Raw genomic sequence first — 72089 nt, forward strand, 5'->3', positions numbered from 1 at the left:
CCAGTTCTTGTATGTATAAATAAAGAAAAATTGACCTTTAAAAAATAAATTTTAAAGGAAATTTAAAATCATTTATATATATTGATATTGATATATGCTTGGTTATTAAATTGATTTATATAAATTTGCTATCATTGCATAAGTTTAAAATTATAGTTTAACTTATCAATATATAAAACTCTCAAATAGTTTTCCTAAAAGTTGATCATCCTTGAACACAGACTTTTAAGCATGCTGATTATGAGAAGATATACATTGTATATTAGCTTGTCTTCTTGTGCTCCTTCCATCTATATGAGAAGATTATGACCCTGAAATGCAGTTCTCATTCACCTAGGACCTTAGAATTAGAGGCATGAAGAGCATATGAGAAGCTGAGCTGTACACTTAAGGAGACAAGAACCAAGTAAATAAAGAAGAAATCCCAGTGATCCAATAGCATCTCTGGTGACTTGGTCTTTTGTTGTCCTCTAGAAAATAAGTCATCTCTTACTCCTTAACCCCCGCCCCGCCATGATCAGGACTTTGCCTCTCTGTCTCAGAATCTATTGCTTCATTGCTGTATTTATTTTTCCCAAGTTTTGATTGACTCAATCAATTATTTTACTATGGAATATGGAGTGACTATTGGACTGAGTTTTAGATCACTTATATTTTATGTTGAGAATATAGTTGGCTGTATAGTTCATTACCGCCTATAAGAATAGTGCCATATCAGAAAAAAATGGCATGTTATATTTTTAAATTACTATGACTTAAAAGCAGATTGTTAGAGGTAGTAAATGCTTGGCATTGCCAGATCTGTCCATGGTCAGTATTGCTTACATTAAAAATGTTTAATATTTTGTATTTCATACTTTGGCATAAAGGATAGTTAAGAAGGGACATTAATTGATATGTGATCTATTTAAGACATGTTAAAGACATTTATTTAAGACTTTTTTTTCATGTTTTATTAGTGATGCATTTTGTCTTATACAAGAGAGGTGCAAATCCTGATATTATATAGCTGATTCTCATATGATACAAATAGAAGAAGCAACAAAGAATGCCTAATCTGAGTCTTTCTATGTGTTAAAATATATCAAGATTTCATGATATGAGGGTGAAGTTCAAATATCAAGATCACTGTATTCTTTATATTCCTTTATGCTACAACTCCTTGCAGATATCACAATTTTATATTGAAAAAAAATTGAAATTAGGAAAATTTTACATAACATTTGTAGAAAATTTGGCTCAAGAGTTTTTAAAACATAGAAAGTTTTTAAGACATATTAAAATGGCTAAGTGTTATTTTTGCCTGCTTAATAGCCCTCTTCCCTTTATTTGGTTAAAAAACAATCAACATTTTCCCAAGAGACACATGTGTCTAACTTGTATGTTGATCATGGAGCTTACCATGTCCCTTAGCAATAGACCAAGCAACATTCATAGCTACTGTTTTCAGGAATGTGCTAATAACTGCAAATTGACCAGTAAGTACATACTCTGAGAATTCTATTACAGTTATTTTGGAAAAATGGTTCTCTCTTTGTATTGTGAGTAATACTGCAGTAGAATACAAATCTAGAAATGGTGATATACAGCTATGGCAACAGGTGATAACTATGTTTTGGAATGCAGTCACCTGCAATATAAGAAAATTATTAAAAAAAATTCTTACACTGAGAACTTCAGAAAGAAAAGCATAACCAAACAAGAATAATGAAATATAGTAGGCCTCAGAGTTGCTTTACATGGGTCCAAGGTGATGAGAGGAAGTGGAAACAAATGAAAACTACAGGGACATTGTAATATAGGAACACCATTTGCTGATGTTACCAGGCAGGCATTGAGACAAGGAAATACTAATCCCCATTAGTATATAATATATACTAATATATAATATATAATATATTTTTCCTCAAATCTCCTATACATGATATTGTGTAAGAACAGAGTTAAGGAGAGTAGAAAGAATATCTCAAGGGGTAACAGGAAGATATTCAGCAATTAATTGCCATTAAACGTGTAGATTTTGTCTCTTTTTTTTTTTAAGATTTATGTATTTATTTATTTATACAAGCACAGGGTACAGTCAGAAGTGCGGGAGGGTGAGAGAATTCACCAGAGTCAGAGCAGAGAGCAGAACAGGCAAACTGACAAAATACACTGCTGAGGGGAGCAGGGGGCGGCAGGAGAGGTCTGCGGGCCATGCGGGACCCTCACCTGGTGGCAGGGGATCGAACCGGCACTGCAGATAGAACCGGCACCGCAGAGGCTGCGGGCAGCATCGCAACGCAGCGCTGAACCACTGTGCCACTGGGGAGGCTTAAGATTGTGTCTTTTTTTTAAAGATTTATTTTTATTTATACATGAATTGGGGTACAGGAGGGTGAGAAGATTCACCAGAGACAGAGTAGAGAGCAGAACAGGCAGATGGACCGAAGACAATGCTGAGAGTAGCAGTGAGTGAGGCAGGAGAGGTCTGCTGCACCATGTGGGTATCTCCTTCGCTGGCCAGGAATCAAACCACAGTGCAGAGGCTTCGGGCAGCTTCACAGTGCTGCACTCAACCCTCTGTGCCACCAGAGAGGCCCTGTAGATTGTGTCTTAAGATACAACTATCAGACTGGTCATGGTCTCCTAATGTTCCCACCCAAATTTGGTGGGAAAATGTGATATTTTAAGCACACTACTTGAATGTGTTCTTATTTAAGATTACTTAAATATGGTGATTTATAATGAATGTATAATTTCTTCAAAATATTAATTAGGAAATATGTTATTTTTAATAATTTATAGACTAACCAGCTGTTGATAAGATAAACCAATTGTATCTCCTCATACTCCTCAAACTTTAAATTCCCTGATGTTCAATTGTATCCTATTAGGATCACAAAATGGAAATGAACCAAAAAGTGGCGTCACAAAAGGTGATGATTGGTTGGCAAAATAGGTGATTGGGAAAAAGATAAAGTATAAATGAAGCAAGAAAGTTAATCTCCACTTATTTAAGTTAATATTCCTATACCATGCATAAATATTTCTTTCAAGTTTATATGAGGGACTCATGTAACAATTAAAAGCACAATAGGGCCTCCCCAGTGACGCAGCAGGTTGAGTGCCATGCGTGAAGCTGTCCACAGCTTCTGCAGTGTGAGTTCTATCCAGGCCGGCCCATGAGAATCCCACATGGTGCAGCAGACCTCTCCTATCACTGATCCCCTCAGCAGCATATTTCTATTGTCTGCCTATTCTGCTCCCTGTTGTGTCTCTGGTGAATCCTTTCACCCTCCCGCGCCTCTGGCCTGTACCCAAGCTCTTGTATAAATATAAATAAATAAATCTTTCAAAAAAAAAAGCACAATAAAATTTAACTTCCAAATATATATATATATATATATATATATATATATATATATATACACACATACATATATACTTCCAGATATATTGTAACTTTGGGGTTCAAATAACATATAAAATGGATGAGGCATTTCAATACTTACAATTGAGGGTGGAGCAACATAGCGGCGAGGAGACACTGCGAGTAAGATCTCCCATATAAAAAAGTTAATAGGGAGGAAAAGCGGCAGGTCCCAGTGAGAACTGGGACACGGAAGATAAACAGGTGACTCCAGCAAACTGCCTGAAGAAGAAAGTTGCCATAAAAGAGGACTAGAAGGGAGGAAAGCTCAGAACCCTGCTCTCCTCCCCCGCCCACAAAGTCGGCACTCTCCGACCAACAGAGAGGAGGGAAAAAACAAACTACAACGACCAACAAGAACAAACTACGCATCAAGCGGACTGTGAGTGGAAAGGAACTATTGCAGCCACCACATCCAGTGAAAGGGAGCTGTGGAGAACCCTGCAGGATTCCCTGCGGCGGTGAGCAAATGGCTACGGGCTCCATTAGAGAACAAAGAGACTCTGGAAGAGACCTGCACACAGCCCCGGGCCAGTAAGCTTGCACGGAAAAGTGGCGCGCTTGGCGCCCTTGAAAAGCAAACGCGGATTGGGATCGCGGCTGCCCAGGTCCCCGCGCCTGCGACCTAGGCTTGCGGAGAGACTCGCAGAGGCCCTCACTGAGGTGAAAGCCCCTCACTGAGTAAGCAGGAACCAGGTGCCCAGGCACGGGAGCGGGGTGCAAAAGGCGCCATTCCCTCGCCACTGAACTGGGCTACAGCCCGCATCCTGGACCTGAGGGCTTTGGAACTGAGACCCGGGGCATGAAATTCAGGCGTGGGTTCTCCACGAAGGTGGGGCACAAGGCAGACACAGAACCCCAAAGCCGTTGAGGTTTACCCTACCATTCTCGCTCTGTTCCCTGTCCCACAGAGGGGGCGGGCATCGAAAAGCAGCCCCCCAAGGACAATAGGAGAGATCTCTGGCGCCACCTAGCTACCAGAAAAAAATAGTCACTAACACCCCATAGAAAAGGGAAATTTCTTAAGAAAAGACTTCTTGAAAAGGGCAGAAGGCTTCTGGAGGACCCAGTGGCCAGCTGGGAAGTTAGCCAACGCCAGGCCCCTTCAAACCAGCAGTCTGAGCCCACAGAGGAGAAGGCACCCACGTCCGGGGCAGACTGGGCACGCAGAAGAGTGTGCCTGAGACCGGATGCACAGGGACTGCGTCCCGCTTCGCCATTTTAGATCAGGAACATTTCTTCAGTAAAGACTGCCTAAAACCAGCAGAAAGCTCCCCCAGAAGCCAGAGATGGCTCCTGGAGGAGCCAGAGGGGAGCGGAGAAGTTCATCCAAGATGCCGGCCAGTCCGAGCAACACAGTGTCCCAATGCATATGACAAATTAGAAAACAGACAGTAGGGAGTAGAAGAACCACACGCAACCTAACAACTCCTCAGGAAAGAAGCACACCACAAAAGAAAACAACCCCCCAGATTGCAACGACAGTAACTTGGAAGAACTTCTGAGCCTTCCAGAAAGAGAATTTAAAATTGCCATGATTAAAAAAGTGACAGAAGTCATAAAGGAAAACAATGATCAGAAGAAGGAAATTGAGTCCCTAAAGAGGGAAGTAAAAGAAATGCGGGAGATCAAAGAATTAATGGAGGAACTAAAGAACTCTGGGAAAAGCAATGAAAGCAGAATAGATGAAATGGTAGAACGAATAAGTACTCTTGAAGACACAGAAATAAAAAGAACCAAAACAGAAAAGGAAAGAGAAGTAAGAAGGAAAAAGAACAAAGAAAGACTTCGGGAACTATATGACTCCATGAGGAAAGGAAATATAAGAGGTATAGGAATTCCAGAAGGAGAGGAGAGAGATGTAGGAACAGAGAAAATATTCCAGGAGATAATTGAAGAGAACTTCCCAAATGTGAAGAAGGAGCTGAAAATTGATATACAAGAAGCAAGAAGAACACCAAACTTCCACGACGAAAGGAAAAATACATCAAGACACATACTAGTAAAGCTCCCAAGAATCCAGGACAAGGAAAAAAATAATGAAGCTAACAAGAGGGAAGAAACAGATAACATTCAAAGGAAAACCAATCAGGCTGACATCAGACTTCTCTGAAGAAACACTACGGGCAAGGAGAGAGTGGAGGGACATAGTCAACAGACTCCAAGAAAACAGATGCCAACCAAGAATACTCTATCCCGCAAAGCTCACCTTCCTCTATGAAGAAAGAATAAGGACCTTCCCAGACAAACAGAAACTCCGGAATTTCATTACTACTAAACCCCCACTCCAAAAAATACCTCAAGGAGTTCTAATCCAGAACCTCAGAGGGATGAATAACAACGAAAGAAGACCAAAAAAAAAAAAGTTATTAAAAGAATAAATAAATAAAATCAAAGGAAAGACAAACACAATGGCAAATACAGATGCTAACATATCAATATTAACTCTAAATGTAAATGGACTAAACTCTTCAATAAAAAGACACAGAGTTGCAGCCTGGATTAAGAAACAAAACCCAACCTTTTGCTGTCTCCAGGAAACACATTTAGCTACAAAAGATAAAAATAGGCTCAAAGTTAAAGGATGGAAAACAATCCTACAAGTGAATGGATCAAAAAAGAAAGCAGGAACAGCTATACTTATATCAGATAAAACAGACTTCAAACTCAAAAAAATAAAAAGAGACCCCAATGGTCACTACATTATGATCAAGGGGACAATACTTCAAGGAGAAATAACACTCATTAACATATACGCACCAAACGAAGGAGCACCAAAATATATCAGACAACTGTTTCCTCTCTGAAAACAGACATCAGAGAAAACACATACGTAGTTGGAGACTTCAACACACCACTATCAACAATGGATAGATCAACAAGACAAAAAAAAGTAAAGAAACTAAAGCTCTAAATAAGGACCTAGAGCATTTGGGCTTCACAGACATCTATAGAACACTAAACCCCAAAAAAACGGAGTACACATTTTTCTCAAGCGCACATGGATCATTCTCCAGGATCGATCACATACTGGGGCACAAGACAAACATCAACAGATACACCAAGATTGAAATCATACCAACAATCTTTTCTGAACATGAAGGCATCAAACTAGAAATAAACCATAAAAAGAAGGCAAGGAACTATCCTACCTCATGGAGATTAAAAACCACACTACTGGAAGACCACTGGACTAACGAGGAGATCAAAGAAGAAATTAAAAAATTCTTTGAATTGAATGACAAGAAGGACACCAATATCCTAAATGTATGGGATGCAGCAAAAGCAGTAAGAAGAGGAAAATATATAGCAATAGAAGCTCACATAAAAAAACAAGAAAGAACTCAAAGAAACAACCTAATCTCAAAGCTCAGAGATCTAGAAAAAGAATAACAAAAAAACCCCAAAACCAATAGAAAAAAAGAAATAATAAAAACCAAAGCAGAAATAAATGAAATTGAAACTAAAAAAACAATCCAAAAGATCAATGAAACCAAGAGCTGGTTCTTTGAAAAAATCAATAAAATAGATTAACCCCTAGCCACGCTCACAAAGGAAAAAAGGGAGAAAGCACAAATAAATAGGATCATAAATGAAAGAGGAGAAATCACAATGGACACAGCAGAAATCAAAAGAATAATCAGTAACTACTATGAACAGTTATATGGAAAAAAGTTCAACAATCTAGAGGAGATGGACAAATTCCTACAACTCTACAATCACCCAAAGCTAGATAAAGAAGAAATAGAACACCTAAACAGACCAATTACAATTAGCGAAATTGAAATGGTAATCAAAAACAAAGGCCCAGGACCTGATGGATTTACAAATGAATTCTACCAAACATTCAGAGACGAATTAGTGCCTATCCTTCACAAACTCTTCCAAAAAATGAGAAGGAAGGGACAATACCAAACACGTTCTATGAAGCCAACATTACACTAAACCAAAACCGAATAAGGACAACACAAAAAAGGAAACTACAGGCCAATCTCCCTAATGAACACTGATGCAAAAATCCTCAATAAAATTTTAGCTATCAGAATCCAACAATGTATCCATAAGATAATTCACCACGACCAAGTAGGATTCATTCCAGGGACACAAGGATGGTTTAACATCCGAAAATCAATCAACGTTATCCAACACATCAACAAAAAGAAATATAAAAACTATATGATAATATCAATAGATGTTGAGAAAGCTTTTGACAAAGTGCAACACCCATTCATGATAAAAGCCCTTGAAATTCTTGGGATACAAGGAACGTACCTCAACATCATAAAGGCCATCTATGACAAGCCAACAGCCAGTATCATTCTCAATGGTGAAAAGCTGAAAGCAATTCCATTAAGATCTGGAACAAGACAAGGATGTCCACTCTCACCACTGCTTTTCAATGTAATACTGGAAGTCCTAGCCAGAGCAATAAGACAAGAGAAAGACATACAAGGAATCCAAATAGGAAAAGAAGAAGTCAAACTATCACTATTTGCAGATGATATGATAATATACATAGAGAACCCTAAAAACTCCACAGAAAAACTAATTCAACTCATCAATTCAGTAAAGTGGCAGGATACAAAATCAACACACAAAAGTCAGTAGCCTTCCTATACACAAACAATAAATCTTAAGAAGAACAAATTAAAAAAAAAACACCCCTTTTTATTATCAAAACAAAAAAAATCAAATATTTGGGAATAAGTCTAACAAAAGAGGTAAAGGACCTATACAAAGAAAACTATAAAACACTGTTAAAAGAAATAGAAGAAGACACAAAGAAATGGAAACACACCCCCTGCTCATGGATTGGAAGAATAAACATTATTAAAATGGCCATCCTACCAAAAGCAATATACAGATTCAATGCTATTCCAATCAAAATTTCAATGTCATTCTTCAAAGAAATAGAACAATTATTGATGAAATTCATATGGAGTCACAAAAAAAAACCCGAATAGCCAAAGCTCTACTGAAAAAAGAAGAAGGAAATGGAGGCATCACACTCCCAGACTTCAAACTATACTACAAAGCCATAATCATCAAAACTGCATGGTATTGGAACAAGAACAGACATACAGACCAATGGAATTGAATAGAAAATCCAGAAATAAACCCACAGATTTATGGTCAACTAATCCTTGACAAAGGAGCAAAGACTATGCAATCGAGCAAAGAAAGTTTGTTCAATAAATGGTGCTGGGAAAACTGGGTTGCTACATGCAAAAGAATGAAGCTTGACCACTACCTCACACCATACACAAAAATCAACTCAAAATGGATTAAAGAACTAGACATAAGACCTGAAACCATAAAATACATAGAAGGAAATATATGCGAAACACTACGTGATTTGCATATCAAAGACATCTTTACAGACACATCACCCAAAGCAGTGATAGTGAAGGCAAAGATAAACAGCTGGGACTACATCAAATTAAAGAGCTTCTGCACAGCAAAAGAGACAATAACAAAAACAAAGAGAAACCCCACCAACTGGGAGAACATTTTTGCACACAACACTAATGATAAAGGACTGATCACAAAAATCTGCAAAGAGCTGATGAGACTCAACTACAACAAAGAAAATAATCCAGTGAAAAAATGGGCAGAAGAGCTAAAAAGAAACTTCTCTGAAGAGGAAATGCAAATGGCCAACAGACATATGCAAAAATGTTCAACATCACTTGTAATCAGGGAAATGCAAATCAAAACTAACATGAGATACCATCTTACACCAATGAGAATGGCACATATTAAAAAAACTAGCAACAGCAAATTTTGGCGAGGTTGTGGAGAAAAAGGAACTCTTCTACACTGTTGGTGGGAGTGCAAACTGGTCCAACCACTATGGAGAGCTGTGTGGAGATTTCTGGACCTACTAAACATAGAGCTTCCATATGATCCAGCAATTCCACTCCTAGGTATTTACCCAAAGGACACAGAAACATCAATTCCAAAGAACACCTGCACCCCTATGTTTATAGCAGCACTATTTACAATAGCTAAGCTTTGGAAACAGCCCAAATGCCCAAAAATAGATGACTGGATCAAGAAGATGTGGTACATATACAACATGGAATATTACTCAGCATTCAAAAAAGATAAACACATGCAATTTGCAGCAACATGGATGGCGCTGGAAGGGATCATGCTCAGCGAAATAAGCCAAAAAGAAAAAGAAGAATACCGGATGGTCTCACTCATAGCAGGAATCTAGAAAACTTAAATAAGGGACCAGGAAAATGAATAACTATAAGAAAGTGAAAATCAAAATCAACAAAAAACTATGAACCAGAGACACATTTTGGGGGGTGGGGTGCGGGAGGGGAGGGATTGGGGTCCGAATGGGGGGTTTGCAATTGTATGGGGGATTATAAAAATAAAATTTATTATTTAAAAATAAATAAATAAATACCTACAATTGCTTCTACATTAGGGCTGGTGTGCACTTTAGAATAAGTACTATGATTATGATAAAAATAGAAAATTTAACATCTTTCATATTCTCATGGACACAAAACAGTCTCTCAATCAAAACAAAGGGATAGGATTTTGTTATTCATTTTAGGTATTTATAGATATTAGTATTACTCTATATTCAGCCCCATTTTTTTTAAGTTGCTGGTTACCTAGTAATTATCATATATGTGGCTATTTCATCCTTCATTACTTGTGTATCTATGGGACTTGGTATACTTAATACTGTTTGTGCCACAATATGCATAAAGATCATAACTTATCAGCAGGACAATCATAATTTTCAGCATTTCTACTGTGATTGTTTTCTTTACTATTTAAATAGAATACATGTCTAAACTTATTTCAAAACATTTTGCCTCCTGTTTAATCTGATTTTCTTATCTACTACTATAAATAGTCTAAAATGCAATGGTTTAAAACAATGACAATATTTATTTTGTTAAATAATCTGCAATTTGGACCTCAATCAGGGCAGTTTATTTCTGTTCCACTTGGCATAAGATATTCAGAGACTGAGCGCTGGAATCATTAGAGTTTACTCATGTTTCTTGTATTTGATGTTCTTTATCAGTTGGGATTGCTACCAGAAAACCCACATTTGCCCTTTCTATTGGAAGTATGGCTTCTTCATAGCACAGTGACTGAGATTCAATAATGAATCTCATAAGAGAATGATAACCACTTGGCAAATTTGTTGTCTTTTATAACCTACCATCAAGAAGTCAAAAAGTGTCACTTCCACTTCCGCAGTATTCTATTTTTTAGAAACAAATTACTAAGGCTAGCCCACATTAATGGGGAGGGGAATTAGAACTCATATTATAAGAATAGCTAAGATGTAATAAATAAGTGTGTAGTTAGTCACGTTTAGAAAATATAATTTGCTACATTCTTTTAGCTTGAATAATTATGGCCTATTCTAATTTGGCAATTGGAGGGATAATTTATCGTGTGCACTTTTTACTTTGGTTGAGACAAAAGTATTTCCTGGGTAAAAGGTGACAAAAAATGATGTCTATTAGCAATAAAGATATCACTTATACCTATAGTCAGTTGAAAACATAGCATTTACGGAAATCCCAATAGTTCTTTCCTTCATCCCAGATGTCTGGATTAGATAATATTTATTACAAAAAATTAGCATTATAAGATAAATTCAATAATACTAAAATAACATTCCCAAGATTGTAAGTAAATAAACAATTTTTCTCTGTAAAATTATTTTTAGTTTGCACTTTTACAAAAGGTTTACATAAATACTGATTAAGACTGAATACGAAATTACTTTGATGTTAAAGTTATTTCTTAGGAATGGTTTGAACTAGCAATCACTGTCATTTCTTGTCAACTTAACTGTGGAAAATACTGTTTTCATATTTTTAAAACAAGGAGAGAAAGCATCATAAGAGATTTATTTCTGTTGGCCCATATTTCTTACTTATTTCTCACATTCTGTCCATTTGCCATGAGCTTCCTTATATTTCAGAAACATTCAGTCATCTTTGAGAACAAATTGTGCCATTTACTTCTGTCCTCAGAGAAAGGGAATGATTTCGAGGGTGATATGTCCAGAACAATGAGGAAAACTCCTGCTATGTATTCCCAACAGAAGAGACAGATCTTCTGTAAATAACTTTGAGAACAATCACGGTAGGTCTCAGAATATTAGTTTCATATATTTTTCTTTAAAGGTTTTTAACACCTTTTAAAAGGAAAAAATACATAGCTTGCTTTTATGCAGATATATTAACTCACCAGAGTCACGGAACAGACTATTCATAACCAAACTTTGTTTTTAAGTTATACTCCTTTACAATGTAGTCCACACACGCATACACACTAATATATATTAAATTTCAGCTTTAATGGTAGAAAATAATTTAGGTGAAATTAATACAACTAAGTGATATTAGTAAAAGAAAAGTTAAATTGTTATACAGTGCAATGTATTTTTTTAATGATTTATTTATTTATACAAGAACAGGGGTACAGGCCAGAGATGTGGGAGGGTGAGAGAGTTCACCAGAGACAGAGGTGGGAGCAGAACAGGCAGACGGACCAAAGACACTGCTGAGGGGAGCAGTGGGCGAGACAGGAGAGGTCTGCTGTGCCATGTCGTATCTCCCTGGCAGACTGGGAATCGAACCTGTGCTACAGAGGCTGTGGACAGCTTCACAGCATTGCGCTCAACCCACTGTGCCACTGGAGAAGCACATAAAGTTCAATTTGTAACTGGATTGCTGTGGTGCCCAGAAACCAGGGGGCAAGTCAGCTTTGTTAGGGTTGAGGCATGCCAGCTCTGACCTGGTGGGGGCCAGACTTTTCCTTTTGATATCCAGCTCCAGGATCCTAAATTGACCAATCAGGCTCAAGCTAAATTAACCAATCAGGTTCACACTCTCTAGCTGTCACTCAAATTTGAGTAAATTATTCAGATGGAAAATGGAAAGTGTGCTGATTGTCAGGTGCTAAGGATTCAAGATGCTCCAATCGGGCTTGTAGGGTTGGGACCCTGAAAATGATAAAAGGCAGAGCACATGCCAGCTGGAATAATTTAGCAGACAGGCTCTGAGGAGAGAAGGATTCATTGGATCATTTTCAAAGAGGGAACATTCATCAGATCACCTTCAAAGAAGAGGGATTCAGCAGACAGCCTCTGAAGAGAAAGAAGCACCAGCAGACAACTTCCATGGGGTTCGTTAGACCTCCATATCTCCACAGAACTTCAGAGAGACCTGGCCACTGCCCATACCTTGGACCCTCCCATGATATTGCCTACCAGGAGCACCATCAACCTTGGCACTGTGTGCAAATTTTTGTTGATGTGTACCAAGAGCTCACAAAGAACTCTTCACAGCCTCTGATTCTGCTCCTGGTGATATTGAACCCATCACTGTCTGGTCTGTTTTCCAGCTCAGCCTTCAGATTGTGGCTAGGGGCTGCTGTATCTTATCTTCCATGAGCAGGCTTTATTTGGGAATTCTGGACAATGTGGAAACTATCTGAAATGGGACAGCTGACTACTTGTACCTTAGAAACTCATTCCCTCTCTTCAGTCTCCTATTTGTTGAATAAACCCTGTTACTGTTGGACTCTGAGCCTGCCTGGTCTTGCATTTATGTGCATGGATGGGGATACACTGTGAGTGACCTGTCCCCCACCTTAGACAATGTTCCTGGCATTGTTTGTGTATTGTTCTTGTACTGTTTTATTTTTTAAATTTATTTTTCAGAAGGTTTTATTTATTTATTTTTCTGAAGAGGAAGTAGGGTGTAGGCCAGAGGTGGCAGGGGTGAGAGGATTCGCGAAAGACAGAGTGGGGAGCACAACAGGCAGGTCTACTGAAATACACTGCTGAGGGGAACAGTGGGCAAGACAGGAGAGGTCTGCTGTGCCAGGTCTGCTGTTAGCTCCCTGGCTGGAAATCAAACTCAGGTGCTCATGGTGATAGAGCTGAGACTTAACCCCTAGGTCACCAGGGAGGCCTTGCTTTAGTAGTGTTTTAAATTAATATTATGATATTTATTATTTCAGTGAGAATGAAGTGTTAGATTCTGGAGTTTGTTGAGTTGATAGCACATGCTAAACTTATTTGATGGCCAATGCACATATTTATTTATAAGGACTTAATTATCACATATTTGTATCACACGGATAATAAAGTTGAGATTATAAAAGGTTAAGCATCTTATTTCCTCTTTCCTAACCAGCCACCTTAGATAAGAGGATGATAATGTCAGAAGCTAGCTAGGATAAGGTGTTTTTAGAAACTATCAAAATAAAATTGCTTATTATGTAATAAATTCTAAATTTATATTTTCTCTTTAAATCCATAAATTCATAAATTTATAATCAGTCACTTGACAATAACAAAAATATATCTGGAAAATATTTAAGAGTAAGAGTAATTTTGATAATATTCAGATATTTTTTTCTTAGTCAAGGCTATTCACATCCATAAAGTCAATGAATATAACAAATACAATGCTTACTGTGCTTTAGAAAAAATGTGTCTGCATATTTAATTATATCAATATTACATTAAAGTTTTCCAGTTCTCCATTTTTTAAATACAAATTGCTAGGAAATAAAATAATCAGAAGGTAAGAAAGATAGAGTGGGGTAAACATTATTTGAAGAAAAAAATAGAGGCAAACCTCCCAACTTAGTGAAGGAACAACATATTCGTGCACGTAAAGCTAAAATAACACGCGAGTATCTAAATATAATGACACCTTGTTCACAATAGTAGTGAAACCATTAAAAGTTAAACACAGGGCCTCTCTGGCGGCGCAACAGATTGAACGCCACACTGTGAAGCTATCTGCAGCCTTTGCAGCATGGGTTCAATCCCAGCCAGCTAGCAAGAATCCCACATGGTGCAGCAGACCTCTCCTGTCTCGCCTGCTGCTCCCCTCAGCAGTGTATTTAGTCAGTCTGCCTGTTCTGTTCCCCACTCTGTCTCTGGTGAATCCTCTCACCCTCCCACACATCTGGCCTGTACCCTGGTTCTTGTATAAATAAATAAATCTTAAAAAAAAAAATAAAAACAATGGGCTTCCCAGGTGGCGCAGTGGTTGAGCGCTGGGTTGCAAAGCTGCCCGCAGCCTCTGCAGCGCGTGTTCGATCCCGGACTGCCGGGTGAGGGTCCCACATGGCCCACAGACCTCTCCTGCCCCCAGCTGCTCCCCTCAGCAGTGTACTTTGGTCCTTCTGCCTGTTCTGCTCCCTGCTCTGGCTCTGGTGAATCCTCTCACCCTCCCTCGCTTCTGACTGTACCCAGTGATTCTATAAATAAATAAATAAATAAATAAATAATTCTTTTTTAAAAAAATTAAAAACAAAGCATATTGAAAGCAGTCATGGAAATATTAAATTAACTTATAAATTTACCTATCAGAAATTTTCATTAGACAACTACAGTCAAGAATAGAATTGAATGTTAAAAAAAAAAAAACCTAAAAGATAAAAGCTTCTAGGAAAGAACATTATATTACATCATATTTGAAGGAGAAATAAAGAAAAAAGCCCCCTAAACAAAAGCTGAAGTAATTATCAATAAAACACCTTGCCCACAAGATGTTTTGAAAGGAGGTTTATCAAAGGAGGTTATCAAAGAAAAGATAGTTCGAAATATTTGAAAAAGCAAATCAATAAATTATAAAACTAAAGACAAAAGCCAATAGCAAGACTTCATATATCAATATTCACCTTTAATATAAGTTTGTGGCACAACCTGATAAGCCCAATGGGGAACCATGGCTGTTGTAACAAAAAACTTAAACAATGCATGCAAACAAGAGTAAGCAGGTAAGCAAACTGAAGGAAGGCTATTTAAAGACACAGGCCAGCCCCTGGGTCCAAAGATAGAGAAACAGGTTAGCTTCTGCCAGCAACATGCATGCTTGCATTGATTTATAAAAGGATAGATAAGAAGCAAAAACAGCTCACACACACACACACACACACACACACACACACACAACACACACACACACACACACACGAGGAGTACCAAATTGATTGCTCCTGGTGAAGACAACTTTTTTTTTTTTAAGATTTATTTATTTATATGAGTGCTGTTATAGGCCAGAGGCACAGGAGGGTGATCAGATTCACCGGAGTCAAAGTGGGGAGCAGAACAGGCAGATCGACTGAAATACACTGCTGAGGAGAGCAGCAGGTGAGACATGAGAGGTGAGACATGAGAGGCTGCACCATGTGTGTATCTCCCTGGCCGGCTGGGAATCGAACCCACACTGCAGAGGCTGCGGCCAGCTTCACAGCGCTGCGCTCAACCCACTGTGCCACTGGAGAGGCCCAACTTGGGGATTTTATAGTTATGTTCATGTTTGGGGTGTAGGGGAGGAACCATGGTGATCATGCAGTTTCTTGATTGTTCAACCTTGGCCAACGTCCTAACATAGATTATCCAGTAATATTGCCATGGGCTTTTCTCTGTTGTTAATTTTTTCTCTTTTTATGTCTCCTGGAGATTCCATGTTCCCGGGGACCCCAGCCCTTCAACTCGTTTTATGTTTCCTGGGGCCCCAGTCCCTATCTTCCTGTCAAGGTCTAACGCCTCAAATGGACAGAAATCAACAACCAAAAGTCTGGTTGGATCAGAAAATAAAAGCCAAAGATCCAAAGATATATATAAGTTCAAAGACAAAGGTTGAAAACCAATGTACATGCAAATTGTATGCTAAAACAAACAAACAAACAGGGACAGTCATATTTATATTTGTATGTGTGTGCATGTATATATGTACATAAAATAGGCTTTAAGCATGCAAAGGTAACAGGGGATATAGGTGGACATTAAATAATGAGTAAGGTATTCATATATATGTACTAAATAAAGGAACATCAAAATAAATAAAAAAACCATGTGCAAACCTAAAAACACACATTACAGCAACAAAGTAGTAGTATGGAACTTTAACATTCCATTTAAATCATATCAATCACACAGAAAGACAACAATGAAATATCAGCCTTAAATGAGGAATTATAGAAAATGGACATAATAGACATTTGTAGGGCGCTCTACCATGACAATGCTAAGATGCATTCTTCATAGGTTCATATGGAATATTGACAAGAAAAAGTTACCTGTTATGTCCCAAAATATTTTTCAATAAATTCATGAAGATTGAAAATGTATCAAGTATATATCTCTAATCACAATGGCATAAAATTAGAAATCAACTTCAGAAAGAGAGAAAATCTAACATTAGTAGAGACTACACAATGTTATTAATGACAACTGAGTTAACAAGGAATCAAAGAAGAAATGAAGGAAAAAAATACCTTCAGACCAGCAAAATCAGAGATAAGAGGTACTAGAATCTGTGAGATGAAACTAAAGCAGTACTGAAAAGGAAGAATGGAGCAACGTGGAGCAACAAGAAATAATTCAAGTAAATACTTTAACTTTATACCTAAAAGCAGCATAAGAAGAGGATACAATTAAAGTAAAAACCACTAACAGTAAATAAATAATAAAAATGAGGGTGGTAATACATGAAATAGAAATTAAAAGGACTGTTCAAACCATCAATAGAAACAAAAGTGTTTTTTTTGAACAGATTAAAGCAAAATAAAACAAATTTCTTGTTAAGCTCAAAAAGAAAAAGTGGGATATGAAGTAATTTTAGAAATTAGAGAGGATAAGTACCAACATTCATTTCAGAAAAACAGAAGATCATAAATATATGAATATCTTTATGCCAATATATTGGATTACCTAGAATTTAGAATTATACAACTTTCAAGAATCAATCTGAAAAGAATGGACACCCTATACAAATAACAAACAAGAAAATAAAAACAGTAATTAAAGGTGTCCCAAAAACAGAAGCCCAGTTTCAGATGGTTTCACTATCAAGTTCTATGAAAACTTCAAAGAAAAATTAATTCCTGTCCCTCCTAAACTCTTCCAAAAATTCTGGAAGATTTGCTTCCAATCATGTTTTATGAGGTTGAAATTACTCTGATGTCAAAAACAGACAAGGACATAACAACATATATTTTTTGTAAAAACTGTCAAAAATGTGTTTACAAGAAATGTACCTTACCATATTAAACACCATATATGACAAAGTTACTAACATACTCAGTGGTGAAAAATGAAGTTGTTTTTTTTTTCCTCTAAGATATGGTACAAGAAAATGAGGCTCATTTTCAGCAATGTTAGTCAACATAGTATTTGTAATTCTAGTTCTAGAAATTGAACAAGAGGGGAAAATGTTAAAAATCAGGACTTAAGAAACAGGGACAAGAGAAATAAATGTACCAGTATTTACAGTCAACATGCTAATAATCAGAGAAAACCATAAAGACTCCACTAAAACCTTGAGAGGAAAAAAATAAGTCCAGTGTGAAGCAGCAGGCTAAAATATAAATATGCATACATTGCTTGTGGTCCTTTATGCAAACGACAATCTAGAAGAGAAAAAAAACAATAAACTTATCAAATTTACTGTTGCATCAAAATGCATCATGCAAATAGGAATAGAGTTAACAAAAAAGGTAAAATATTCAAAGAAAAGTTTAAGATCTTGTTGAATGAAATAGAGAATGCAAAGAAATTGAAAGTTATTCCTTGCTAATTGATTGGAGGAATTAACATTGATTACATGGCAATCATGCCCAAAGCAATATGCAGACTTGATGAAATACCTATAAAAGTTTCAATGGCATTGTTCAAAGAAATAAAGCAAATATTAATACAATTTATATGGAACCACAAATGAGTGGATAGCTAAAGAAATCCTGACAAATACAAAGAAAAATGAATGGATCACTCAGATATCAAAATATACTACAAAAATATAGTAATAAACACAGTATGGTTTTGAAATTAAAGCCATAATTAAATCAGAATAAAACCCTAGAAATAAGACTGTAAAATTGAGTTTACTAGACAATTGGATAATTGAGAGTCAAGAAATAAACCCAAAATTATATGGGCAATTAAGTTAAGACAAAGGAACCAAGAGTATATCATAGAGAAAGAAAAATATAGTCTACAAATGGTGCTGGGAAAATGTACAGTCACAGACAAAATAATGGAAGTACAAAACTGTATCACATTCCACACAGAAATTAACTCAAAATGGATTGAAAATTTGAATGTAACACCTGAAGTCATATAATGCATAGAAGAATACTTAAGAAATTCTGCACAACTATGCCTCCACATTGTCTTTGGTAACTAGAACTGCAAGGCAAGAATAACAAAAGCAAAACATGAACATGGATCTACAGCAAACCTAGAACTTCTGCACAGCAAAATAAACTATATTTAAAACAAAAACAAATGCTATAAATGGGAAAAATAGTTGTATATCACACATATTACCAAGAATTGATATCCAAGTTCTACATAGAACTCATACAACCTAAAAGAAAGAAAGAAACCAAAAGAAAACCAATAATACAAGGAACAAAAAAAGGACAGGGGGCTTAAATAGTCAATTTTCTAAAGAAGATATATAGATGGATTACAGGTTCTTGAAACAGAGTTAATTATCCCTAATCATCAGGGAAATGTGAATCAAAACTACATGAGATTCCCCCTCACATTGATATAGTGATATGACTCATATCAAAAAGATCAAAAAAAAAAAAAAGCCCAGCAATTGTTGGTTTGGGAATAAAGGAACATTTAACACATTGTTAGCAGAGCTATAGAAAGTTCCAACTCTTGTAGAAGCTTCTCAAATTAATGAAAATAAAGGTACTATATGATCTATTAATTCTAGTCCTAGATATTTACAAATATATCTAGTCCTAGATATGCAAAAAACATTAATTCAAAGGGATATATGTTCTCCTATGTTCATTGCAGCAGTATTTACCATAACTGAATTATGAAAACAACCTAAGTGCCTAATATCAGATAGGTAGATTAAAAATTTTGGTAAATATACATACTCAGCTTTAAAAAGAGAGGAAATGTTGCCATTTGTAACAATATGGATGGAAATTGAGGGTTTTAGGAAAAATGAAAGTATTCAGAAAAAGAGAGGCAGATAAAAACTGGATGAGGCCACTTTTTTTTTTAAGATTTATTTATTTATGCAAGAGCTGGGATACAGGCCAGAATTGGGGGGCTGAGAGGATTCACCAGAGACAGAATGGGGAACAGACCAGGCAGATCTATTGCAATACACTGCTGAGGGGAGCAGCAGGAGAGTCAGGAGAGGTCTGCTGCACAATGTGGGTTGCTTCCTGACTGGCCGGGGATCAAACTCATGCTGCAGAGGCTACTGATAGCTTCATAGGTTGTGTCTTAACCCCTTGCCCCACGAGGGAGGCCTGGTTATGAGTACTTTGGATGTAGGTTTGGTGTGGGAACACATGCAATATTGTAAACCAATGTTGCCTCAATAAAAATAAAAACAAAAAAAAAAAAAAAAACAAAACACCATGCAGTACATTTACACAATGAATTACTAGCTAGTTATTTAAAACAAGGCCAGATCTTGCCATTTATGATAACTGGATCAACATTCTGAGCAAAATATGTGGAAAGATTTAGTCAATTACCAGATGATTTAATTTGTATGTGAACTATAAAAAACAAGTTGGGTGTGGGAGTGTTTGGGTGAGGGGTAAGAAAAAAGAGCTAGGAAACACAATGGACCATGGTGGTAGACGATGGGTTATTTGGTGGTTGGGGCATGATGTTGCAATACCTGGTGGGGATATCTTAATATAACTTCAAATAAAAATAAATTAATAAAAACAATTTACTTTAATAATATACTATTATGTTAATGATTTTTTATTCCCTTCTTTCTACTTTTAAAATTAAAAAAAAAAAAACACTGTTTCTGGGCCTCCCCGGTGGCGCAGCGGTTGAGTGCTGGGTTGCGAAGCTGCCTGCAGCCTCTGCAGCGCTGGTTCGATCCCTGGCTGCCAGGCAAAGGTCCCACATGGCGCACAGACCTCTCCTGCTGCCCGCTGCTCCCCTCAGCAGAGTACTTCATCACTCTGCCTGTTCTACTCTCCACTCTGGCTCTGGTGAATTTTCTCACCCTCCCGTGCCTCTGACTGTACCCAGTGCTTGTATAAATAGATAAATAAATCTTTAAAAAAAAAAAAAAGCAAAATACACTGTTTCTATGGGAATATATAGTTGTAATTTTGGGAAAATAATTTTCTTAATTTTTTTTTTATTTATGCATACAAGAACTGGGTTACAGGCCAGAGGTGGTGGGGGGTAAGAGGATTCACCAGAGACAGAGTGGGGAAAAGAACAGGCAGACTGACTGAAATACACTGCTGAGGGGAGCCGCAGGCAAGACAGGAGAGGTTTGCTGCGCCATCTAGGTAGCTCCTTGGCTGGGTTTGAACTCATGCTGCAGTGGCTGTGGATAGCTTCATAGGTTTCATCTTAACCCTTTGAGCCACCAGGGAGGCCCCCCAAAATAAAATTTTTACAAGTACATTCCATTTTTTCTCTAACTTGGCTTAAATATATTCATACTAACATTATGTGAAGCTGTGCAAATTAAAATTGCTGAGACTGGTATATCATTGTTTTTGAAATGGAAATTAAATGAACTAAATTAATGGTAAAATTCAACTACATTATTCTTTCCTTTTGCACTTTCCTATTTTACTCTCCCCTTCCTTAATATGAGCCATTTAAAGTTAATTCCAGGGCCTCCCCAGTGGTACAGCGATTGAGCGCTGGTTTGCGAAGCTGCCTGCAGCCTCTGCAGCATGGGTTCGATCCCCCGCTGCCGGGCGAGGGTCCCACATGGCACAAAGGACCTCTCCTGTCTCGCCCGCTGCTCCCCTCTGCAGTGTACTTTGTCAGTCTGCCTGTCATGTTCCCCGCTCTGGCTCTGGTGAATTCTCTCACCCTCCCGTGCTTCTGACTGTACCCAGTGCTTGTATAAATAAATGAATCTTTAAAAAATAAATAAATAAAGTTATACCATTCTTAGGCTTAGTTCTATCATATCACAGCACCATTTAAGAAAGTCAAACAAGATTTATACATTCAGATATCCGTAATTTTTTATTTAAATATTTTATTTTATATAATTCTTACTTTTTTTTCATCTTTGCACAATGTATGCATTTTCATTTTGGTTATATTCCCCATACAATTGCACTACCCCTCTTATTTTGATTCTAGTCCTTCCTTTCCTCACCCCTTCCCCGTCCCCCATAGTGTGTCTCTGGTTTATAGTTGCTCATTGATTTTGATTTTTACTTTGTATTGATCAGTCTTTCCTGGTCCCTTATTTAGGTTTTCTAAATTCCTGCTATGAGTGAGACCATCCGGTATTTTTCTTTTTCTTTCTGACTTATTTCACCGAGCATGATCCCTTCCAGCACCATCCATGTTGCTGCAAACTGCATGTGTTTATCTTTTTTGATTGCTGAGTAATATTCCATTGTGTAGATGTACCACATCTTCTTGATCCAGTCATCTATTTTTGGGCATTTGGGTTGTTTCCATACCTTAGCTATTGTAAATAGTTTTGCTATATCATTTTAATTGTAATTGCTAATTAATAATATTTGATTTAAACTAATAAGAAAAATGCTATAATATATATAATAAATGATTGGGAAAGTATGATAGAAAAGTGAGTGAAAGCAAGTGATAAAGTAGAAAATGAGGGAGTCAAAGGGAATTGGGATATCTAAGTAACCCCCAGAATGCCCATATTCATTCAGTCTTTCCTTGGGTCACTCAATATATCCAAAGGGGTGCTCATAAAATTGTAGATTTATTATGTAATGAAACACTGGTGGCAGTATGCAGGGGGCAATACAGCGTCTGAGTGGGCTTGGCCATTATCTATTGTCCCACAGCTGCTGCAATTTCTGTCTGCTTCTCTATGCGTAACAGCCTGGGGGCAAAAAGAACTCCACTGACCTACCTGCACTCTGATGCCTGCTTACTCATTTCTGAACTCTTCTCTTTACAAAGATAAGAATATTGACAAGGACTGTCCCCATGAAAAGACAGACTCTTAGGGCCTCTCCGGTGGCGCAGCGGTTGAACACTGGGTTGTGAAGCTGCCCGCAGCCTCTGCAGCGCCAGTTCGATCCCCGGCTGCCCCCTGGCCACTGGAGGAGGGTCCCACATGGCACGCAGACCTCTCCTGCCACCCGCTGCTCCCCTCAGCAGTGAACTTCGGTCCTTCTGCCTGTTCTTCTCCCCGCTCTGGCTCTGGTGAATTCGCTCACCCTCCTGCGCTTCGACTGTACCCAGTGTTTGTATGTATAAATAAATAAATAAATAAATAAATCTTTAAAAAAAAAAAAATGCCATGCTACTAAAAAAAAAAAAAAAAAAAAAAGATGGCGCGCAGACCTCTCCTGCCGCCCGCTGCTCCCCTCAGCAGTGTACTTCGGTCCTTCTGCCTGCTCTGCTCCCCGCTCTGGCTCTGGTGAATTCTCTCACCCTCCCGTGCTTCTGACTGTACCCAGTGCATGTATAAACAAAACAAACAAACAAATAAATAAATAAATAAACATGCCTCTATTAAAAAATTAAAAAAAAAAGAAAAGAAAAGACAGACTCTTTAAGTAATGATTTGCAAATAAAAATAATTTATGTAATTCTGAGACTTCTTTTGGAATTATTTTGGGGCACTGTTAATGACTAAGGGTGACAATTGTTTCTTTGTAAGTAAAGTTCATGCTATTAATAGTAGCTTATCATGCCTATTAACGTGGGTTTGCAAATCAGCTGAGAATCTCCAACACTTGGTCTATTATATATGTTTTCATCATTTTAAGAGCAAAAATCACTTTAGAAGAAACCCTTCCAATTTTCATTATTACAACATTAGCATATATTTTTGAAAATGTTTGACTTAAAAGAAAAAAAAAAATATCTGAATTGGGTTCAAGTTTTCAGCCTAGATCACATAGTAAGGAGATGAGATCATCTGGGGTTAAAGCAAGAGAAGCAAAAGCAAAACAAAAGAGCAAAAAAAAAAAGCAAAAAAAAAAAAAGTAAGGAAAAGTCTTTCCATATTTTTCTGTCATTATCTCAAAGAAAACATGCCTGGCTTATTAATATAAATCCTGGAATTATCTGTCTAGTATTTTCCAAATGTAGGTATATTTTCCCAACCTTGCAAGATTCAAGCTCAAACGGTAAGTTTCTGTACTTTGTGTTGTTGCTACTTCAGAAATATATATATGCATATAAAAATTGTAGGGGCAGGATGGGCCAGGTTTTCTAGGATGGGAGCAGACCAGGTGAGTAAAGGAGGAGTCCAGGAGCCCTCAGTGGCTTTCTCAGGCTTTTATTGAGCTTTACATGTAGTGTGGTAAACAGGTACACAGCAGGCAGGGGTGTCAGGGGGCCTGGAGGCCTGCTGGCCCTAGACCCAGCAAGTCTTCACTCTGGGATTCTCAGGCTTTCTTTCTCTCCTTCTCTCTCCTGCCTCTCTCCTGCTGCTTCTTCTCTCTGACTATCTCTGTACTCCTCCCATGACCCACAGAAGTAAACAAGATAGTTTGCAACAATATAACAACTGCAGGTGCCCCATCAGGCAGGGAAATCCTAATGGTGGAGGGCAGAAAAGCCTGAAAAACCATTTACCCTACAAACATACACACATATACATACATATATACATTCAGAACACATACACATATGCACGCACAGATGTGTGCATGCACACATGTACGCGTGCACACATGTACGCGTGCGCACACACACACTCAGAACACTTAGGAAAAAAAAAATCCTGAATAAAATTGGAAAGATGAGGGCCCTCCCTAGTGGTGCAAGGGGTTAAGGTGAAGCACTATGAAATTATTCATAACTACTGCAGCATGATTTGGATCCCGGACAAGGAGGTGACCCACATGGTGTAGCAGATCTCTCCTGTCTTACCTGCTCCCCTCAGCAGTTTTTTTCAGTAGATCCATCTGTTCTTCTCCTTACTCTGTCTCTGGTGAATCCTCTCATTCCCCACCTCTTTGGCCTGTACCCCAGTTCTTGTATGCATAAATAAATCTTTAAAAAAAAAACTTGAAAGATGAAGAGAAAAGCAAAGCTGAATGTTCTTACAAAGAGAAAAAGCTCTGGGGCCTCTCTTGTGGCACAGGGGTTAAAGACAGCACTATGAAGCTATCCACAGCCACTGAAGCAGTAGTTCTATCCCGGCCAGGGAGCTACTCACATGGCACAGCAGACCTCTCCTGTCTTGCCTGCTGCTCCCCTCAGCAGTGTAGCTCAGTAGATATGCCTGTACTGCTCCCTACTCTCTCTGGTGAATGCTCTCACCCACCCCCACCACTGGCTTACATCCCAGTTTTTGTATGCAGAAATAAATAAATCTTTAAAAAAAAAGAAAAGTAAAAACTCTATCATCAAACTTAAGATTACATTCCACAAACAGTGATTTAGGAATTTTATCTCTACTTCACAAGAATTCTAGGGAGGGGTGATCAGCTTCATGATATCTTGATCAAAGTCATTGATCTCCATTTCTAGATTCCCCTTCTTAGAATTAAATATTATTTTCTGGAAACCTATATCCAATGTGGCCAGCAAGACTATTTCTGATAACCATATTTGTTTATTACCCTAATATCACTTTTCTAGAAAAAAAATAATGTGGCAAAAGTTTCAGAAAACACTAATAGATTCATCTGGTCTCAAATGTTCATCAGGGAACTGATTATTATGTGTGAGCAGAACAATAATAATTGGCCATCCATAAACAACTAAATATATCTCAGCCATGTATAGTAATGATAAGATTCTCAAGTGAAACAAGAATTATGCATGTTTATATAATTTCCATAATGAGGATGGAAGTTTATGGCACCTCTCACTTTTATATGTAAAAAGATATAGATAAAATTATTTTGCAAACTAGCATTAAATTATATGAATATTATTTACATATATATATTTACATTGGGTTTACAGAACATAAAAATATGATTTCCATAGATCTCAGTACATTGTCTTCACTAAAAGCATTATGTCTGTTATTTACCCTGAGAATCGTATCAGAATGTTTATCTATATATTTTGTCTTCCAAATCACTACTTATTTTGCAGAAAGCTGATCTTATTATATTTGTAAATGAATGAAATGATAACAACTTGAGTGGGAGTAGATATTTTTTTAATAGTTATGTTGCCAAAATTAAGAATTCAGATGAATGGAAATAAAATACAACTCAAACTTTTGTCAGGGAATTTAAGAAAGGCCATTTTTTTCTAGCAGTTCTATTTTGTTGTGCTTATGTTTTTGTCAAGATTTTTTTTCCCTTCTTCTATGCTTAATTTATTTTAATGAAGCAAAGCCCACAGGAAAGCTGAGCTAGAATAAGGTGTTTGCTGATAAACTGAACTAAAATATGGTAGACAGGGATTACACACATTACCATTTATAGTAGAAGGTAATCTAATTCTGACAGTGCCAATTTAGTTTATAATTTTTTTTAAGATTTATTTATTTATACAAGAATTGGGGTATAGGCCAGAGGTACGGGAAGTAGGGAAAATTCACCAGAGTCAGAGTAGGGAGCGGAACAGGCAGATCGACAGAAAAACACTGCGGCGGGGAGCCTCAGGCAAGACAGGAGAGGTCTGCTGGCCCATGTGGATATCTCCCTGGTCGGTTGGGAATCGAACCTGTGCTGCAGAGGCTGTGGACAGCTTGACAGCATTGCACTCAACCTGCTGCACCAGGGAGGCCCTAGTTTATAAATTCTTAACTTGGAACAGAAATCAAATGTGAACACGACTTTCCTTCACTAAAGGATTTCAAGTCCTCTATATCTTTCTCCAGCTTTATCCACTATTTGACAGAGCAGAATTCCAGTGACTATACAAAAACCATGTGGCATATAGCAAAACAAAATTAAACAATAGCACAGATATACAAGTCATAGTAGGTAAAGTGACTGCAAAGGGGACTGCAAGGGAAAGTAAAAGGGAGAAAGGTTCTAAAAAAGAAATTTACTTGTTAACCAGGAAATAGCTGGTCTTTGGGGGGAAGTTATACTGTTTAACAAAGTAATCTGGAAATAACCTTCTTAGACACAAGCTCTAATTTTGTGTTTTGTGATTATTGTCAATTGGGGCAACTTAATTTCTTTTGGTTTCACTTTTATCTGAAAATGAGGTCTCAATTTGATCGTTATGAGCAAAATTTTTCATAGAAGATAAAATACATAAAAACAATTTTAGTGTATTCTATTAGAAATGTTTAATTTCTATAACAACTCCAATATTTTAGAGGCCTTTAGTGACCTAACAGTTAAAGTTTATTTCTTAATCCCACCTGAGTTCAATGAAGACTGAGATATACAGTTATCCGAAAGTGATTCTGTACTTCACAGGACCTGCTTTAATAGTGTACTCTAACCACTGTGGACATCATGAAATTCTCAAGCAGATGAGGAAAGAGATTGAGTATCACACACAAAGTTTTTGAGCAGAGTATCTGGAAGTGGTCACTTCTCTTTTGGTCAAATTCATTTTGCCAGAACCAGGAACAATGCCAAATGCACTTTAAGGAAGGCAGAAAAACAGCATTTTGTTTTAAGGCCTGAAGGACTCCATCACACACATTGGTCTTTTATAAATGTAAACTATTGTTTTTCTCACTAGAACCAAGGTCCTATGCCCAATAATTTAATGTGTTAGAAACACATGCCAGATTATAACATCCACTCACCATATAAGAACTTACATTTCTAAATCAAATCTGAAAATAAAAATATTTTTCTTGTTTTTCTGGGCTACTTGGTTTGCCTGGAATAAAGTAAAAATCAATATTCAAGAATTATACTACCCATTCCTTCCACTGTTAATGGCAGACCATGGGACATATATTTAAGAGTTGTTTGTGATAGATCATCCCAACAGAGAAAGTAAGGACAAATAAGTTACTCAGACTTCAGAATATTAAGTGTCAATAAGACAACTTTTAGTAGTAACATGTATAGGCAAAATAAATCTTTATAAAACAGCATATGGAACAGGGAAGAAAAAGAACACATAGTGCCTGGTAATGCTTATATCTATCTATATCTATCTATCTTTTTATCTGTGTATATGTGTATCGATGTATCTATGTATCTATCTCTCTATAACACTTAATAAAACTTTACTACAGCTAAGATTTTTATTAAGGCCATACATTGACTGTGATCAAGTAACTGAGAAAATGTCTTTCACAATTAAAATTTCATTGAAATTATAAAATATGGATATAGGTCATTTCAACGATTCAAAGTGTAGAAGTTATTTTAAATAGAATTTGTTTACGGACATTGCACAAGTATTTATATATACTGAGTCTATAAATTATTAGCTCATCTCTCATGTTTTCTGAACTCATATATATTGCAAAGATCAGTATTAGCTATTGAAATACAATTTCACACTTTTGGCCAGATTTTCTAGAGTATAACATTAACAAGGCTGGATTGTTGGTTTTGATTTTTCTTTATTATAATGAGTCTTTTTCCTGGTCCCTTATTTAGGTTTTCTAAATACCTGCTATGAGTGAGACCATCTGGTATTTTTCTTTTTCTTTCTGATTTATTTCGCTGAGCATGATCCCTTCCAGCTCCATCCATGTTGCTGTGAATTGCATGTGTTTATCTTTTTTTGATTGTTATAAACCAGAGACACACTGTGGGGGGAGGAGTGAGGGAGTAGGATCAAAACAAGGGGCGGGGGTGGGAATAGTATGTGGACGATAACCAAGATGAAAATGCATACATTGTGCAACAATGAAAAATGATGTAAAAATATATAAAATTAAAAAAATAAAAATAAAAAAATAAAGTATTGGCAAGGCATTTTTTTAAATAAAAAAATAACAAGGCTGGATTGGACAAAAGTATAATTTAATTTATTGTATTTCAGTTATTCTCTTTGGCTATTATGATACAAATTTGTCTTTTTACATAGAAGTGAACTCTAAGTTTTTTTTTTTTTGGGGGGGGGGTAAATGTATTTTTCCCTCCACCAAAACACCCATGCATGTGCCCCGTCTTTCTCCCTTCCCCATCTCCTCCAAACTTTCTCGTATTCATTCTGGATTCATCATCTTCTTTTAGTTGAGTTCAAGTTTTTTTTTTCTTTCATTTTTTTAAATATTTATTTTATTTATGCATAAAAGAACTTATGTGTAAGCCAGAGGTTCGGAGGGTGAGAGGATTCACCAGAGTGAGTAGGGAACAGAACAGGAAAATCTACTGCAATACACAGCAGTGGGGAGCAGCAGGTGAGGCTGGAGAGGTCTGCTGCGCTGTGTGGGTTGCTCCCTGACAAGCCAGGGATTGAACTAGTGCTGCAGTGGCTGGTGATAGCTTGATAGCACTGTCTTTAACCCCTGCACCACCAGGGAGGCCCTAGTTCAAGTTTTATTCCTTCCATTGTTTGTATATAAATGTTTTTTTCTTTTTTAGGTATTTATGGGTATTTATATTCCACAGATGAATGAAACCATATGATGTGTTTCATTCACTTTTTGACTGATTTCCTGCAACATAATCACCTTAAGATCCATTTATTTTTTCCCAGATGCCACTGTTTCATCTTTCCTCATAGCTTTGTGATACTCCATTAAGTATATGTTCCTCAATGTCTGTATCTATCTGCTGAAGGATCCTCTATCCATCTGCTGAATGCTGTTTCAATGACCTAGCATTTCTCAACATTGCTACTGCACTCATGGGAGTAGATAAACATTTTCATATTAGAGTTTTCATATAATTTGGATAAATGCCTACTAGAGGTTCTGCTGAGTCATAGAAAATGTCTATTTTTATTTACCTAAGAAATCTCCATACCATTTTCCAAAGAGCTGTACCAACAGTGGATGAAATTTACTTTTTTTTTCAAGAATTATTTTATTTATACAAGAACCAGGGTACAGGCCAGAGGTGTGTGGGGGGGTGAGAGGATTCACTCGAGACAGAGTGGGGAACAGAACAGACAGATGACCGAAATACACTGCTGAGGATAGCAGTAGGTGAGACAGGAAAGGTCTGCCACACCATTTGGATTGCTCCATGACCTTTGGGGATCAAACCAGAACTGCAGAGGCTGTGGACATCTTCACAGCTCTGAGCAAAACTGCCTGTGCCTCCAGGGAGGCCCTGAAATTTACATTTCACCACAACCTCACCAACATTTATGAATTCTGTTGTGAGGTGGTATCTAAATGTAGTTTTACTTTGAAACTCCTTTATAATAAATTATGTTGAACTTTTTTTTCATGTCTGTAGACCATCTGAATGTAGCCCATCTTTCGAGAAGTGTATATTTCGGTCCATTTTCCTATTTTTAATTGGGCCATTATTTTCCCTGTTGGTGAAGTGTGTAAGAACATTTTTTTCTGTAAATTTATAGGTCTTGTTTTTTGTTTGTTTGTGGTTTTTTTTGTTTGTTTTTTGTTTTTTTTTTTTGCCAGTGGCTTGTTTGCCAGTATCATTTATTAAAGAGGCTACCTTTTCTCCATCTTATGGTTTTAACTCCTTTGTGGAAGATTAGCTGCCCATCTTTATGTGTGTTTATCTCTTGGCTTTCAATTGTATTCCATAGATCTGGCTTTATGTTTTGTTTTGTTTTTTTTCCATTACTATACTGCTTTAATTTTTATTTTAAAGTATTTTATTATATTTATATAATTTGTATTATATAATATATACATTATATTTTCATGACACATCAGGAGTTTAAGAAAATGTTATCCTTACTTTCTAACCATATTTTGAAAAAATATAAATTTGTATTTCTATATTCCTGTCAATACTCTACTTCTATCCCATAATTCCACCACCAGTTGTAGGTATTTGGCTTCAATCAAGAAACTATATTCTCAGGTTAGAAAATACATACAGAAGCTACCTGGAATAATTAGAGTGACTGGGAATGTTTGTTTGTGTGACAGGCTGGAAAGGGTGATATTCAGGTTAGGCAAGATGTATCACTAGGGTCAAGAAGTGGAAGAGGACAGTGTCTAAAAAGGTAGCTTCAGGGCCTCCTCTGGTGGTGCAAAGGTTCAGTGCTGGACTGCAAAGCCTCCCGTAGCCTTGGCAGTGCTGGTTCAATCCCCGGCCACCAGTGAGGGTCCCACATGGTGTTCAGACCTCTCCTGTCGTGCCCGCTGTTCCCCTCAGCAATGTACTTCGTCAGTCTGCCTGTTCTGTTCCCTGCTCTGGCTCTGGTGAATTCTCTCACCCTCCCGTACTTCTGACTGTACCCAGTGTTTGTATAAATATATAAATAAATCTTTTAAAAAAAGGGAGCTTCAGGCAGATGGACTCTTGTGGCCTCAATCCATTTGGAGATGGTCAGGATGGAAGGATTCCAAGTTATGTTCCAGCTGTTGCTGTGAACACAGGAATGTCTCAAGGTATTTGATCACATGGCTTTTGTAGTCATTCAATTTATCATTCTAAAACTGTATCATTTTGTTTCTTTTGGGCCAGGATTAAAATATTTTCAATATCCCTTTCATACTGAGTCACTCTAGACTCTCACACTGCAATCTAACCCTTAGCCTGTTGCAGCTTTTCAGGCTTATTAGCCCATACCAGCGAAGTTTAAGCTTCCTCCCTTCTTCTACAGTGTGGCATGAGCATATAGCCACTGCTGTCATGTTTTCATGCGCTGGTCAAAGGCAACTCAGACTGTGACCAGGAGGAGAATGTAATCACTTAGGAGTGACTAACAATGATTATTTCCTCCTGGCGTAGTTGCTCAATTTTTTCTCCCACCTCAGCCAGCTGAGAGAGTGTGTATAGCTTGAGTGTGTCCTCAAGCTCCCAAACATGGCTAGAATCTTTGAAATCTGAGCTGTGTTTAATGTTAGCTCTTTCCTACAGTTCACCAGAGTTTGTGAAATAGCATGCAGTTTCTATAAGTAATGCTCCCTACTCTATACTTCCTGGAGCATGTCCTCAAACCAAATGTCTGATTCATTAATTTTCATGATCATTTTGCTGACTGCATTTGTGAATTTATTGAACATGTTGAGAAAATCAGTGTCACTCAACATCTACCTACCCATGTTGCATGACAGCTTTTATTTTATCTAAGGAATCCCTGACATCAGGATCATGGTATGTTGCTTTACAATTATCTGCAGATACTTTTCTAGAGAGGCCCTTCCTTTTTCAAGAAATTCTGCAGAAGAAACTTCTTTACAACTTTCACTTTTCTCAATCCTACTAAGATCTTCTCACATGGAGGAGGGACAATAAAACCATTCTGAGACTATTTTTCTCAAAGTTTCTCATAAATACCAAGAAAACCACTATTTTTTTTCACTGCAAAATCTTTACTTCTGAACATTAGTAAGCTTTCCTGTGTAGTCAGATTAGAGGTTACATTGATGTACATACCTTATCTTATAAGGATCAGTTATACTGAGTATGAAATCAAGCTGTTCTTCCGCTAGCTTCCTATAGTGTGGTTAACTTAAATTTTGTGTCTTGCTGTAAAATATTATGCATGTAAAACACATATAAGTTGCCAGTGTTTTGGCTGGCACCTTCCTCTAAATATTTTGTGTACTGTTGAGAGGTAGTTACCGTGTGGGGTATGCAAAGAAATTTTGTGGCTTGTGGCCTTGTTTCTCATAAGTCCATTTCCTTTGTTAATGGACTTGAAAATGGACTTGAAATTTTGGAAAGAAGGAGGAAAATAATGATCTTTGGAGACTCAGCTTACTTTCTTCAGAAATCATCTTTAGCTTATCGAGGGCACTGAGTAAAGCAATCAGTAATGTGCAACAGAACATTACACAGAGTACTGTTTGGTTATGTTTTTTCATTTTTTCATTTTATATATTTTTACATCATTTTTCATTTTTTGCACAATGTATGCATTTTCATCTTGGTTATAGTCCCCATACAATTCCCATCCCCCTTGTTTTGATCCTACTCTCTCCTCCCACCACCCCATAATATATCTCTGGTTTATAGTTGCTTGTTGATTTTGATTTTTACTTTATTATAATTAGTCTTTTTCTACTATTTACAATAGCTAAGCTATGGAAACAACCCAAATGCCCCAAAATAGATGACTGGATCAAGAAGATGTGGTACAGGGGCCTCCCCGGTGGCGCAGCGGTTGAGCGCTGGGTTGTGAAGCTGCCCACAGCCTCCGTGGCGCCGGTTCGATCCCCGGCTGCTCCCCGGCCCCGGAAGAGGATCCCACATGGTGCGCAGACCTCTCCTGCCGCCCGCTGCTCCCCTCAGCAGTGTACTTCGGTCCTTCTGCCTGTTCTGCTCCCCGCTCTGGCTCTGGTGAATTCTCTCACCCTCCCGCGCTTCTGACTGTACCCAGTGCATGTATAAACAAAACAAACAAACAAATATAATAAATAAATAAATAAATAAAAAAAACATGCCTCTATAAAAAAAAAAAAAGAAGATGTGGTACATATATACAGTATATTACTCAGCAGAATATTACTCAGCAATCAAAAAAGATAAATTCATGCAATTTGCAGCAACATGGACAGAGCTGGAAGGGATCATGCTCAGCTAAATAAGCCAGAAAGAAAATGAAAAATACCAAGGCCTCCCCAGTGGCGCAGCGGTTGAGCGCTGGGTTGCGAAGCTGCCTGCAGCCTCTGCAACGCTGGTTTGATTCCCGGCCCCTGGACGAGGGTCCCACATGGCGTGCAGACCTGTCCTGCCGCCTGCTGCTCCCCTCAGCAGTGTACTTTGGTCCTTCTGCCTGCTCTGCTCCCCACTCTGGCTCTGGTGAATTCTCTCACCCTCCCCGCTTCTGACTATACCCAGTGCTTGTAAAAATAAATAAATCGTTAAAAAAAAAAAAGAAAAATACCAGATGGTCTCACTCATAGCAAGAATTTAGTATCACACTGTTTTTTTGGGTTTTTTTTTTTTGTATTTTTAAAATATTTATTTATATATTTATTTATACATGCACTGGGTATAGTCAGAAGTGCTGCGGGAAGGTGAGAGAATTCACCAGAGTCAGAGCGGGGTGCAGAGCAGGCAGACTGATGAAATACACTGCTGAGTGGAGCAGTGGGCATGGCAGGAGAGGTCTGTGTGCCATGTGGGACAATTACTGGCTGACCAGGGATCGAACCTGTGCTTCAGTGGCTGTGGGCAGCTTCACAGCCCAGTGCTCAACCACTACACACCCGGGAAGGCCCCAGTATCATACTGTTTTGATTATTGTTGCTATGTATTATAGTTTGAAGTCAGGAAGTGTGATGACTCCATTTTTTTGTTTTGTTTCTTTCCTTGCAAGATTGTTTTAGCTATTCTGGGCCTTTTGTGTTTCCATATAAATTTGATAATTGTTTTATTTCTTTCAAGAAAAGGTATTAGTATGTTCAGTTATTGCATTTAATCAGTAAAATGGTTTAACTAACAAGGCCATTTTATTTTATTTTTAAAGATTTATTATTTATTTATTTATTTATCTGTTTGTTTGTTTATTTATTTATATAAGCGCTGGATACAGGCAGAAGCTCAGAAGAGTGAGAGAATTCACCAGAGCCAGAGCGGGGAACAGAACAGGCAGACTGATGAAGTATGGAAGTATACACTCCTGAGGGGGGCAGTGGGCACAACAGGAGAGGTCTGCACACCATGTGGGACCCTCGCTGGCAGCCAGAGATTGAACCGGTGCTGCAGAGGCTGTGGGCATCTTCTCAGTCCAGTGCTCAACCACTGCAACACCAGGGAGGTCCAACATGGCCATTTTAGAGGTGCTATATCTTTCAACCAATGAACATGAAATATCTGTCCATTTCTTTGTTTTTTTTTTCTTTTACAGTTAAAGTTTTATAAAGAGAGTGTTATAGTTTTCAATGTTTAGGTCTTTCACTTCTTTTTAAATTTATTGCCAGATAGAGAGTTTGGTTCCAGAGTTTTGTTCTTAACCAATCCATTGTATTGTACCTGCTTCTTAAATATATATTTTTAAAGATTTATTTATTTATGCATACAAGAGCTTGGTTACAGCCCAGAGATGTGGTGAAGGGGGAGTGGAGAAGATTCACCAGAGACAGAGTGGGGAGCAGAACAGGAAGACTGACTGAAATACACTGCTGAGGGGAGCAGCAGGCACTACAGGAGAGGTCAGCTGTGCCATGTGGGTTGCTCCCTTGCTGGCCCGGGATCAACTTCATGCTGCAGAGGCTGAGGATTGTCTCATAGTGAGGTGCTTAACCCCTTGAGCCACCAGGGAGGCCCATTCTTAAATACATTAATGGATGCATATTGCCTGGCTATTATTCTAGCAAATAGTAAAAGTTACTATTAGTAACAATCCATAATAATAAAATTTGTATCTATTAAATACCCCGCATCTAACAATGTAATTTAATTATAGTATGTTCGAAATGAATGCACATTATACAAATGGATAAGTGATTACAATTTAAGACAGCAATACATTAAATATGTTTGGCATTTTTTTGCATTTACTAGATAATAAACCTAATATGTGAGGAAAACATTTTTCATGCTGTTAACTTTCCTGTATTAAAGTAAATTAGACAATAAAATTAAGAGCACAAAATCTGTTCTGAATGGGAAAAATACATGACAATTATCAAAATATATCTTAATGATGCTTTGGAATTTTTATACCTAATAGCCTCAATATAGCTATAAATCATTTTTGTCTATTGAGAATTTAATACTTTCAACTAATTAAATTATTGTTTTATTTGCTTTATAAATCTGATTCTGTTATCTCACGCTAATGACTTTTCTACAGATTGAGAAATGTCCGTGGGTGGCAACAGTGAATAATGTATTGATATAATGAGGAACTAAATGAATCCAAGAGACTCTGCTTTGCCTTGAACTATCCATCTGTGCTGCCACATTATTCAGAAATTTATGTAATCCCATAAATGAGTAATGATTTAAATGTACTCTTAATAATTGTTAATGCACATTATCCTGTTATATAATCAGAAAAATTGATGTAGTTATGTCTAGACTATGTTCTCTTTAAAAGTTATTCAACATAAATGCTGACAAAGGTACAACCACATTAAAAAAAAAAGCTATTTCTGATACTAAAATTCTTCCTGTAAATTAAGTGGCAATATTCTTTTTTTTTTCAAATATGATTCTAAGATTGATAAAAATGGCCACTTCTTAAAAATATATTATGAGGCCTCCTCGGTGTCGTAGCGGTTGAGCGCTGGGTTACGAGGCTGCCCACAGCCTCTGCAGTGTGGGTTCGATCCCCGACTGCTCCTGGGCCACAAGAGGAGGGTCCCACATGGCGCCCAGACCTCTCCTGCCACCCGCTGCTCCCCTCAGCAGTGTACTTCGGTCCTGCTGCCTGCTCTGCTCCCCGCTCAGGCTCTGGTGAATTCTCTCACCCTCCAGCGCTTCTGACTGTACCCAGTGCTTGTATAAATAAATAAATAAATAAATAAATATTTAAAAATAAATAAATAAATAAATAAAAATATATTATGACCTGTAAGGATCTTTGTCTTTGGGTAAAACTATTGCCACATTTGATGAAACTTATTATGGTAAACATTAATGCATAATTCATAACATTAAACAAATTTTAACAACATAGAATTCATATTTTTGATTGCTCTCTATAATATTGTGAGACAAAGGGAAAGTGAGGTCAAATTGAGTTAATTAAAAAAAACACATTGTGTATATGCTATGATTAATAATTTATTTATCAAACATTTATGCAAAGTTTATTTATCAAACAATTATGCAAAATTTACTGTCTTCTTGACAGTCCATATAAAATATGGGTGATGCAGAAATATTAAAAAAATCATAAAATTTCCTGAGAATTTAAGAAATTAAAACAAAAACATGATGCAATGAAATATGCATTATGATTGAGGTATCTGCACAAGAACATTAAGATGATATGACTAGTCCAGATTCTAGAGAAACAGGGGTTATTGGACATTCATCACTGTGTGTTTTTGTGTTTTAATCTGTCTGATCTTCTGGTTTATTTGAACATAGCTATCTCAAATCCATGTAATTCTTGTAAGAGTGTAAGTTGTATTCCTCTACACCTATAAGTGAATCTGTGGCCCACAAGTGCCAAGAAATGTTCCAAAACAAGAACATTGCTTTGGTTTTGGGATTTTTAGATGTATCATAGTCTTCTTTGTTTGGGAACTTGAGAAACAGACATTGGGTAAAAGTTTATATTCCACACTGATGTCCTATGACTGTGGGTTTTCCAGAAGTCATATTGCCCATTCTTGGAAAAGAATAAAACCAACAGAACCAGGCATATCAAGAGATCCAGAACAATGCCTTTAAGGTAAAATTTGTTGGTTTTTTTTAAAAAGATTTATTTATTTATTTATACAAGCACTGGGTACAGTCAAAAGTGCAGGAGGGTGAGAGAATTCATCAGAGCCAGAGCGTGCAGAGGCTGCAGGAAGCTTCGCAGCCCAGTGTCCAACCACTGTGCCGCCATGGGAGGCCCTCAGGTAAAATTTGAAGGACAGTTATGAATGAACTAGTGGATGGTATATAGACATGGATATGCTCTATAAATGAACAAAATTAAAAATCTGTACTATAATAAAACTAATAAAACATTCAAGAAATTATACATTTGAAGAATTCTATTGTAGATAAAGGTGGTTGACTTAATCTAGCTCAGAAAGAACTTTGACAGTATATTGAGGATTTGGAATGTATGTTGAAATTACTAGAAATACCTTAAATGATTTAAGAATATTGAAGATATAAAAATTGCTTTTACAAAGATCTCACTAGAGCACAAGCACAATACAAAACAATTATTGGAAGCAAGGGAATTACAAGTGTATGCTGCAATTACAAGAGAAATAAAAAAAAAAAACATTATGTTAAGAGCATTTTCCAAGATATTTTAGCATTTGGTGCCAGCACCGTATGTGAAATGAGATGAATTTAACATCTTAATCCATTTTCTGAATTGGGTAATATGATGACTGATGGCAACTTTCACTGAGTTTAGGGCACTAAGAATAAAGACAATATAAAGAATGAATAGATTGTTTATTCCAAATGTTGTATATATCAGCTTAGCTGAAAATTGTATTTCAATATTCTTTTAGCCATTTATCATGGTAATATCTACTTAGAACCCTCTAAACAATTTTGCATTTCTCAAACATTTACCAATCACTGTCATATGTTTTCATACAATTTTCCATCCAAATTTCTCTCATTGGCCGCTTTCATTGAATATCCCATAAATATCAAGCACAATCTAAATCTTTAAGTACAGCAAGTTCCCACCAGTCATTGTGGTTTCCTTTGTATAACATTTTTCTTGAATTTACCTTCTTCTTCATCTGAACTATGCTGAGTTTTCCAGTGATTACCAAACAGAACTAAATAATGTTTTTATTGTCAACATTTTGGACTTTTCTGATACTGATTAAAAGTTTAATTTTTGTACAAAAGCCATGTTGTCTATTTGAAGCAGAATTTACAAAACTGTTTTCTCTTTTGAGAATTATTGTTTTTACACTTAAGCACAGCAAATTGGTATTGCCAATACCAATGTCTACAGATGTTTGGCAAAAGTGTTCTGTCATTAAACCTACCTAGCTCCACTCACCACAAACGACGGCCTGGGCCATGACACAGAATGACTGTCATTACTTTGCACATGCATACTAGTAGGCAGTGTGAATTAAGTAAATTACCTGGCCATATTTCCTTGCCTTAAAGACTAATTCTCTCATAAGACCTTCAGTGAAGTGAACTATCTTGTCAAGTTGCCAGAGATGCTTACTAATGTCTATTTTTTTTTTTCTATTGAATCTTTGGGCTATTGAGGGAATGACTAACCTGTATATATTTATATGTTCCATTGTACCATACAACAGAATTTCATTTTTTATTTCTATTTTTATTTCTTGTCTCATTGATCTGACTTTGGGGAAAGTGGGGTGTTGAAGTCTTTTATTAAAAATGTATTTTCACTAATGTCTAATTGCAAGGATTATAGTAATAGTCTAATTTATTTAGGTGTTCCTTCATTTGGTGAGTATATATATCTGAGTGTTATAACTCCCTGGTGTACTGTCCCCTTGATCATTACAAAGCGTCCATTGGTGTTTCTTGTCACTTTTTTTTTCTTCAAGCCTATTTTATCTGATATGAGTATGGCTGTCCCTTCCTTGTTTTTGAGGGCCATTCTCTTGTTGAATTGTTTTCCAGCCCTTTACTTCTAATCTTTATCTTTGGCACTTAGCTATGTTTCCTAGAGACAGCAGAAGGTTTGATTATGTTTTCTAATTCATCCTGCTACTCTGTGTATTTTATTTGGTGAGTTTAATCCATTAACCTTTAGACTGATTACCGATAATGAGAGTCTGTAATTGCCATTTTTCCATCACTTTGTGGTTCTATACATTACCTTGTTCTATTCATCTTCAACCCTCTGTTGTTTTAGATTTTAAGGATTCTTATAATATTTCTTGGAATGGGATTTAGTAGAAGGACATTTCTGAAGATTTTGTTTGCCTGAGACTGTCCTCATTATTTCCTCATAGAGGAAGGAGAGCTTCGAAGGATATTCTTTTTTTTTTTTTTTAAGATTTGTTTATTTATTTATACAAGCACTGGGTACAGTCAGAAGCACAGGAAGGTGAGAGAATTCACCAGAGCCACAGCAGGGAATAGAGCAGGCTGACTGATGTAATACACTGCTGAGGGGAGCAGCGGGCACAGCAGGAGAGGTCTGCCCACCATGTGGGACCCTTGCGGGTGGCCAGGGATCAAACCAGAGCTGCAGAGGCTGCGGGCAGCTTTGCAGCCCAGTGCTTAATCACTGTGCCACCAGGGGAGGTTCTTTGAAGGATATTCTTAACTGACATTTTTTCTTGGAATTTTCTGAATATGTTACTCCAGTCTCTTCTTGCTTGTAGTGTTTCTTCAAAGTAGTGTGATGCCAGTCAAATTGCTTTTCCCTTGTAGGTTATCTCTTTTTTCCCCTCCTTATTGGCTTCTTTATTTTTTCTTTGTCTTGGGCTCTTGGAAGATTTTTCTGTTATGTGTCTTGCTTTAGTTTTCCTTTCATTAATGTACTTTGGTATTCTTCTAAATTTCTGTTTGTCTGTTTCCACATCCTTCTTCACATTTGGGAAGTTCTCTTCAATTATGTTCTTGAGCAGTTTCTCAGTTACTTTGTCTCTCTTTTCAGCCTCTGGGATTCTATTGACACATTCCCTTTCCTTATGGTTTCAGATAATTCTTAAAGTGTTTCTTAATTCTTTTTCCTTTGCACCTCTCTTTCATTCAGGATCCGACTTGTTCTTCCATTTGATCTATTTTATTTTTGTGGCTTCTTCCAGAATTATTTAGCTTCTCCATTGATATTTTAACATCCTGCAGTTCCTTATTTTCTTTCTTTTTAAAAAATATTTATTTATTCATACAAGAACTGGGGTACAGGCCAGAAATGTGGGGGTGAGAGGATTCACGAGAGACACAGTGGGGAGCAGAACAAGCAGAATGAGTGAAATACACTGCTGAGGGGAGCAGCGGGTGAGCCAAGAGAGCTCTGCTGTGCCATGTGGGTAGCATCCTTGCCAGGGATTGAACTCGTGCTATAGTGGCTGCAGATAGCTTCATAGGTTGTGTCTCAACCCCTTGCACATCCAGGGAGGCCCTCCTTTATTAAAGATTTCTCTTTTTTTAAATTTCTTTCTTTTTTTGCATTTTATTTATTTATTTTTATTTTATTTTATATATTTTACATCATTTTTCATTTTTGCACAATGTATGCATTTTCATCTTGGTTATAGTCCACATACAATTCCCACCCCCTTTGTTTTAATTCTTCTGCTCATTGATTATTATATTCATATCAACTTTCTTTCTCTGCATATTTAAGTTTTTTTTTTTTTTAATTCTGGTAATCCTGAATTGCTAATCTTTCAGGAAGATAAATTCTTCCATATCAGTGTTGTTGGGTTCTGAGAGCTGATTTTCTTCTTTTTTTTTTCCTAAGATTTATTTATGCATATAAGAGCTGGGATACAGGCCAGAGATGCAGGGGTTGAGAAGATTCACCAGAGACAGAATGGGGGATAGAATAGGCAGACTGACTGAAATACACTGCTGAGGGGAGTAGCGGGCTATCAAAGAATTACACCAAATGATCTTAATAGAATTGCTTAAGGCAGTACATTCTAGTAAGTTCACTATCTTCTAAAGTGCAAATGGAACATTTGACAACACCATATTAGGTCACAAATCAGGTAACAATAAATTCATGAAAATTGCAATCAGGGGCTCCCTGATTGCCCAAGGATTAAATTGCAATGCTACTACCACAAAGGCCCACCACAATGGCCCAAGTTCAATCCCCATCTAGGGAGCTTACCCACATGGTGCAGCTGAGCTCTCCTTTTTCACACACTGCTCCCCTTAACAGTGTATTTCAGTAGATCTGCCTGTTCTGATTCCTACTCTGCATTTGGTCTGTATCCCAGTTTTCCTATGCAGAAATAAATAAATAAAATCTTTTAAAAAAATCATTGCTTTCATATCAGTGATCTTCTCTGAACATAAAGGTATCAAACTAGAAATCAATCATAAGTAGAAAGCAGGAAAAAGTTCTAATATATGGAGACAAAATAACTACAATAAATCACTTGTTTAATGAAGATTTATTATTTATCCAGTGGCACAGCGGGATAAGCACAGTGTTGTGAAGCTGTCCGTAGCCCCTGCAGGGACGGTTTGATTCCAGCCAGCCAGGGAGAATCCCACCTGGTGAAGCAGACCTCTCCTGTCTCGCCCACTGCTCCGTCTGGCTGTTCTTCTCCCTGCTCTGTCTCTGGTGAATCCTCTCAACCTTCCGTGACTCTAGCCTGTACCCCAGCTCTTGTATAAATACAATAAATTTAAAAAAAAATTAGAAAAAGTGTAATATTAAGACAGAAGCATGTGCTATACAGGACAACATTAAGAAAAAGAGAGCTCAACAAAAATTCTAGTCCTGTATTTTTTTTAACATTTATTTTTATTTGTTTGTTTATTTTTTTATACAAGCACTGGGTACAGTCAGAAGTGTGGGAGGGTGAGAGAATTCATCAGAGCAAGAGCGGGGAGCAGAACAGGCAGACTGACGAAATACACTGCTGATGGAAACAGCGGGCATGGCAGGAGAGGTCTGCTGTGCCATGTGGGACCCTCTCAGGTTGCAAGGGGATCAAACCGGCATGCCAGAGGCTGTGGGCAGCTTCGCAGCTCAGCGTTCAACCTCTGCGCCACCAGGGAGGCCTGTAGTCCTGTATTTTAATGAACTAGAAAGGAAGAATGAACAAAGTCAAGAGGCAGCTAAAGGAAGGAAATAATAAAATATACAAGGTGAAATGCAATAGAATTTTTTTTTTAATTCAAGTGATCAATAAAATCAAGGACATTTCTTTTTTTAAATGATTTATTTATATATGCATACAAGAACTGGGGTACACGCCAGGGGTGTTGGGGGTAGAACTGGGGTACAGGCAGAGGTGTTGTAGGTGAGAGGATTCACCAGAGACAGAGTAGGGAACAGAACAGGCAGAATGACTGGAATACACTGCTGAGGGGAGCTGTGGGTGAGACAGGAGAGTTCTGCTGTGCGTAGCTCCCTGGCTGGCCAGGGATCAATCTCATTCAGCAGAGGCTGCAGAAGGCTTCACAGTGCTGTGCCTAACCTCTTGCACCACGAGGAGGCCCAAAAGCTGTTTCTTTGTAAAAATAAACAAAAGACAAACCACTAGCATGGTTCACAAAGAAAACAATGGAGAAAATTCTAATAAAGGACAATTTCCCAGAGATAAAAAATCTTATGAAATGGAGTCAGGCATAAATAGAAAACCTGAACACTGAAATTTAAGCATGGAAGTTAAAATAGTAATTAAAAGTGTTCTCTAAAAGGCCTCTCCTGGTGGCACAGGCAGCTGAGCCCAGCCCTATGAAGCTGTCCACAGCCTCTGCAGCAGGCGTTCGATCCTGGCCAGCAGTCGAGGGTCCCACATGGCTCAGCAGACCTTTCCTGTCTCACCCGCTCCTCCCCTCAGCAGTGTATTTCGACAGTCTGCCTGTTCTGTTTCCCATTCTGTCTCTGGTAAATCCTCTCACCCTCCTATGAATCAGGCCTGTACCCTGGTTCTTGTATAAATAAATGAATAAATCTTTAAAAAAAAAAGTGTTCTCTAAAAACAAAAAATTCAGATATATGTGACAACAAATGGTAGTTGTCTTTCTCCTTCTGACTTATTTTTTTGTCTCGTTCTTTCCAGCCTCATCCTCATCTATGTTTCCTCTAATGGTCTGAATTGAACTTTTTGGATTAATGAGTAACATCTCAGTTTGTGTGTCTGTTTATGTGTGTGTTTATGTGTGTGTGTGCATATGTGTATATACGTCTTGGTCCAATCATCTGTTTTGGGGGTGTTCAGATTGTTTCCTGATTTTGGCTGTTGTAAATAGTGATGAAATAAACATGGGAGTATAAGCTCACTTTCATAGTAGTGTTTGATATTCTTTGGGCAAGACAATGGGTGCTTTGGTAGTAGGTGTGGTACAGTGATTGCCCCTGGAGGGTGAAGATTTTGATTTACTACATGCTTACAATAATGTAAACACACTGTAATTCAATTACAATAAATATAATATTTAGGACTAGATGGTTTTACCAGTGATTTCCACCAAATGGAAGACAAACCGATACTTATCCTTCTCAAACTCTTTCAAAGAACTAAGGAAAAGGGAATGTATGCAAACTCATGTTATAATCAACATTACTCTGATGTCAAAATCAAGCAAAGGCAGCACATAAAATGAAAATTACAGACAAATGTACCTGATGAACATAGATGTAAAAGCCCTAGCAAAATCTTAGCAAAACAAGTTTGACAATACATGGAAATATTTATATATCATGACCAAATGAGATTTATTCTAAGGCAGAAAGTGTGGATTATCTCATGTGAAAATTGATCAACATAATTCCACATCAACAAATTGAAAGATAAAAATCAAATGATCCTATCAATAGGTACAGAAAAAAATACAAAATCAAACATTTGTTTTATGATTAAAAACCTTAAACATGCATTAGATATAGCATATCTCTACATAACAAATATGATATAACAAATTCACAGCTAAAATCACACTCAGTACTTAAAATTTATTTTTTTTCTCTAAGACTCAAGACAAGAATTTTCACTTTTACCTCTATTGTTAAACATAATAAGTCTTAGATAAATCAGAAAAGAGAAATATATTTAAGGAACTCAAATAGGAAAAAAAGAGGCAAAACTCACTATTTGCAGAAATCATGACAATATACATAGAAAACTCAAAGGAGTCAATTTAAATATTTGAAACAACAAATCAGTACAATAAACTGGCAGATTACAAAATCAAAATACAAATATCATTTGTGGTCCTACTGTAATCAGTGAATTAGAAGAGAAATAAATCAACAAAATAATCCAGTTTATTAACACATCATATAGAATTAAGTACCTAGGAGTAAACTGAGACCTAAAATTAACTCACACAAATCAAGAAAAATATATAACTCAATTAACAAATGGGCAGAAGAGCTAAATATGCTCTCCTTCAAAGAAGATATACAGATGGCAAAAAGGCACATGAAAAATTGTTCAGCATCCTTATCATCTAGGAAATACAAGTCAAAATAATAATGAGGTAGCACATTGCACCAGTAAGTATGGCTTATATTAGAGAGGTGGGGGGAAATTGCCACACTATATGTAAAAACTCATTAAAAGCCTGAAAAAGCCACTAAGGGCTCCAGGACTCTCCTTTACCCATCTGCATGGGATCTTAGAGAACTAGCTCTGTGACTTCCTGGCAATGCAGGCATCTATCCAAAGAACATAAAAACAACACTTTCAAAGGGAACCTGCATTCCCATGTTTATATCAGTACTACATACAAAAACCATTATATGAATATGACCTAAGACTCCAGAACAAATGTGTGGGTCAAAAAGATATGGTGTATATATGTACATACACACACATACATACACACATAATACACATACACACAATGGAATACTGCACAGTGATCAAAAATGGTGCTGACACCATTTGCAGCAACATGGATGGAACTGGAAGGGATCATCCTAAATGAAATAAGCCAGAAGGAGAAAAGCAAGCACTGGATGGCATCATTATATATAGAATATAGAGAAACCAAAGAAAGGCTCAAAGACTAACATTAGAACTAACCCCTGAGAGGTGACCGTGGATATAATGCATCCAATGTGGGTGGAAAAAGGATGACAATGTAGTGGGAAGAGTAACTTAAACTATGGTGGATGACTATGGGTGCTTTGATAGTAGGCTAGGGGCCATACCCAAAGGGACACATCTTATACTGTCAAAAAATGAACATGGATTTGAAACAAATGTATCTCATCAATTTTAACACCACAATTACAATAAATGATGTTCAGCATAAAAAAATATAAGGGATTCTCATGTTTTCTTTCTAATTTCTTGTGATTATAAAATAATATTTTACCATCCAATATATGCCTTATATTTAAAATACTATAGTAATTAAAATTATGATTTTGCTCACAATAAATTTATGGGTAAGTATTCCAAAGTTAAAACATACTAGTCATGTAAGTTAGACACATTTTATTAACATGTTACATCTCTCTAAATATTTATTTCAAACAAAAAGATTCTGTCATCCAAAATACTCTCTTTTACAAAACAACATGGATGGAACTAGCAGGTAGGAGGAGTTGTGTTAAGCAAGATAAAAATCAGAAGGAATAAGACAAATATGAGATCGTTTCACTCATTTGTGCACTGTAAGTAAACACAACAAAGAAGCAGATAAAACTAAACCAAAACAAACCCTAAAATCTGAATGCAGAATTAAGGTCACAAAATGGGGATGGTGAAGGTGGGCCACAAACAGGCAAAGTCTAAATGGTACATAGGGTAGCATTACCACTGCTCTAGTGGTGGTTGTGATGTAGTAACATACATCTTAATAGATATACATCTATAGTATTAAATCACATATAGTGCTAAAAATCAATAGAACTACTTTAAAATTGATATAATAAAAAAGACAATATTTAGCATCAAGTAAACCTATAGTTGATGACTAAATTAATTCCTAAAGGAAGGATTTTAAACAATATAAATGAAATTTCATCTGTGTAAAGTAATTGGCATTATGAATAAAAGCAAACGTAAGTAAAAACTAAAAATTGTACCAATGCTTGAGTGTAATAAAGCCTAATTTTGCTACCAACACAATTATATGAATATCTAATCTATTGATATATTTCATCAAAGTATCTGGTATTATCTACTTATAGTTTATTGAGATGATTTTATCAATGCATATGATATTGTTTACTAATAGTATTTTGAAATTATTTATTAAAATAATTAGTGTATGTAGGACCTCCCTGATGGGGCAAGGGGTTAAGATGCAGCATTATGAAGCTATCAGCAGCCACTGCAGCATGAGTTTGATCTTCGGCCAGGGAGGTGACCCACATGGTGCAGCAGACCTCTCCAGTCTTGCCCGCTGCTCCCCTCAGCAGTGTATTTCAGTCAATCCACCTGTTCTGTTCCCAACTGTCTCTGGTGAATCCTCTCATTCCCCCACATCTCTGGCCTATGCCCCAGCTCTTGTAAGCATAAATATATAAATCTATAAAAAAAAAATAAAATAAGTAGTGTATGTCTATTTATAGTCACTTGATTTCATCCCTACTTTTATCAATTATCTTCATAAGAATTAAGCTATTCATTTTATATAAAAAAATTAAGGCTTTACTGTCCTCTCTGTATAGTAGAAATGTTAAGAGAAAGGCATTTTTCTACAAGGAGGGCATTCATTGACATGTAATCTATAGGTATAGTGGAAGAATATAATATTAACATAAATGTAATAAAGATAAGTCAGGAGGAACAAGTATATTCATTAAATAGAATTTAAATAACATTCAGCGCTGTTTGTTCTGGTGCTATTTCTTTGAAGAATGTCATTGAAACTTTGATTGTATTGAATCTCTATATTACTTTCAGTAACATGGTCATTTTAAAATACCCATTCTACTAATCTCAGGCAGTTTGGAAAGATAGGTATTTGAAGGTTTAGTTGAACTCTTTTTTGAAATACCTGGCCCTGGACTTCTTTTTTTTTGCGGGGGAGAGTTTGATTATTATGATACTATCCTTGCTTGTCTTTTCAGGTCTTCTATGTCTTCTGCATTCATCAAAATAAAAAGACACTCAGGGCCTCCCCTCGTGGCGCAGGCGGTTGAGCGCTGCATTGTGGAGCTGTCTGCAGCCTCTGCAGCACCGGTTCGATCCTGGCCAGCCAGCGAGGGTCCCACATGTTGTGGCAGACCTCTCCTGCCCTGCCTGCTGCTCCCCTCAGCAGTGTATATCGTCAGTCTGCCTGTTCTGTTCCCTGCTCTGTCTCTGGTGAATCTTCTCACCCTTATGCATCCGGCCCATACCCCAGTTCTTGTATAAATAAATAAACAAACAAACAAATAAATAAATAAATCTTTAAAAAAAAGCACTCAATAGGGCAAAAAAAAAACTTACTAAAAGAGGAAGGATGACAGCATCACACTCCCAGACTTCAAATTATACCGCAGTTGGATTATAAGCAAAACAGTATGGTACTGGAATAACAAAACTACACCAATGGAATAGAATTGAGAACCCAGGTATAAACTCACACTTAAATAGACATTTGACACATGACGAACGGGTCAAGAGTACACCTTGGAGAAAGGAAATTCTCTTCAATGAATTGTGTTGGGAAAACAGTACAGTCACATGTGAAAGAATGATTCTAGAATACTAATTCATACCATAGACAAGAATTAACATAAAATGGATTATAGACCTCTATGCAGGACCAGAAACCATTAAATACAAAGAAGAAATCATAGGCAACATATTACTTGACATAGGGTTCAGTGATATCTTTGTGGACTCATCTCCAACAGCAAGAAAAACAAAAAAAATGATATTAAATAGTTAGGATCATATCAAACTATGAAGTTTCTGAAGGCAAAATAAACCATCACTAAAACAAAACAAAACAAAATCATCCTATTGAATGTAATAAAATATGTGTACACTGTACGTCTGACAAGGGGCAGATACTCAAGATATAGAAAGAACTCATACAATTCAGCAAGTAAAAACATGGACATAGAATTAAATAGCTGCTTCTCCTAAGAAAAAATGAAGAAGACTAACCGATACATGATAGGTTAGTGATAACGTCACTAGGCATTAGGAAAATACAAATTGTGAACAATGAGATATCACCTTACAGCTGTGAGAGTAATCCATGTAACAAAGACCAAAAATAACAAATATTGGCAAGGATGTGGAAACAAAGGAATCTTCTTGCACTATTGCTGGGAATGTAGAAATATAAGAAAAATAAATCAACCATATGGCCCAGGAATTCTACCTGTAGAATATTCCCAACATTTGAAAAATGATGTTTTTAAGTTATATGTGCATGACTATGTCCATTGCTGCTCTATTTACAATGGTCAAGCTATGGAAACTTCCTGAGTGCCAGAGAGGTGAACTAACTAGGAAGATGTGGTACATATGCACAATAAAATACTACTCAGTACAATTGCGTGTGTGCATGTGTGTGTGTGTGTTTGTGTATAAACTCTTGACCTTTGCAACAACACAGATGGAACTGGAGGGGATTATGCTAATTAAAATAAATCAGAAGTAGAAAGGCAAATACTATATGGTGTATGGAATTATATAAAACAAAATAAAGGGTTAGGTGAAACCAAACAATAACTAACTCTAGAAATTTGACTGTAGAGTCAGGATTAACAGAGGGGACAAGAGAAGCAACAAAATAAAATGGGGAGATGGTGAATTGCACAATGGCATAAAACTTTTGTTACTTTGATGGTTCCTCTGGTATGGTAACTTAAACCTGAAGTTTGTGATCTTATATCATTTACAGCATTGTAAACCAATGTTACTTCAAAAAAAAAAAAATCCAAACAAAAAAAATCTAAAATTCTAAAAGAAAAGGATCCTGATTAAAAGGACTATCGACAAGAAGGTTTAGTGATTTAAGGTAAGTATGTTTTGACTAATCACATGTGATGATCAGAATGAAGACAATTTGAGGAAACTTCAGAGTCAAATGTGGCAACAGCATGTACTGATGAATTCAGATTTAAAAAAAAAACACAACAACACAAAATGAGAGCACAGTAATAAACTATTGTAATAAACTATTGTAATAAACTATTTGTAAAAGGATTGTGTCCAGAATAGTAATGTTTAGAATTAATTGAGAATTGAAAATATTTTAAATATAGATTTAGCTTATATTTCTAAATATCCAAATTAAGATGCAAATATCAGATAAAAATACACATTCTATATTAAATAAATATGTTTTACCTGAAAAATATATGATGTCTAGTTGTGTATGTCCACTTGACATGCTACAGGGTTCCCATATTAAACTTCACTTCTGAGCCTGTCATTGAGAGTGTTTCCTAATAAGATTAGCATTTGAATTACTGAACTCAGTAAGGAGATTGACTTCCTCAATGTGAGTTGGTATCATCCAGTTCATGAGGTTTAAGTAAGACAAAAGTTGGAGGAGTAGTCTCCCACCACTGTATTTCACTTCCTCACTGCTTGAGCAAAAATATTTCATTTTATCTTCCCTGGGCCTCACAATTGGATTTGTTCTGTCAGTTCTTGTTGTCAGAACTTCCAATCCAGAATTATACCACTGATAGTTCTAGTTTTCTATATTGTAAATGACAAATTATAGGTTTTATCAGTCTCTGCAATTATATGAGACAATTCCCCACAGAAAATTATATACATATTAATATATAGGTGATTCACCAGTCTCCACAGTAACGAGTTAATAGCCCATAGAAAATTATACACATTTAGAGTATGTGATATATAGTTAAGTCTTATACTTAATTCTTTGCACATATGTATCTGCACACACACACGTGTGTGTGTGTATATATATGTATATATATACACACATACATATATATGTTTATTCTAAAGTATTATGGGCTATTTAACACAATTTTCCAGAGATTTTTTTCAGAAACAAAGATAATCTACCCTAAATTTTATTGATTTTCCATTTTATACTTCACTAAATATTGGAAGTTCTTACCTTTGTGACTATATTCTCAGAGAGTTGTCATCTTCTGACAAAGAATTTTCACATCAGAAAAACTAAACTCATTTACATAATTGTCAAAGTTATCACAAATACTTTTTCCTCCAAATTCCATTGCATTGTTTGCTTCCCTCTACTTTGAAGATAATTTGTCTTCTGCAGTATTTGAGCCTTGGAGGATATTAATAACTTTCATGACTGTAAGCAGAGAATTCTAAGATAATGACGTTTAAAGCACATTCCTTTTCTCTATTACAGTTTTTCCACTGGGAAATAATTTTTAAAATGAATCTAGAAGCTCTTAAAGTGAGGTCAGCTGTATAGAAGTAGAGTTCAAGGCCTCTCAATTAAGCATGAAGATTTAAAAGTAGCCCTATATTAAAAAATAGAATAAACACTTAAATTTTTTCTTTTTTCTTTTTTTTTCTAATTGATGTTGAGAATTGAGAATATGTTGTTATTTGTTATGATGTAAGAGACAGAGCAAGTCATATATATTGTCAGTCAACCCTAGACTCCTCAGTGCTCATTCACGCGATGACATATGTTTAGAAAACATAATGTGTAGATGCAGGTATTTCTTAGTTACAGATGGATTTTATATTGGTGATCTGATTTGGTTTTCACATTTCAATTAATTTCACACTTCTATATCTTTGTCAGTGTGTGTTTTGTATCTTGTTTTGTTTTCATTTGTTAGCTTTTTTTTACACTTTTATATTTGCTTTTTTCAGTTTTATTAAAATTGTAAGTCAAAGAACACAACATGATAATTTGACATATGTATATTGTAAAATGATTTCCTCCATTAAGTTTATTAACATATCCATTAGCTCACATATTTTTAGTATGAACGCTTATTTTATGTTCTTCTAGCAATTTTCAATTATGCAGTGCATAGTTATTGACTATAGTCATCTTGTTATACATTATATTTTCAGATCTTACTTTTCTTCAAACTGAAAATTTGTATCATTTTACCAACACCCTTTTTCCTTCACATTCCAGTCCCTGACAACCACTTTTATACTCTATTACCATGAGTTCAATTTAAAAATAAATCCACTGAGGGCCTCCCCGGTGGCGCACTGGTTGAGCGCTGGGTTGTGAAGCTGCCTGCAGCCTCTGAAGCACCGGTTTGATTCCCGGCCACCCGGCGAGGGTCCAACATGGCATGCAGACCTCTCCTGTTGCCCACTGCTCCACACAGCAGTGTACTTCGTCAGTCTGCCTGCTCTGCTCTCCCCCCCACCCCTGCTCTGGCAAATTCTCTCACCCTCCTGCGCTTCTGACTATACCCAGTACTTGTATAAATAAATAAATAAATATTAAAAAAAAACTTAAAAAAAAATCCATTGAAGCTGGTTTATAACACAGAGTTTTCAAGGTGTACTTCAAGTTTACTTTATTTTGTATCAACATCTGCATATACATATACTGCATTATATTCATCACTAAAAGTCTAATCTAACAAGGACATTCCCCATGGGCATTTATATCATTCCTTCATGATACAAATGACCCAATTGGATTAACCCACCTCCAAACCCTCTTTCCAATTTGATAATCAGTAATTTGCTTTTTATAATATGAAATGTTTAATTTTTCTTCAGCTTATTCATTTGTTTTGTTTTTTTATAAAAACACATTTGAACGAAATCCTATGGTGTGTGCCTTTCTTTGACCATTTCACTAAGCATAATATGAACCAGAGATTCCACTCCAAGCGACACAAAATGTTAATTCAAAATAATACATGCACCCCTATGTTGATGCAGCATTATTAAAAATAGGTAAAACCTGGAAACAACCCAAATGCCCGAAAATAGATGAATGGATCAAAAATATGTGGCCTACATACAAAAAGGAATACTATTCAGCAATCAAAAAAGATAAACTAATGCCATTCACAACAACACGATGGAGGTAGAAGAAATTATGCTCAGTGAAATAAGTCAAAACAAAAAAGAAAAATATTGGATAGTTCCACTTATGGGGGAATATAGAGTAACCAAATAATATATCAGGGGAATAAATAACAATACAAAACACAACAAAACAAAACGAAAACAGAAAATTTAAACCAGAGATATCCTGCATGGGAGGAGGAGGGAGAGGGATCAGAGGGAGGGAGGGAGGACCACGGGATTCTGTGGTTATGGTGCCCAGGTGAAATACTGAAGGAAATTCTATGGGGACTACAACTGGGGGAGGGGGGCAAATATTGTTTAAAAATCAACAATGAAACATATGCATATGTGTATAAATATACATATGTATATATATGTCGGTATGTATAAATGACTGCTGATAAAGTGGTAGCTCTATTTTTTATTTTTTTTAAAGATTTATTTATTTATTTATACAAGCACTGGGCACAGTCAGAAGTGCAGGAGGGCAAGAGAATTCACCAGAGCCAGAGCGGGGAAAAGAACAGGCAGACTGACGAAATACACTGCTGAGGGGAGCAGCGGGTGGCAGGAGAGGTCTGCGCACCATGTGGGACCCTCACCGGTGGCTGGGGATCAAACTGGCACTGAAGAGGCTGCAGGAAGCTTCGCAGTCCAGCGCTCAACTGCTGCACCACCAGGGGAGGCCCGATTTTATTTATTTATTTATTTTTAAGAGTAGCAATCCTAAGAGGTTAGGTGTTATGTCATTGTGATTTTGATGTGCTTACCCTTCATGATTAGTGAAGTTGCACACCTTTTCATGTATTTGTCAGTAATTTGAATGTCTTTTCTGAAAAAAAAAGTTTTTATAAGATTTTTCTCCATTTTAAAAATAAGGTTAATTTTTGACTAAGGGGTCTCCCTGGTGGCCTAGGGGTTAAGTCTCAATGTTATCATACCAGGGCCTAAGTTTGATCCCCAGCCAGGAAGGTAACCCATAAATGGCACAGCAGACTTCTCCTGTCTCACTCTCTGCTCCCCTTAGCATTATATTTCAGATCTACCTCTTCTGTTCCCCACTCTGTCACTGGTGATTCCTCTCACCCCCCAACACCAACCCCATCCCCCCGCACCTCTGGTCTATACCTCATTCCTCTATACATAAAAATCTTAAAATAAAATTTTGACTGAGTTGTATGATTTCATTTTATATTTTTGATATCAATCCCTTATTAGAGATGTGTTTTGCAAGTATGTTTTGTCCATTCAACAGACTCTTTGTTTTGTTGAGTTTTTCCTTTGCTGAACAGGAACTTTTTAGTTTCATGTAGCTCTATTTGTTTAGTTTTGTTTTTGTTGTCTTTGCTTTTTGTATGATAACCAAGAAAGCATTGCTAAATGATTTAGAAGGCAAAGGAGTGTGTTTCTTATGTTTTTTCCTAGGAAAACATAAGTCATATGTTCAAATTTTAGCAATATAATCAAATTTGTGATGCAATATAGTGAAGGAGTCCTGTTTCAGTATTTTGTATGTCACTATCTAGTTTTCCAATCATTTATTGAAAAGCTTTGCTTTTCCTAATATATATATATATATAATCAGTTCTTTTTGTCTATAGTTAAGCAGATATAAATAAATTTATTTCTGGGCTATATTATTTTCCATTGATCTATTTGTCTGTTTTTGCAGCATCACACAGTTTTGATTTTTATGGTATTCTAATATAATTTGAAATCAGGAAGTGTGGTGCTTCCTGTTTTATTCTTATTGTCCAGCATTAATATTATTGTTATTATTACATGTTTGATTGAATTCACTGTGAAGCCATCTCCTCCTGGACTTTGTTGGACTGGGGAGTTTTATAAAACTGATTCAATCTTTTTTAAAAAATATTTATTTATTTATTTATACAAGAACTGGGGTACAGGCCAGATGCGTGGGAGGGTGACAGGATTCACCAGAGACTGAGCGGGGAACAGACTGACGAAATACACTGATGAAATACACAGGCAGACCGACAAAATGTACTGCTGAGGGGAGCAGCAGTCGCAACAGGAGAGGTCTGCCGCGCCATGTGGGACCCTTGCCAGCCAACCGGGATGGAACTGATGCTGCAGAAGCTGCGGACAGCTTCACAACACGGCACTCAACCACCTGCGCCACCAGGGGAGGCCCTGATTCAATCTTCTTATTGCAACTGGTGCGTTAAGATTTTCCAATTCTTCATGATTCAGATGTGGTAGTCTGTATGTTTCTAGGAATCTATACATTTCATCCATATTATCCAATTTGTTTGTGTATAGTGTGTGATCCTATATCTCTAAATCACAGACACCCATTTAAAGCAACAATACTTCAATAAAAAATAAAAGATTTTAGTCTTTAAAAATAGGGAAAAAAATCCAGGGAAATAAAAGAACACTCATAAAAAAAGACACTTTGCTGAATGGAGGAGAATATTTGCATATCATACAACCAAAAGGGGCTAATATAAATGAACTACAAAGAACTCATAAAATACAACAGAAAGAAAACAAAAAGAATCTCAAAAAGCAATGAATGAACAGACACTTCTCCAAAGCTTAAAGTGGCCTACAGGCACATGGAAAAATGCTCAATAAAATTACTCATCAGGAAAATGCAAACCAAAATCACAAATTGATACCATGACACACCAGTGACAATGATTCATATCAAAAAGACCAGGAACTTTAAATATTGGTGAAGCTGTAGAGAGACAGAAACCCTCATACATTGTTGGTGAAAATATAGATTGGCACCACCCCCTGGACAACAATATGTAAATTCCTCAAAATGTTAAAGGTAGTTGTACCATTTGATCCAGCAATTCTATTCTAGGTGTCTAACTGAAGAATATAAAAACAATAATTTGAAAGGAAATATGTGCTACTATTTTCTGTAGCATGAATCAAGTTATGAAAAAAAATAAGTGTCCAATATCGAATGAGTGGACTAAACAATTTTGTTTTGCTTTTTTGTTTTTTATTTTATGTTTTTACATCATTCTTCATTTTTGTACAATGTATGTTTTCTCATCTCAGTTATAATCCCTGTGAAATTCCCACCACCAATTCATCTGTGTAACATCACTATTGTCCCTTGTGTTCTTCCCACCCACGTTTTGATCCTATTCCCCTCTCTACCCAACCCCCATAGACAGTCTCTGGTTTATAGCAGCCTGTTGATTTTGATATTTATTTTATTATAATTACTTTCTTTTCCAGATCCCTTATTTGGATCTCTTTAGTCCTCCTAAAAGTGAAACCATCTGCTATTTTTCTTTTTCTTTCTGGCTTATTTCACTGAGCATGACCCTTTCCAGCTCCTTTCATATTGCTGTGAATGACATAAGTTTATCTGTGTTTTTTTCATTGCTGAGTAATATTCCATTGTGTATATGTACCACATCTTCTTGTTTCCATAGTTTAACTATTATAAATAGTGCTGCAATAAACATAGGGGCACAGATTTCATTTTGAATTAATGTTTTTATGTCCTTTGTGTAGATACCTAGGAGTGGAGTTGCTGGATCATAAGAAAGCTCATTTTTAGCATTTTGAGGAATCTCCAAACAGATTTCCATAGTGGTTGCATTCCCACCAGCAATGTGGAGTGTTCTTTTTCTCCACGTCTTCCCCAACAATTGTTGTTGGTAGTTTTTTAGTATTTACCATTCTAACTGGTAAAAGGTGTCATTTCATTGTGGTTTGGATTTGTATTTTCCTTTTTACAAGTGACATTGAACATTTTATTTTTTAATATGCCTGTTGGTCACTTGCATTTCCTCTTTGGAGAAGTGTTTTTTTGGCTCCTCTGCTCATTTTTTTTTTGACTATATTTTTATTTTTGTTGATTTTGTCAGCTCTTTGTACATCATTGTGATCAGTCCCTTGTCATTAGTATTGTGTGCAAAAACTTTCTCCCAGTCATTGGAGTGTCTCTTTGTTTTGGTTAATGTCTCTTGTACAGAAGTTCTTTAATTTAATGTAGTCCCAGCTGTTTATCTTTTTCTTAGCTTTCTTTGCTTTGGGTGATGTGTCTTTAAAGATGCTACTGAGTTTGTATGTCATGTAGTGTTTCACCTATATTTTCTTCTATATATTACATGGCTTCAGTTCTTACATGCATGGTGTGAGGTAGTAGTCAAGCTTCATTCTTTTGCATGTAGCAGCCTAGTTTTCCCAGCACCATTTACTAAACAAACCTTCTTTGTTCCATTGCTTATTCTTTGCTCCATTGTCTAAGGTCAGTTGTACATAAATATGTGGGATTATTTCTGGATTTTCCATTCTATTCCATTGCCCTGTGTGTCTGTTCTTGTTCTAGTATCATGCAGTTTTGATTATTATGGCCTTGTAGTATATTTGAAGTCTAGGATTGTAATACCTCCATTCCCATCCTTTTTTAGTCAGAAGAGCTCTGGCTATTTGTGGTTTTTGTGGCTCCATATGAATTTCATCAATATTATTCTATTTCCTTGAAGAATGTCATTGAGATTTTTATTGGAATAGCATTGAATCTGTACATCGCTCTTGGTGTGATGGCCATTTTGATTATGTTAATTCTTCCAATCCATGAGCAGGGCCCATTTTTCCATTTATTTGTGTCTTCTTTTATTTCTTTTAACAATGTTTTTAATTTTCCTTGTATAAATCCTTTCCCTCTTTTGTTAGGTTTATCCCCAAATATTTGATTTTTTTTTTGGTTTCAATTATAAAAGGGATGGTTTTCTTGATGTCTTCTTCTTCAGATTTGTTATTTGCATATAGGAAATATATGTGTGTTGATTTTGTATCAGTTTGCTTTACTAAACTGGTTGATTATTTTGATTAGTTTTTCTGTGGAGTTTTTGGGGTTCTCTATGTATATTGTCATTTCATCTGTGAATAGTGATAGTTTAAATTCTTCTTTCTTTATTTGGATTCCTTGTTTGTCTTTATCTTGTCCTATTGTCCTGGCTAGGACTATCAGTATTATATTAAAAAGCAGTGGTGACAATGGACATCCTTGTCTTGCTTCAGATCTTAAGGGAAATTCTTTCAGCTTTTTGCCTTTGAGAATGATATTGGCTATCCAATATCAAGAATTTATATCTATCTATCTATCTATCTGTCTATCTATCTATCTATCTATCTATCTATCTATCTATCTATCTATCCCAAGAATTTCTAGGACCTTTATCATAAATGAATGTTGCACTTTGTCAAATGCTTTCTCAGCATCAGTTGATATGATCATATGTTTTTTATTTTTTCTTTTTGTTGATGTGTTGGATTATATTGACTGATTTTTGGATGTTGAACCACCCTTGTGTCCCTGGATAAATCCTACATGGTTGGGGTGAATTATCTTATTGATGTGTTGTTGGATTCTGTTGGCGAGGATTTTTGCATCAGTGTTCATTAGAGAGATTGGCCTGTAGTGTTCTTTTTTAGTGAGGTCCTTGTTCAATTTTGGTATTAGTGTAATGTCATCATAAACCATGTTTGGTATTATCCCTTCCTTCTCAAATTTTTGAAAGAGTTTGTGTACGATAGGCAGTAGTTTGTTTCTGAACATTTGGTAGAATTCATTCATAAATCCATCTGGTCTTGAGCTTTTGTTTTGGAGAAGGGTTTTGATTACTGTTTCAATTTCACTGCTTGTAATTAGTCTGTTTAGTTGTTCTATTTCTTCTTTATCTAGCTTAGAATGATTGTTAAGTTGTAGGAATTTGTCCATCTCTTTTAGATTGTTGAACTTTGTTTGCCCAAAACTGTTCATAGCAGTATCTGATTATTCTTTTGATTTCTGCTGTGTCAGTTGTGATGTCTCCTCTTCCATTTATGATCCTATTTATTTGTTATTTTTCCCATTTTTTGTGAGCCTGGCTAGAGATTTGTCTATTTTGTTTATTTTTTCAAAGAACCAATTTTTGATTTCAGTGATCTTTTGCATTGTTTTCTTAACTTCTATTTCATTTATATCTGCTTTTATTTTTATTACTCCCTTTCTTCTACTGGATTTTTTTTTGTTATTCTTTTTCCAGTTCTTTAAGGTGAGAGATTAGATTGTTTCTTTGAGTTCATTCTCATTTCTTTCTTTTTTAAAAGATTTACTTATTTATGCAAGAACTGGGGTACAGGCCAGAGGCACGGGAGGTGAGAGAATTCACCAGAGACTGAGCAGGGAGCAGAACAGGTAGATGGACCTAATACACTGATGAGGGGAGCAGTGGGTGAGGCAGAAGAGGTCTGTGGCACCATGTGTGTAGCTCCCTGGCTGGCCAGGAATAGACAAGACTGCAGACAGCTTCACAGTGCAGTGCTCAACCCACTGGTTGAGCAACCCTTCTTTCTTGATGTGAGCCTGTATTGCTAAATATTTTCCTCTTATAGCTGTTTTTGTTGTATCTCATATGTTCTAGAGTGTTTAGTCCTTATTATCATTCATTTCAAGTAGTCTTTTTTTTTTTAATTTCTTCTTTGATCTGCTCATTGATCCAATGGTCTTCCAGTAGTGTGGGCATCAATCTCCTTGAGTTCGGAGCATTCCTTGCCTTCTTATCAAGGGTTATTTCTAATTGGATGCCTTTATGGTCAGAGGAGTTTGTTGGTATGATTTAGATCTTAGTATATCTGTTCATATTTGTCTTGTGTCCCAATATGCAGTCAATCCTGGAGAATGAATCATGCACACTTGAGAAAAATGTGTATACAGATTTTTTTTTTAGATTTATAAATTTATTTGTTTGTTTGTTTATTTATACAAGCACTGAGTACAGTCAAAAGTGCAGGAGGGTGAGAGAATTCCCCAGAGCCAGAGTGGGGAACAGAGCAGGCAGAGTGATGAAATACACTGCTGAGGGGAGCAGCGGGCGTGGCAGGAGAGGTCTGCGCGCCATGTGGGACCCTCGCAGGCCAGCCTGGGATCAAACCAGCGCTGCAGAGGTTGTGGGGCAGCTTTGCAGCCCAGCGTTCAACCACTGCACCACCAGGGGAGGCCCTGTATTTAGATTTTTTTGCGATGTGGTGTTCTATAGATGTCTGTTAAGCCCATGAGGTCTAGGTCCTTGTTTAGAGCTTTAGTGTCCTTGCTTATTTTTTGTCTTGCTGATCTATCCATTGTTAACAGTGGTGTGTTGAAGTCTCCTACATACACATTTTCTCAAATGTGTGTTTTCAGAGATAATAATACCTGTCTGATATATTTTTGTGCTCTTTCATCTGGTGAGTGTATGTTGATTAGTGTTATGCCTTCTTGATGCATTGTCCCCTTAATCATAATGCAGTGACTGTCTACGTCTCTTTTACCTTTTTTTTAAATTTAATTTGAAGTCTATTTTGTTCCTGCCTTTCTTTTTTGATCCATTTGTTTGTAGGGTTGTTTCTAGTTCCTTTACTTTCAGTTACTTTTTATCTTTTGCAGTAAAAAGTGTTTCCTGAGGTCTAGGATCTTGTTTAGAGCAAAATGTGGGTTCTGTTTCTTAATTCAGCTTGCTACTTGGTGTCTTTTTATTGAAGAGTTTAGCACATTTACATTTAGAGTTAATATTGATATGTTGGTATCTGTATTTGCCATTTTGTTTGTCTTTTCTGTGGTTTTATTGTTTGTCTTGTTTCATTTTATTCATCCCTCTGTTGGTTCCAGCTTTAGGACTCCTTGTATTTTTTTGGAGTGGGGGTTTATTCATAATGAAATTCTGGAGTTTCTGTTTGTCTGGAAAGGTCCTTATTCTTTCTTTCATAGAAGAAGGAAATCTTCACACAATAAAGAATTCTTGGTTGGCATTTATTGTTTTGGAATTTGTTGACTATGTCCCTCCACTCTCTCCTTGCCCAAAGTGTTTCTTTGGAGAAGTCTGATGTCAGTCTGATTGGTTTTCCTTTGTATGTTATCTGTTTCTTCCCTCTTGTCAGTTTCATTACTTTTTTCCTTATGTTGGATTCTTGGAAGCTTTACTATTATAAGTTTTGCTGTATTTTTTTCTTTTATCATGGAAGTTTGGTGTTCTTGCTTCTTGTATGTCTATTTTCAGCTCCTCCTTCATGTTTGGGAAGTTCTCTTTGATTATCTCCTTGAATATTTTCTCCATTCCTGTGTTTCTCTCCTCTCCTTCCGGGATCCCTATAACTCATATTTCCTTTCCTCATGGAGTCAAATATTTCCCGAAGTCTTTCTTCATTATTTTTCCTCCGTACTTTTCTTTCCTTTTCTGTTTTGGTTCTTTTTATTTCTGTCTCTTCGAGAGTACTTAGTTATTTTTCCATATCATCTATTTATGTTTTCTTTGCTTTTCCCAGAGCTCTTTATCTCCTCCATTATTCTTTTAATCTCCTGTGTTTCTTTCACTTCTCTCTTTACGGACTCAATTCCATTCTTCTGGTCACTGATTATTTTTCTTATACCTTTCTTTCCCTTTTCATCATCTTTTAGGTTCTTAATAATGGTGATTTTATATTCTCTATCTGGCAGGCTGAGAAGTTCTTTCAGGCTATTGTTGTTCAGTTCTGATTGTTGATTTTCTTTTTGTGGGGTGTCCTTCTCCTGAGGGCTTGCTGGGTGGCTTTTATTTTTCCTTCTCCTTGATGCTTGTTTTATAATTTGTTCTATGTGTTGGGACACTGTGCTACTGGTATTGGCGGGTATCTCTTTGGAGTGCTCCGTCAGGATGTTGGGAACTAGTGGCAGGACTGAGTTCAGCACTGTTATGACAAAATTCCACAAGGGTAGTGATATTGTGGTATATTGGTGAGTGCTGTCTTTGATGATCCCCTCCCTCTGTATTTACTCAGTTCCACAAGGGGATTTTTGGGTCCCTGCCTTCATTTGAGGAGTTGTTCTCCTCTCAGTTCCCAAAACGGTTTGTGGGGTCCCTGTCTTCCAACAATGGTGCAGAGGCTGTGCTTTCCTGGTGTGGTGCACATAGTTCACTTTAATGGTGGATCCTGTGCCCTAGTTCAACTCAGTTCCACAGCTCAGGCAGGTGGGTGTTAGAGGCCTACAGCAGCTTTGCTCAAGGCACACTTCCCTACTGAGCCCATTTTGGGGACCTCCCTCTCTCTGATCCCAAGGGTGCTGTGGGGGTCCCTGGCTTACCCTGATGGCGCAGGGACTGTGCCTTTTTGGTGTTTGCAATGATGAGTAGACTATAATACATGGCATATACACATAGAGGAATACAACGCAGCTATAGAAAAGATGAACTCTTGCCATTTGTGACAAAATGGATGAAATTGATATATGCTAAACAAAATTAGTCAGAAGGAGAAAAACAAATACTAGATGATTTCACTAGTATATGACATACAAGAAAACAAAAGAAAGGAACAGAAAAAATGAAATGAAAATATATTCTAGAAATATGACTGCAGAAACAAGACTAGTAGAGGGAATGAATGGAGGCTGAGGTACAAAGAGGGGAAGGAGCTTGTGGACTATGTTAGAGGATTACTATTTATTGGTGTTAGGCATGTCATGGTAACCTACATCTGCAAGGGTTGAATCGATAGCCTTAAATCACATGCAGTTTGTAAAGCAAGGCTAACTCAATTAAATGTGATAAAAATTGTATGAATATTTATGACAAACTAGTGCAAATAAGGGCAATGAAAACCCAGATTTTATCCCATGCAATACATAGAACACTTTCTAGAGTACTAGTTATATATTTTTCATGTCTGTGATGATGGAAATAACTGCTTTCCATGTTATTAGAATAGCATCCTATCTGTTATGATTCTCTCCAGTTATTAGTTATTATTATAACATGTTCTAGTAACATGGACATCAATTCATATACAGAGCCTTAATTTAGATGTTTTAGAACAGAAATGTAGCAAGTGGGACTCAGAATTCTGCATCCTTACAAACATTGCAGGTGATTTTAGTGTAAATTAAATTTGAGGACTTCTGTGATATAATACCAGAGATAATTCTAATACAAACAACATGCAATTTATAAGAAAAATCAGCAGTAATATTTAAATCATTACAGTGAATGAGAAATGTCAGCAATTTATAGACCTCAAGGAAAACAAGATCCATGATGCATTAATTTATTCTATTTTATTTATTTTATTTTATTTTATTTTATTTTATTTAAGATTTATTTTATTTATACATGAGCCTGGGTACAGGCCAGATGCGCAGGAGGGTGAGAGGATTCACAGAGACAGAGCAGGGAATGGAACAGGCAGACTGATGAAATGCACTGCTGAGGGGAGCAGCGGGAGAGACAGGAGAGGTCTGCTCGTCATGTGGGTTGCTCCGAGGCTGGTGGGGATTAAATCGGCACTGCAGAGGCTGCGAACAGTTTCACAGCCCTGCGCTCAACTTCCTGTTCCACTAGGGAGGCCCCAAATTCATTCATTGTAGATGCTTATTAATGTCTATGATATTTAAGTCACTGGAGTTATATACTACCTATATTGATGTGACAAAAGCTGTAACATTTGATATTATAATTCAAATGAAAAAATGTTATGCTAAACACAAATACCACACAAGAAAAATATACTTACATATGCCATTAATTTTATATAAAAATGTCATGAAAGACTTTAAGGAAAATGTAACTTAGATTCAGGGATTATAGAAAGCTTTCTCAGGGAATTTATAACATGCAAACTAACCTGAAATAAGAACCAACATTTTAAGGCAATGGTAGTGATGTAGTGAAGGGAAGGAACATTCTAGACAAAAGGAACAGACAAATGAAAAGATTCTGAGTTGTGAGAGATGTTGGTACATTCTGATAAATCAAAATTGTAGATAGTGCAAGAACTGTCTATATTTCCTCTACATAATGGAATCTCAGACATGGGTCTTTTTCCTCAACTTCAGAGATTCTTGAGATTTATGGGGTCAATTGAGACTTTGGTTTTAACTTTATACATGTTCAACATTTTTTTTTTGTCTTCATTATGTCTTCCTTTATTCATTAATGTTACAGTAGACCTCAACAATAAATACTCTGAGTGTAAATATCTATCTTAGAATCTATTTTTTCTAGGAAAGTTGACCAAGTCAGGAAAATGGTCGTTATATGTACAGGATAGCAAGAAAAGAACAGACAAATGAGTTGAGCCTGGGCTTTTAGGCACAAGACAGATGCAAGTTCATGTTTAATACATTTTTTTTTCTTTCTGAGGGCAATATGAGGCCATTTTAAAGGGTTTTAACAGAACAGGTCCAAGTATGACTTCAGATTATAACTGACCATTATATGGAAATACAATGGAAAATTTTTATTTCTACCTCTAGATGCAAAACAGGGGAAGGAAGAATAAAAGGACCTATGATGATGGATCTCAGTGCTATAGAGAACTACAGGGACAGCACCTGAGGGGAGAAATCCAATACAGAAAATAAAAGTAACAGTGATGTCAGAAAGCATATATATTTAATAAACAAAAAAAACCCTTCCATGAGAAGAAGTATGTATTTAAAACATTTCAGACCTTAGTTTGTGCTTACAGATAATGTAAGGAATCTATGGAAAATGCATTAAACTATGGCCAATGCTTAATATAATAAAGTAGTTGCCACACATTCCCTCTTAAGATGATATTCTAATCTTAACACTGAGTTGATTTTATATTTAGACTTTTCAATCATTGACTTTAATGACAAGAAGTCATTTTTATAAATGCAATTATAAGTTTCTTGGAAAAGGTCCAAGTTTCCTAACTGAATTCTCAGGATCTATTATCATGATTCTGAACACACAGTAAATGATCCATGTTTACTAATAAAGTTCGCAGGAAAGGTGTTGAATCTCTCCAGGATGCTCATTTGTTCACATATTTTTTGAGTATTTATTGTAGCTGCCTGAAGTGAGTTCTTTAGACTTGGAAAGCACACAAATTGGATGCATCAACACGCTAAGAATAGATTTGTCTCACTGGAAAGCCACACATTAAACTGAGTTCCCTGAGACAAGTGTTTATTATCTGAGCTCAAAGGTAGATATGTACATTTGTTTTCTCCTTTGGGAAGTCACACTAAAGACCCAAATATGGCTAAGATGTTATTTGTACATATGCTATACTAAAAGAATTTGGTAAGCACAGAATCAGAAAGGAAAGACATTGTGATCTGAACCTGTAAAAGCATCCTTTACTAAGACAACCTGATTCATTCCTTTTTAAAAGCATGGGTTTTTACTTATTGAGACCAAACAAGAAGTATCTTGGTGTTTTAATGAGGTTGTGTAAAATATGCTTTCATGTTTTCAAAGCTTGAAAAAGATATTGTTAAGTAAATGTTAAGTAAATTGTTAATGAGGATTTGGTCAATTATTGCTAAATTTATGCATTTGAAATTATTTTCCTCCCTCTCATGTTAGTCTCTGTATAATAATTCAATAACTCAGCTTAAGATGTTTATGTGCTTTCTGTTTTGAGTGGAAGAGAGCTTATTATTTTAGTAGTAACTAAATTTTGCCATTTTACTTTTTTTAAGATTTATTTTTTTATTTATTTATGCATATTAGAACCAGGGTGTAGGCCAGAGGTGCAGGGGATGAGAGGATTTACCAGAAAAAGAGTGGAGAGCAGAACAGGCAGATTTCCTGAAACACACTGCTAAGGGGAGCAACAGGTTCTAGACAGGACAGGTCTGCTGTGTCATGTGGGTTAGTTCCCTGGTCAAGAGTAAAACTCATGTTGTGGCTGGAGAGAGCTTGGCAGCACTGAGACTTAGCCCCTGCACCACAAGGGAGGTCAGATTTTGCCATTTTATACCACTTGTGCAATAATACTATGAAGAAGAGAGGCAATTTCAGTCATATTTCAGCTAATATTTTTCAAATCCCTCATGTTAGGAATATTCGATAACTTAATATTTATTACTCAAATAGATGAAGACAATGACTTCTTTATAGAGTAGCATATTATTTATTAAATGTTAATTATCTGAATTTATTAATTAGGAAATTTTCTATATCAAGTTAACACAAAATTATCTATGCCAAAACACAGAGATATATCTAAATTAAAATTGTGCCTTACAGGAAAATCTGACCTTTGTTTCTGGGTTTCCTTTTATTAATAGATCAAATGATCAAGCTATTTTACAGAATATATGTCTATGCAGGGTAATAATTAAGTTATCTAATATAATTATTCTCTTCCCAAGTAAAAAAAAATATAATAGAATTTCATCTATATAATTTTAGACAAAATGTTTTATTCTCAATTAAGTCAATAATGAATTTGGACAGGTTCAGTATGTCAGTGATCTATTTTAATTTTGGTCAGAGATTAAAGGGGGAAAAGAATTCCTGAATGAAAGCATAATAGTAGCAAGATTAGCATAGTGGTGAAGTAGAACAAATGAAGATTTAAATTCTTCAATTATGTTTGGATGACTTAGTCTTATTTAACACTATTATTTGTAGATTTGTCATGTATAAAATGTAGATAATATCATTGTTTTCTCTACACACTTTGGTAATTGAGCTAATTAAAATCATGTACATACAACTGAAACCCTAAGCCAATTTTAGTTAGTGTTATAATTGATAAAAAATTAATTATTATTGATACAATAGGTGATATGCACAATTTTACTAAGGATAATTAATACAGCATCAGAACATCTAGATTTATTACTACTCTGAACTTTTTTAGTTCAACAAAAATGAGATGAACTCATTTAATAATCAAAGCAAATATTTGAATGTTTAATCTCTTGCATCTTTATTTTTTTCAAATTAATGTCCTATGTTGATAAAAATATTAGTGAAAGAGTAGGATATTTTTGGTTTCTCACTTTTGTCATTTTTTCCTCAGTTTTATTTTTTGTTATTTTTTTTCTAATACTAAAATTCAAAACCAAATTTTTTCTTCTTTTGCCTTCCACTTACTCCAGACACATGCCACTACTGATATCAACTTTAATATAAATATAGAATGATTTTGTTTTATATTGTTTTGCTGCCAAACATATTAGATACATAGCCTTTCTCTCTTGGTTCACTTCTGATGTGTAATGCAAATTCTGTGATAACTCATCAAAATATCATAACTCCCAAATGTCAGCTTGACTCAAATGATAACATTGGTTGTGTTGGATTTTTCTGCATTTGAAAGCCTAGATGATGCGATGTTGAAAGCATGGGTATTTCAAGTCCAAACTTAAATAGAAATGGTTCCTTCTAGAGTACCATGAAATTATTTCTGTAGAGTCACCTGATATAAGTACTGAAAAATTAAGCTTCATAAACACATCTCCTGCCACTCTGCTGCTGGAGGAGCTACAATTTTCCTTTTTATTGAGTTGACATTTACTTACATTATTGTTGATGTTTGGAAGAACCATTTGCCTGCTCCATCAGGAATCTCTACCAAGTACACCAACACCAGGTCACTCATAGTCCATCAACATAGCCACTGTGCTCCCTTCAGTCTTTGTTCTAATGTTCCCCAACCCTTCCCACTCTGGCTGCTTCAGTTCTGTAGTAAGCCTTCAATGGTTAGTTTGTAAGCTTGTCTGATCTGACACTTAGTTTAATTTCTCTATATTCTGCCTAGAAGTGACATCTTATAGCATTTATCTTTCACCACTGATTTATTTCACTTAACGCTATCCTTTCAACTCCCTCCATGTTACCACAAATGACATGAGTTTATCTTTTTGATGTCCGAGTAATATTCCTTCTTTTTTCCAATTCAATGGGGTTTCCAATTTTTATTAAACTTCTTATTTTCTTACATTGTTTTTTTTCTTATATCTTACAAACATTTTGTACAGTATTTGATTTCTTTGATCATGTGTAGTCCCTCTATACCCCCACTACCACATCACCAAAGAACCATCACCACAAACCCTTGTGTTCTTCCCTCCGCTATTTTGACTTTTCTCCCCTCCTAGATGCCTCGGATCTATAGTTTGCCTGCAAGTTTTTTTTTTAATCTTTTTTTTTAATTTTTTTGATCCTTTGTTTGGTTTCCCTATATTCTGAGTAATATTTCATTGTTTATGAATACCATGTCTTCTTGATCCATTCATTTCTTTGGGGGTACTTAAGGCATTTCCATTGTTTGGAATGTGTTGCAATAAACAAGGGAAAGCAAGTTTCCTTTAAAATTAGAATTTTAGAATTTGTAGGCAGATGGCTAAGAATAGAAATAGTGGGCCACATGGCATATCAAATTTTAATCTTTTGGAACACTTTCATACTACTTTCCATAGATGGTGGACTACTATACATTCCCACTAACAGTGTGAGTGGGTTCCCTTTTCTCTACATACCTACTAGCACTTGTTTCTGTAATTTTAATATGGGTCTTCCTTAATATGCCCCCCCCACAGATGTAAAATTGTACCTCATTAAGGCTTTCATTGTATTTCCCTGATGAGAAATGATGATGAACATTTTTCCCTATCATCTGTCTGCCTTTGGAGAAGTGCTGCTGAGGTCTTCTGCTCATTATTATTGGGTTATTTGTTTTCTTTTTGTTGAGTTGCATGAGTTCTTTTTAGATTTTCTTCCTTTGTTAGACATAGATATGCAAGTATTTTCTCCCCTTCATATGGTGACTTATTCCTTTTGGTTATGATTTCTTTCACTATGCTGAAGCTTTTTACTTTGATGTAGTCTCACTTCTTAATATTCTCTTTTACTTCCCTTGCTGTTGAAGACAAATACCTAAAGACATCAATGTGTTGGTCTTAACATACGTTGGGGGATTTTCCTTATTTTTCAATTTTTAGAGTATTTGAGCTGGTTATGTATTAGTTCATCTTCGGAAGTTTGGTAGAACTCAACTTTTGAGGTCATCTATTCATTCCTACACATTTTTGCTCTGTGGGAGAGTTGATTATGGTTTAACTTTCCTTGTATGTCACTGTTTTGCTTTTCAGGATACCTATTTCTACCCAATTCAGTCTCCATGATTGTATAATTTTAAGAATTTGCAATAGGTGACTGAATTTGTTAGCATCCAAATGTCCATACTATTCCCCAATTATCCTTGAAATTTCTGCATTATCTCTTGTAATACCTCCTCTTTTGTTTTTCATCCTATTTATTTTATATTTATCCATTATTTTCTTTGTGACTCTTACTATAGGTTTGTCAATGTTTTGTATTACATTATGTGTATATACTGCCTATTCTCAAACTGCTTATCTATTTTGGGGCACTTAGGTTGTTTCCATATCTTGACTATTGAAAATAGTGCTACAATAATTAGGAGTGCAGGTTTCCATTTAAAAAAAATAAGAAACAAACAAAAAATAAATACAAAGTGGGTTTGTTGTTGTTGTTAGGGTAGATACTAGGAAAGAATTGCAGGGTAATATGGCAGATCCATATTTAGACATTTAAGGAAATTTCATGGGGCTTCCCATAGAGGTTGGACTATTCTGCATTCCTTTTTAAAAAAAATGTATTTATTTATGCATACAAGAACTGGGGTACAGGCCAGAGGCTCAGGTGTTGAGAGGATAAACCAGAGACATAGTGGGGAACAGAGCAGGCAGATTGACTAAAATACACTGCTGAGGGGAGCAGTGGGTGAGACAGGAGAAATCTGCTGCACCATGTGGACTAGCTCCCTGGCCAGGATTGAACTTGTGCTGCAATGGCTGCCAATAGCTAGATAGTGCTGAGACTTAAACCCTTTTGCCACCAAGGAGGTCCCATCTTCATATTTTTAAATAAGTTCATTCTTAATGGTGGTTTAAAAATATATCTAGATGATAATACTACAAAAAATATTATTTGTCAGAAAATGAATTAAAATATCCCAGAAAATGAAAAGTTAATAAATTTCTCTTTCTTACCACATTTCAAGATATTGTGAGCATCTGCAACATACCAAGACATCTATCCACTTCCACAGTGATTGCCATATATGCCAAGAGATCAAATATTAAAAATCTAAATACAACCTCTATGTAGAACCTAAGTAAAGAAAAATAAATATGCATGTCTTTTTAGAAAAGAAAGGCTGCAGGAACTAAAAACAAAATGATTATTTTCAGAAAAAAATATGTTTTTGGAAAAGAACCATAGGAAAAAAAAATTGTTATAATTATTGTTATGCAACACTAAGTATTCAAAATCCAGAATGAAAAATAATTAGGTGAAAAGAAATGATTATTGAATACCACTTGTGAATGGACTGGCTCCTTTCAAAAAACAACATTTTTAGAGCAATGTTTCTCAAACATTAGCATACATTATAATTACCTGGAACATTATTCTAAAGACAAATCCATGGAAACTCCTTTTTCCCTGAGTCTGATTTGTACTTCACTGATTTAGAACATTTTGAAGGGGGATTTTGTTTATTTTTATTCCTTGATTAAAATCATTCCTTCTTGAAGGGTATTTTTTTCACCATTATTAAATAGGTTTGTTGTCTTGTATATAGAATATATAATACAAACATTTATTTATGAAATTTACTTAAGTGGATATGTAAGGAATTTAACATCTTACAGATACAAGAACATCTAAGTATTCATGGCACTAGTTTATGAGAATACTTCTTTTGCCTAAATAAAATCACATTAGAGAAATTATTTTATATATTATGTAATTAAATGGTGAAGTGTTTATGTCTATATAAATGTATTAGAATGCATTTGAATTGTATTAGAATGTATTAGAATTGGATTTGATGCTCAGAATATCATGAATACAATTATTAAAATACAATTATTAAAATAAATATTTCATAAAATATAAACTCAACAATCCAATTCTAAATAACCCACTGTTGTTTTCAAGAAATATTGACTTTTTATTTTTCAAATTTAAAAAAAGTATGACAAACTTATTTAGGTAGTTTATATTTAAGGGATTTTTTTTTTCCATTTCTTTACTACTGAGGGGAGTAGCAGGTTAGACAGGAGTGGTCTGCTGCGCCATGTGGGTTGCTCCTTGCCTGGGAATCATGCTTATGCTGCAATGGCTGTGACAGCTTGATAACGCTGGGACTTTTACCCCTGTGCCACCAGGGAAGTCCTAATCTATATTTCTAACACTTAAGATGTTCCCTATTTCTACACATCCTCATCATCATTTATAGTTTCTGTGTTTTGTTTTGTTTTGTTTTTTAATAGGTCATTCTCACAGATCATCTTTGAAAGTTTGGTAGAATTTACTTTTGTAGCTATCTGGTCATGGGCTTTTGTTTTTTGGAGTTTTGATTACTCTTTCATTTTTATTGCTTGTGATTGGTTTGTTTAGGTTTTCTATTTATTCTATATTCAGTCTAGGATGATTCCATAATTCTAAGAATTTGTGCGTCACATCTAGGGTGTTGAATGTGTTTGCATATAAATATTCATATTAATCTCTTATTATCAACTGGATTTGTGCAATGTCTGTTGTACTTTCTCTTCATTTTTTTTTTTGAAGATTTATTCATTTATTTATTTATACAAGCACTGGGTACAGTCAGAATCGCGGTAGAGAATTCACAGAGCCAGAACAGGGAACAGAACAGACAGACTGATGAAATACACTGCTGAGGGGAGCAGCGGGTGCGGCAGGAGAGGTCTGATGCCACATGGGACCCTCACCGGGCGGCCGTGGATCAAACCGGCGCTTCAGAGGCTGTGGGCAGCTTTGTAGCCCTGCGCTCAACCACTGCACCACCAAGGGAGTCCCTCTCTTCATTTTTAATCCTATTTATTTGAGTTTTCTTAGTGAACTGAGATAGGGGTTTGTCTATTTTGTTTTAACAAATAATCAAATTTTGGTTTCATTGATCTTTTAGATTGACTTATATTTCTATTTCATTTATATCTGCTCTAATTTTTAAAATTCTTTACATTTACTAGCTTTGGTTTCTTCTCCTTTTTCTAATTTCTTTAGATGAGGACAAGGTTTTTTATCTGGACTCTTTATTGTTTATTTATTTGGTGCTGTATTGCCATATGCATCACTTCTAGTACTGCTTTAGCTTTGTCCCTTATATTCTGCATTTTGTATTGTTTTTCAAAGAACTAACTTTGTTTCATTGGACAGTTGTTTTGTTATTTTTTTAACATTTATTTTTTTTATTTCTGCTGTGATTTTTATTATGTTTTAATATCCTGTTGGCTTTTTGATTTGTTTATTCTTCATTTTCTAATTCCTCCAGATGAAAGAGAAGTTTATATATTTTAAAGTTGTCTTGTTTCTTGATGTGGGCTATATATTTTACTTATTAGTTCTGTTTTTGCTATGTCCCTTAATTTGTAGAAAGTTGTGTTCTTGTTTTCAAGTTTTTATTTTTTTAATTTCTTCTTTGATTTCCTCATTCACCCAATAGTCTTTCAGTAATGTGCTTTCAATTTTGGGAGGGTGCAGTGCCCTGCAAATTTCTATAAGTTCCATGTGGTGTACTGGTTAAGTCTATTGTGTTTTTATTTATATTCTGTCTAGTTCATCCATCCATTAGTGAAAGTGGGGTGTTGAAGAAACTTGCCATATGTGTTTTTTTTTTTTCCAATTTCCATTTTCAGAATTGAGAGTAGTGGTCTAAAGTAATTTGGTATTCCTTCATTTGGTAGTGTTATGTCTTCCTGATATATTGTTCCCTTAATAATAATTATATACTGTTTTTCTTTCCATCTAGTTAGCATCTTTAACTGATTTTTTTTTTGCCAATATAATAAGTATGACTGTGACTGCCTTGCCACCCTTTGTATACTATTTGCTTGTAGGTTTTTTTTTTTTTTTTTTTTTTTTTTTCCCCTAACCCTTTACCTCATACCTTCATTTATCCTGGAATTTAGGTGTGTCTTCTAGAGTAAAGAGATAGTTGGATTCTGTTTCCTTCTGTTTCCTGATCCAATATTATACTGTGCCTTTTAGTCTGTGAATTCAATCCATTTGCATTTAGAATGATTATTCATATAGGAATTTTTGTTGTTGCAAATTTGTCATTTAAATATATGCACGATGGTTTGATTGCATGCTCATATGGTGATTTTATTTTATGTCTTCAGAAACCCTCAATGTTTAATATAGTATGAATATCAATTTGTGTTCCTACAAACACTGCACACGATTGCATTTTTCACCACATTTTCTTCTTTTTTTAAGATTTATTTATTTATACAAGAGGCGCGGGAGGGTGAGAGGTCAGAGGCGCGGGAGGATGAGAGGACTCACCAGAGGCAGAACGGGAGCAGAACAGGCAGACAAACCAAAAACACTGCTGAGGGGAGCAGCAGGGGAGACAGGAGAGGTCTGCCTCACCATGTGGGTATCTCCCTGGCTGGCCAGGTATCAAACTCATGCTACAGAGGCTGTGGATGGCTTCGCATCACAGTGCTTTACCTGCTGTACCACTGGGGAGGCCCTTTCTTCACATTTTCAAAAATACTTGTTATCTTATGTTTTTGATGACAGCCATTCTAACATGTATAAGATGGTATCTTAATATGTTTTTAATTTGCATTTCAATGATGCTCTGTGATGACATTTAGCCCATTTGTATGCACCGGTTGGCCATTTGCCTATCTCCTTTGGAAAAAAATATTCAGTCTTACCCATTTATTTAATTTAATTGTTTTTGAAATTTTTGTTTTGTTACTTAGGTGTGTAGATTCTTTATTTAGT

The 72089-nt window shown here is 36.1% G+C and overlaps 1 pseudogene; it reads right to left on the minus strand.

Moving 5' to 3' along the window:
* Positions 1-30708: 30708 nt before the first annotated feature.
* Positions 30709-31778, minus strand: LOC119258176 (sorting nexin-1-like; annotated as a pseudogene).
* Positions 31779-72089: the final 40311 nt, after the last annotated feature.

This window comes from Talpa occidentalis, unplaced genomic scaffold, assembly GCF_014898055.3.
Source record: "Talpa occidentalis isolate TD23 unplaced genomic scaffold, MPIMG_talOcc4v2.1 talOcc4.4, whole genome shotgun sequence".
Classification (NCBI taxonomy): Eukaryota; Metazoa; Chordata; class Mammalia; order Eulipotyphla; family Talpidae; genus Talpa; species Talpa occidentalis.